Below are 69,095 nucleotides of genomic sequence, written 5' to 3'. Positions count from 1 at the left end.
TTAATCAGAACTTAATTCTTAGAGTGTTTTTACATTACTTTGGATGAACAGAGAAGAGTTTGATTCATGGTCATGGAGGTTTAGAAGCTAAACTGATGGATCAACCATATCAATATTTTTTGACGAAAACGGCATGGAAGATTGGAAGTGTGCATTCTAAATCAAGTACGTGTCACCAGCGTACAACAATCTGAACAGGAAGAAAGATTTATGCAAGCTTGGAAGGCATACATGATCCAATGAGGACAAATGAAACGGCCAAGCACTACAAGTCCAACAGGGATTCCCCTTCTTGATACAAGTTTCAGGCACTGAACCCCTCCTGGTGATGTTCTTCTTTCGAGACTTTAACCTGTATACCCTTATGTTAAGTACTCTTGACCTCTATACTCCTATTTTTTTCAGTCGCACATGTATGTCCTACCGCCAACTTATCTTTACATCTATACCCTTCCGTCCAGGTTCCGTTAGTAGTTAACGGTAGCAAAGGCCTGACATGTGGGTCCGAGCAATGGAAAAGACCATACTGCCCCTGGGTACCTTTTACTCATATTCCCAAATTAAAGAAAAACACCCGACCACTTCTCCCACTCCCCCTCCCCCCCCCCCCGCGATCCGATCGGGATCGCGACACCCGCGCGCCGCACCCCCGACGCCACCGGGCACGCCCACCGGCCAGCCCCGCCGCCGGCTGCCCCTCGCTGGCCCGCTCCCCATCCGGATGGCGCCCCTCTGGCCGCCCCGCCTCCATCCCGCTCCCAATCCAGCGGGATCCCTCCGGCCCGCCCACTCCGGCCGCCCCCAGCTGGATCCGCCTCCGGCCGGCCTCATCCAGTTGGGCCCACCTCGGCCGCCGCCCGGAGGCTGCCACTGCGTCACGCCGACGGCTCCGACCCGGCCCCTCCGGCCACCCCCCTCCGGGCGGGAGAACCCCTCCAACCCGGCCCCTCCGGCAGCCCCCCTATGGGCGGACACGTAGGCCCCCTCTAGCCGGCCCGCGCTCGGCCATCCCCCGGAGGCCGCCACCGCCTCACGCCGCACGACCAAGGGCGCTGCACGCGAGGTACCGCACGGCCAGGGGTGCTGCACGTGGGTCTGCTCACCCCCTCCGTTCCAGGTAGTTCTCAGTATGAAATTCTTATCTTTATGTGTTGCTTTGCTCATGAGATGTAGTAGTATATAGGTAGAAAGTGCCTGTATTTGCTTTAATTTGTGATGAAGCTGCGCCTTTGTTCATCTGTAGGATGGATGAAAATAGTCGCTTCATTTTAGAAATTCGGATTGTTTCTCGAAACAGCCATGGTAGGTGGTACGGCTTGGATAAAGTTGTGGATGCTGACTTCACTAACTCCAAAGATTTGGTTGATGAAGTTGTTGACAAGTGTCCGCCAAATTATCGTGACATGATGAAAAACTGTTTTACTCATGCATGGATACAAAGGCCAATATTCCAGTTCGCTCTAATCAAGATTTGGTTGAAATGTTTGAAAAACATAAGGCATCAAAGTGCTCTTATATGACTTTTTATTATCATAGCCCTGGTACTGACCCTCCTGAGATTCCTGCATGGGATGTTAGTAGTACTAGTCAGTCAGTGGAAGCCCCATTCACCCCTTCAATGCCATGTCCTAGCATAGCAGAATCAAGCCTTCAAAATCATACCCAATCTGCTGAAACTGAACAGATACCTAACCCAGACCCATGCAGTGAGTTTCTATGTGATGGGGAAGGGTTGTACATTAACATTGGTCCCCAAAATTTAGAACCTGTCAATCCTCACAGCCAACAAAGAGAGCCTGATGAGGAAGATGAAGTAGAGGAAAATGATTCAGACGGTGATGATGAATCTTCCTCTGAGGAGGAAGATTCATTTGAGGACATAGATGAGGTTATCAGGGATAGAGAGCCTCCACAGAAGCCTGATGCTAATTATGATAGTAGTGTACCAACACTAGGAGGGCAGGCGCATGTGTAGGGGTGATACAGTTTTGGGTGCGTGATCAAGTGATTGATTGGCTAAAGGAAGATGAAAGGTTGGGAGCCACAGAGCTGAGAAAGAAGTTGAAGGAACATCACAAAGTGGATGTAACGTACATGAAAGTTTATCTAGGTAAACAACTTGCTATGGATACATTTTATGTCCCCTAGGGCATAAGTTTTGACAACCTTTATAGATTTAAGGCTCAGATAGAGGAAAGCAGTCATGGATCCTTTGTTGTCATTGATCACCACACCATCGACAACAAAATAAGGTTTAATAGGTTCTTTTTGGCTATGAAACCCTGTGTTGATGGCTTCTTGAGAGGTTGTAGGCCATATCTTGCCGTATATAGTACATTTTTGAATGGAAGGTTCAAAAGCCAGTTGTGTGTAGCTTGTGCAGTTGATGGGCATAACTGGATGTACCCAGTTGCTATTGGAGTGATTGACTCTGAAACAAATGAAAATTGGGTGTGGTTCATGGAGAGGTTGAAGTAAGTCATAGGCACCCCAATTGGCCTAACATTAAGCACTAATTGTGGGCAAGCAGTGATGAATGGTGTTAGTGAGATTTTTCCAGAAGCTGAACATAGAGAGTGTATGTACCATCTAGTTCAAAATTTCAAGAAGAGGTATATTGGTGAGGTTTTTGATAAGAATTTGTGGTAATTTGCATATTCTTGGAGCCCTTACATGTTTGAGAAACATTATTAAGAAATGACCGCATACAAACCAGAGGCTATGAAATATCTTCAGGAAACTCACAAGAAACTGTGGACTAGGAGCCAGTTCTCCACTTTGTCAAATGTGGATTATATTACCAATAACTTGGCTGAGGTCTTTAATAATTGGGTAAGCAATAAGTTCATTTTGTTATGACTTTCTTTTGCATTAATATGGCTCTTTTAATTCAGTACCTAACCATTGATTGCTATATTCGCAGGTAAAGGAGCACAAGGGCAAGCACCTGGATGACCTGATGGATACCATTAGACAGGTGATCTTGATTAAATGGAATCAAAGGAAATGGATTGCACAAAAGTTTCAAGGCAAGATTTTGCCTCATATAGTCCAAAAGTTGAGGGATGACAGCTACAACCTTGACATTGAAGTGATCACAAGCTCACCTGATGGCATTGCTAAAATTTGTGCTAAGGAGCGTGAGGCCACTGCATACAGGTTTGTAGTCAACTTAACTGAGAGGACATGCACTTGCAGGGCTTGGCAAGGGTCAGGAATACCCTGCAAACATGCCATTGTTTACATCACATCAATTCCTGGTGCCCATCTAGAAGACTATGTGGATGAGTGCTAGTCAATTGAGAAATTCAAAGTTGCATATGAAGGTTCTATCCCTAGTATTCCTGACAAGTCCACGTGGCCCAAAGCCACACATGGCTTCTTCATGCATCCTCCATTGCTTAAGTCCACTGCTGGAGGAAGGAGAAAGAACAGGATGAAATCAGCTATGGAGGAACTAGCACTAAGAAGAAACAAAAGTGCCCAATATGCCTTCAGTTTGGCCATCGTTGGTACACCTGTAAGAATGGAAATTCAGAAGATATAGCTGCAATGGAGGCTCTGAGGTAAACTAGATGTACCCAATTATGTTGCTTTCATGTTTACCTTTAGACCTGTATATCAAATAAAATTATATTTCAAGGGTCCAAAAAAAACAAAGTGCAAGAAACCATCTACTTGTAGCATAGAGAGTAGCATTGTTGTGCCCACTTCTGCATCAGGGATGATATTCCCATACAATGAGGCAGGGGCCAATGTTACACACAAGAAAAGGAAGAGGAAATCGTCTACAAAAACAGGTGTTACGAAAAAGAAAGAAGGGGGCGACAACCACTACTTCTACAAGTACGGCCGATACTAGGTCTACTAGGTATGGTCTACAGTTCTCATTTTTCATTACTTTGTCATTCACAATCACCCCACTGATACATATTTCTTGCTTTTTATACAAGATCTGGAACTGGATCTAATGACCCTCCTATCCAAGTTGTGCACCCTGCGCCTCTTCTTCAAGACATTGAATGCCCTGAAGTAATAGAACATATAGTGCAGACACTAAGAAAGAAATGTGCCATAAAGAAAAAGCTTACACCAAGAAGGGCTCCAGTTGTGACAGCCAGCACATCCAGCCCAGCTTCAAATACTAGAAGCAAGAAGCAACTCCAGCTTGAATAAAATGTGATCACTGAGTTTTATTTGAGAGCAGTTTTCGTATGTGATGGAGCATCACTTTCTTTTGGCATGTCCACTACTTATGGTCTTGAGGAACTACTTTGGTTGTGATATTTCATCCCATGGTCATGTAATTTAAGGCAATTGTGGTTTGCAAACCTAGTACTTGTGTGATGAAAACTAGTAAACGTAGTACTTGTTGCTGTTATTTGTTGGTCTAATTGCTGAATGAAAAATGATGTGCGCCTCCTTATTGTTGTTGTTGTTGCAATTTATTTATTTACATTGCTTTTCTTATTGCTCATATATATGAAATTTAAAAAAATGGCTGAACAACCCCTTCACGGATACACTCAATCACGTCTCACTCACGTGCTGTTTTTCTTTTTTATTTATTTATTTTCAGTGTTTTTCTTATTTTTATTAGATCTGAAATTAAAATAAAAAAATTGCGGCACAGAACTTAACCATTTAAAATCACTTAAGGATACATAGGTTAACAACACTTAACATAAGGGCATACAGGTTAAAAACTTTTCAGTGGAACACCTCCTCCACATAAGGGAAAAATTGTCTTTTCTCATCTCCGTTAGGCACTGTTAGTGTTCATTCCATCTAAAAAGGTTTAGAGGTAAAGATAAGTTGGCGGTAGGACGTATTGGTAAGACTAAAAAATATAGAAATATTGAGGTCAAGAGTATTTAATATAAAAATATACAGATAAAAGCCCTCTCTTCTTGAACTCGTGTTCGAGCAGGCCGATGTGCCGTCGAACAGGCCGATGTGCCGTCGAACGACGCCATCCAGGGCGCCACCGTCGCCGTCGGGGTGGTCAAGACCCTCCAGTCTCCATGCATCCTCGTGGCCACATCGGCGGCGGCGCGGCGACGACGGCCTCGCTGTCGGTGCCCCTCTCCTTTTCACAAAATAAACATATACACACCATTTTGAAAGAGAAATTTAATTTCATATATAAAAGGTAAAGACTCCATTACAACCGGCTGTATATTTATCTATTCGCACGGCCGCTCCACCCTTCGTCCGCGCTGCACCCATGTGCAGCTGATCGGGAGGTCCCACATTTCAGAAGGCTGGTGATAGAGCGGTGGAGAAATTTTATTCCAAGCGCCGGTTCATTTCGTTCCTCCCCCCCTCTCTCTCTCTAGGGTTAATCTCTCTCTTTTATCGCATACATCGGCCAGCGATTCGCCTCCATCCGCTCGCATCTCCTACATCGGCGCCATTCTCTGGATCCTGCGGGCATCTGCAGCAGTTCGGGAGCTCAGTTAAGTTATTCCCTCCTCCCTTGCACGCCCGAGCAAAATCTCCCTGTTCATTGTTTTGATGTCTGGCTTTTCCCCATTTTGATTTGGTGGAGATCCAACAAAGCAAAGCATTTGGAATCTGTGAGTTAATCAGGGGAAGGGAGAGGGGGAAACAGGTGAGTGCATTCACCTACGCAGCCACCACGCTCGCATATTTCCTCCCCTATTTATCATTTTGATGTGCGACTTTTTCTCGTTTTCGATTTGTTGGAGATTATGAGCGCAATCACCTGGAACTCGGCGACATACTCAGGAGGAGAGGGAGAGAGAGGGGGTGCGGGGAGACCAGGTTAGTGCATGTCCTTCCGCACACCATAAATCCTCACACACACATGATTTTTTGCTGAGTTTGACTCTAGGTTAGCCGCCCTCATCTCCAGGTGATTTTTGTTCTATCCATCGATGGGGCAAAATCACAGGCTCACATCAGGCGAGCAATCTCTTACTGTTCTTTTGGTGTCAAATGTCGTCACCCAGATTTATTCTGATTCTATTTCGTTTTTTGACAAATTTTTAAGCTGGGCAACCTGAAGTTGAGATAGTAGATTTTCTGAACGTAGCAGCAGAAAGGTGAGTCAAGCATATCCATCATTTTTTATGTAGATTGTGCTTTACCTGACTGTTGCAAGCAGGGGATAGCCCTACTTTGTATGATGTTTTGCAGTTTATTGACTGGTAGGATTAGCCTGTGGGAGGTGTATCTAATGACATATTCTAGATCCGTGCTACCAGTTTACTTATGGTAGTTTACTGTTATTAGTTTTACACATAGCTTGAATAAACTTGGCTAATATTAGTTTGTACTTCCTATAGTTCTATGCTAGTTCAGAATTAATGGGTAGTAGGATTGTTTTCAAGCTGTGATGGGGAAGAGTACATTCTCTATGCATCATTTTTTTCATCTTCTGCAAACTTATAGAATATTATATAACAAAGTAACAAACATCTCATCGTCAAGCACAAATCTATAGTATGCTGAAAGGGAGGTAGATACGTAAGAGAAAACATTGAACAATCTACTCCTTGCGTGTAGCTGCCCAATAGTCAAGCAATAAGCATTCCTGTTTGTACATCTCCTCCTTAAACATTTAATTTTGTAGCATTTTTAATTGTGAGTGAATTTTTTTTGTTTTTTCATTCTCATTTTCTGTAAATCAGCATGATGGCTTGACTAAGCAAGTGCAAAACTACATTTTGGATGCATGCGACCCATAAACTTTTCTACTAGCATTATTATAAGCATGTGAATAAAATTTAGTTGGCATTTAATTACTATTAAGATAGCATTTTAAGTGTTCAATTCAAGCAATTTTTTCATCAATGATTTTCCAGTGATTGAATGATCCATCAATGATTTCCTGCAACTAATTATCCATTCCTTCTTAGTTTGTGTTATTATTAGTTAGGCAAAATACTATTTACACTTAGGCAATATATTGTACTTAGATAGGTAAAGTATTGTCATTAGTTTGGCAAAGTACTGTTATCAGATAAGCACAATTTTATGTTTAGTTATGCAAAGTTTTATTATTGGTTTGGCAAAGTTCTGTTATTAGAAAAGCACTTCCATCTTGATATTGGTTTGTTCATTTGGAATCGTCTGCATTAGCCGTAGTGTCTCCTCTCCATTTCATGCCAAAGCACTCTCCGTACTATTCTGTTCTGTCATATGTACTCTCTACTTTTTTATCCCTCCTTAATTCTTGTGCCCAACTCCTAAAAGTACACTTATTTTGGGATAGAGAGAGTAAGTAATATACTACTATCAGCACTGGTATTTAACACATAATCTAGTTCTTTTAGCCTTATCTGACCACACAGGAGTAAATGCTATGTGTGCAATCATCATTTACTAAATATTTCACATAGGAGTAAAACTCAACTTACCAAAATCGTTAGATTCATGAATGGTTATGCTTAATAAACTACACTACCTTTGTTGTTGAACCTGAAAAATTCCAAATAAGCAAGTGTGGACACAAAACAAGGCAAAGAAACTTAGTATCATTTGCTAATATATCATTTCTAGCATTTAAGTTAAAGCCAAGCAGTTCAGTGATTATTCAAAGCCAATTTAGAAATATGATATAGGCAATGATATTGTATTTATTAGACAATATTATAATTTATTGACTAAACATTCAGTTTACTGGAAGGTTGCCTATGCTAAATCAACAAGCATATTGTTCATTTTGCCTTCTAGCATTGTTTTGAATGGAAAATATCATCATTAAATATATGTAAATATTTGTGAAAAACGCTAACTCTGCATAAAGTACAGCTGAACCTAATCATAGCAGTTCTATTTGTGTGTTTTTGATCTTGGCAAAATTGTTTTGGTGCGGGTAACAAGCCCACCATTTTGCTATGTCTTTGTCTTAGAGCTATGCTGGTGTAACTTGCTCAATTTTCCAAAATAATATAGTTTATTTAGTAGGCAATAATGTGGTTCTGATTATACAATTTTACCATTATAACTAGGCAAAACAATGTAGTTTGTTATGCAAAATTACGGTTCCCGCAATAATATGGGAGGGAATTAGGAAATATTATGGTTCTGGATTATACAAATCAATATACTTCATTACGCAACAAACTACTTGGAATGAACATCTGAAATGCTTAATTGGTATCATTAAAATGTATAATAGATATTAATCTAAATGCTTATGGCACCAAGACCTTTTTTTGCATGTTATATTCTAACTGATTTGGTTCTCTTTTTCCTTATTGTATGACAGGTCATGAAAGGAGATAATCAGTTATCCAAGTATGAAGATAACGTGCATTTGTGATAATATGCCTAGTAGATCTCTATTTTGCTTGTGATGCAATTTGGATTTAAGGGGGGCGGCAAATGCATGCACACAGCACCAAATTGCTAGGTTCACAATCAATTATCGCAGCTCACAGAGAGATATGCAAGCTTCAGATAATTATTTTGTTTGCCGAGTCTGAAACTCTGACAGACTAATGGCTTCCCTACTTCTTTTCCTAAGCTAAAAGGTTACAGATACAGATTGCCTAAACATTCTGCTTGATTATGGTTGAATTGTACCGAAATTAGTTTGTTATGAGGTGTATGATCATATCAATCTTGCAGGTTCTACGCTGCAGAAGTGCTTCTTGCTTGCTGGAGTACCCGCACATGCTTGGAATGGTCTACAGAGACTTAAAGCCGGAGAACGTCCTCGTTTAGGCAATTTGACCAAGCAATTTGTTCATCTTCCGTTAGCATTTTATTTTATCTAGCTTTGGCATTTAGTCAGAGAATTGAATGATGTTTGTGTAGTTTTTGAGCAGCATACTGGAATTTATAATATTGCTTTTTTGTCATGGTTCATCCCATAATAGATGCCATATTTTTTTTCCAAAAAAAGAAAGTGAATAAATACTGAATGATTCTGGTTTCAAAAAAAGAACAGGCCGTAGGGCCAGCCAAAATTACAGCCGGCCGTACCTTAGTCAAGTCCGTATATAAAATAGGCCACCGGGCTACTAAATAATTGGACCTAGTGGACTTGATGACGAGGAGTCCTGGGGTTCAGAGTCACCGGGTATTGGGTCCGCCAGGTCCAATACCTAAAATGTCTTTTCTACCCTTATGCGCTTGGTCCTTTCCATGCAACAATTAATGTGTTATGCCGGTGCTGGTCATTTTCTTGTTCCACAATAAATTCAAGAGAGACAATTTTTTTCCCCATATCTACTTCACCTGTATGTAGATATCTTCTTGTCCCGTCTCTTACTATAACAGCATATCTAAGGCAAGTTTTAGTGGAGGTTTCGTAGAGTTTCATGACAATGAGCGATAAGAATGGAGTTTCATGGGATGTGAAGAAAATTTCATCACCACGAGACTCATCTAGCAGGATTATTTAGTTCTCAATCTAGGTATCTGTACCCATAAAATTCTCACTGAGACTGGCTGTACTCTGTACAATGTAAATGGATCGAACCGGCCACATGTTAGACCCAATTAAGTGGCAAATTAATGTTAATGCAACAGCCCACCTAACAACATGTATATTGCTATAACTAGCAACGTGACCCGCACATATCGCGGCAGATAGTATTTTGCTAATTTTCATATTTTCCGGATAGTGTTGTGTAATTTTTTTTCTCCAAATAGCTCAAACCGTGTGTCATCTATGTTTTCTACATTAGTCATATTTTGTGAAATATTTTTGGAACATGAGTTTAGGAGAAAAATAGAATATCTTATATACAAACATATATTTTTTTTATCATTCACACCTCACGCTTATATTACATTGAAATAATTTTGGTATAGGTATTTTTAGAATTTTTATTGGCGATGATAGTTTCAATCACTGTTCTTAAAAATATTCTTAATTTTTTTAGAAAAATCTAGAAGAATGTTTTGATGTATATACTAGCAGAAGCATGGGCGCACCCAATAGGCTTCTTAATGATAATATGGTACTACACATAGCACTATGGCCAGCCCATAAGAGATTAAAAAAATATACTTGTACAGTGCCACTGAGTAAACAAATAAAATAAGCCAATAATCATAAGTGAGGGTAGATGTTTTTTTTCTACTGTTGTGGGACCCTTTCTTACTTTCTAATATTGTGACTTTTCCCATAACTAAAAAATGTCTGCTGTGGACCCCATTTCTATGGACAAGTTTGCCAAAAATATTGTGGTTGCCCTTATTAGATTTTTCTTAACAGAACGGTGTATAATAGATCCACTTGACGTGGAGGCAAGAGGTGGAGCTTGAGCATCGTAAGAGATGTGAAGCACGGTGGAAGCCAGAGGGTGCCGCGTGACGTTAGATTTTTTTTTTTCTTCACACAACGGGACAATGCACATGGGGCATATCTCTGTATCATCTACTGCAAGTGGAAGGTAAAATATATTAAGGGATAAAATAAAGTCCAATGACGTGGACACATTAGACCTATTAGGAGACCACAAATTCTGCTTTGTAGTTTTGTCGCATTCAACAATTAAAAAATCTACTTGCAACATTTTCTCAAAACTAATTCAACATTTCAGGAAAAATAAGCAAACACTTTCACAAAATTTTTGAAATTGTTAATATATTCTAAATGTTTAATTTTATGAAAATTTCAAAAATGTCATAATGGATCTTAATTAGTTCATTAGATTAATTATATAGAATATGCTGGTGCAAACGGATTTAGAAACACATTCAACCATCCCAATCAAGCAGTGACAGGTGTCCCTTTTGAAAAACCATCCGAGATTCTCTTCCAACCACATCCCAAACCAAGTAGTGACAGGTGTCCTTTTTGAAAAACCAGTGATAGGCGCCGTCTAAATTCTCAAACGGTTACCGCATGCCGGCTCGACATGAGCAAACTCTCCGCGGTTGCTGGACACACTATCTCAGCCATTAAATATTACGCATGAATACATTAGAAGATGTATAGATGGCCGAATGGACAGTGTCTAATGGGCGGCACAGGATACAACATTAAAAAACACGATACTAACACGGCTCGATACGGGGCGTGTAGTGTCGGTGCCGGCATAGCACAACCGTAGTGTAGAGCGTGGACCGGAATCCTGGCACATAGCATTGGCATGAGCACGACACGACTAATAGGTCGGCACAATTTGGCCCGTTAAAAGCCCATATATCTCTTGTAAATATTTTTACTCCAAACCTTAATCATTCATTCCCTATTCCCCTCACTTCTCAGCCGCCACTGCACCTCCTCCCGCCCCCCCCCCCCCTTTCTTCTCTCTCGCTTTTTCTCTCTTGCTCCCCTCACCTCTCACCCTTCCCTCGCCATCGCCGCACCCATCCGCCACCACGGCCTCACCACCACCGTGGCATCCGCCACCACGGCCTCACCACCACTGTGGCTTCCTTGCCTCTCGAGGCCCCGCCGTCCTACACTGCCGCCATAGGCTCCCTGCCTCGCCGGGTCGACCTCCCCAGCCTCCGCCACCCTCGCTGAGCCAACTGCCCCGACCTCCCTCATCCTCGGAATCTTGGATCCCACCACCGCAGCCTCGCCATTCAGGCTAGTGCCACCGCCGCCGCCACGTTCTTCCCTCCCCTCGCCATCCCGGCTCCCGCCGCCATGGCCTTCACCAACGGCGATGGCGGTGGAGGTTGCCGGGCTCGAGCCAGCGTTAGCACGTCAGGCTGGGGCGGCACACAGTGCCGGAACAACTAAAGCATAATGCCGACCCGTGCCATGCCGAACCGTGAAGGCGGGTTCCTGCCGTGCCGTGCCATGTCATGCAGCCATAAGAAGATGTATATAATTTTTCTTCTCAGTACTGCGTAGGAATTCCGCTCCGAGTACCCTTATGTCCTGTGCTTCCATCTTTCTACTCGAGGTTGTCAGCTTAGGTTAACCCAAGTTCTAATTTGTAGTAGACAACACTTCGATGATGGTTCATGATGACAACATCGACCTGTACGCCGGCACACCGTCGTCCATCTGGAAACCGTACCTGCTTGTCTCCTGCTGGTCTGGTCGATGAAGGCGTCTGCAATGGTTAGCTATTGAGATAGCTAGATCTAATGTGGTAATAAAAAAATATAAGAAAGTAGTCACTAACGACGACTAAATAGCTGATCTATTTCATATAGTCCAAGAACATGTGAGAGAAGCGTGTAAGTCCAACAATATAAAATAGTTTTTTTATCTTCTATCTCCGCGGGAGCAGACTTAGTAGTAGTAACTAGACAGGTTGGCGCGCTATGCGCGCCCATATGAAAATGTTGATCTAAAATATTAAGAACTTGAAAATAATTATGTTTGAAGTAGCGTTATGTTGTGAAAAATAAAAGTTGTGACGAAACGAAAAATTGAATTATGAACTTAAGTTTGAATAAAATTTGTTATGTTGTTTATTTCTTTTTGGGCTGTACAATAGGATGTTTGTTTTAAAAGTGTATGAGTTTAAGGTGTTTAGTGTATGTATTTTGTTTGTTAGGGAAATTATATTTGTATATGTTATGTTAAAATGGTTCATTGGAAATATTGGAAGGGAAGTACAAGAAAGATTTGTTATGTTAAAAGAAAGAAATGGGTGGAAGCTAGCATAGGAAGGAAAAGAAAAAAAAATAGTGGACCCCACTTGTGAACAGTTTTGGGGGGGCCCACCTTGAACAGTATACGGGCCCCACTTTGGACAGTACCATGGACCCCATTCTACCGTACCCCTAGGGCCCACGTCGGGCCCACAAACAGTAGCACCACCCCTGAGAGCTCGCCATACTCAGGCCTTGTTTAGTTCCTGAGGCTGTAAAGGCAAAAAAAAAATTTGCGTCGGAATCTTCCTAATTTGAAATAGTAAATGAAGTCTATTTACAAAATTTTTTGTATGGATAGATTGTAAATCGCGAAACGAATCTAATGATGCTAATTAATCCATGATTAATCAATAATTAGCGGTTGGTACTGTATTAGCGGTTGGTACTGTAGCATCACTGTTGCAAATCATAGATTAAGTAGGTTCATTAGATTCGTCTCGCGATTTACAGCCCATCTATGCAAAAAGTTTTATAAATAGACTTCATTTAGTACTTCAAATTAACAAGATTTCTTCGCAAAATTTTGCGTTTACGATTTTTTTACGTTTACGAGGTCTAACTAAACAGGGCCTCAATTTCATTGCGGAGGCTTTTAGTGTGGCCATGGCCCACGGATATTTTCTTTTCGAGGTCGCTTTCGAGCCGTAATTAATGGCAGCCAGCGACTTATCGCCGATGGTGGAGGAGCGATAAGCATCCAGCTGTCCGCAGTCCAACGCTACACATGCCGGCAAGAAACCAAAATATCGAGCCAAGGCCGTCGTCATGTCTCCACTCGCCGGCGGCGGCGCCGATGACACGGAGGCGCCGCTCCTCCCCTCTCCGGCGGCCGGGAGGGTGCCATCATCAGGTGGCGCCGCGCCGCGCCGGAACTGGTTCGCGTTCCTCTGCGCCGCGCTCGCCTCCATGACCACCATGCTCCATGGCTACAGTACGTTATTTTCCTAGTTCTCACGTCCTGTGCTCAGGCCGCCGGCCGCCGCGCTCCTCCGTGCGCCATGCCATCTGCGGAGGTTTAAAGTTTAAACCTTGAGCCCATGGACGATGCAGATCAGACGCTGATGAGCGGCGCGCAGCTGTCCATGCGGGAGGACGTGGGCCTCAGCGACGGTGAGGTCGAGGTGCTGGCGGGGTCTATGAACGTGTTCATGCTCCCGTCCATTCTCGCCGCCGGGTGGGTCGCCGACCGGCTGGGCCGCCGGCGCACCCTCGTGCTCGCCAACGCCTTCCTCATGGCCGGCTCGCTCTCCATGTCGCTCGGCAGCACCTACCCCGCGCTCATGGCGGCGCGCTTCGTCACCAGCCTCGGCGCTGGGTTCGCCCGCGTCGTCGCTCCGGTCTACAACGCCGAGATCTCGCCGGCGTCCACGCGCGGCGTCCTCTCGTCGCTGGTCGACGTATGCGCGCAGTGCTTGTCTTCGCCTCCTCGATCTCGCTCGGTTGATGTGATTTGAATGTTCATCAGCTTCACCGATGATCTTGCTGGTGCAGATTTTCATCAACGTCGGCATGCTGCTCAGCTACGTGTCGAACTACGCCTTCGCCGGCCTGCCGGTGCACCTCGGGTGGCGCGTCATGTTCGCGATGGGCGTGGTCCCGCCGGTGTTCATCGCCGCCGGCGTGTTCTTCATGCCGGAGTCGCCGCGGTGGCTGGCGATGCGGGGGCGCCACAGCGACGCGCGCGCGGTGCTCGTGCGCACCTCGGACACCCCGGCCGAGGCGGACCTCCGGCTCGCAGAGATCAAGCAAGCCGTCGCTGACGCTGAGACGACTCAGCAGCAGCAGGCTGCCAGCCACGGCGGCGGCGGCAGCGTCTGGACGGAGCTCCTCCGGCCGTCGCCGCGTGTGCGGCGGATCCTCACGTGCGCCATCGGGCTGCAGTTCTTCGTGCAGGCGTCCGGTGTCGACGCCATCCTCCTCTACAGCCCGCTGGTGTTCAAGGCGGTCGGCGTGGCGTCGGACAGTGCCGCCATCGGCGGCACCGTGGCCATCGGGGCGGTCAAGACGTGCTTCATCCTGGTGGGCATGCTCCTCACCGACCGTGTCGGCCGGCGCCCGCTCCTCCTCGCCAGCACCGCTGGCGTCGCGGCGACCACGGCCTCCCTCGCCCTGACGCTCCGCCTAGCCTCCGGCGGCGGTGCGGCCCCGGCAGCGGTGGCGGCGTGCCTCGCGTCGGTGCTGGCCGTCGTGGCCACATACTCGGTTGGGTACGGGTCAGTGGTGAACACGTACAGCGCCGAGATCCTGCCGCTGCGGCTGCGCGCGCAGGGCTCGGGCCTCGGCGTGGCCGTGAACCGGCTCACCTGCGGGCTGGTGGGCATGACATTCATCTCGCTCGCCGGCGGGATCACCATGGCCGGGTGCTTCTTCTTGTACGCCGGGGTCACGGCGGCGGCTTTCGTGTTCGTCTACGCGCTGCTGCCGGAGACGAGGGGGCGGACCCTGGAGGACATGGGCGTGCTCTTCGACAAGTGAAGTGAGAGGGCACACGCGCACATACATACTTAATTATCATCAATTTGCCTGCTAGATTGTTCGATAATAATGAGTGATTACATGTTCCCCTTTCTTTCTAATAAAATTTACTGTAAAGCTCTTGCCACCCTTCTACACGATCGAAGTACACAGTAAATCATTTTTGTAGTTGGGGTGTTAAAGAAACAGGGACAGCAATCACTGGGCCTCTGTTTCTAAACTAGCTTTTGCATGTTGAGGAGAGAAGCCCAAACATGGAATGGTTCTTCAACGATTTAGTTTCTCTTCCATTTTGTTCTTGTAAATACACTCTTTCGTTCTTAATCAATCAATCTATTACTCAGTATATTATATAAGGGAGTGTTGAAAGAAATTACCACATTCGGTCTAGAAATTCCCACTTTCATCTAAAAATTAGGATATGTTTCATGCACAATGATTGAAACTATCATCGCCAATCAAAAACTAAAAAAATACTTATACCAAAATTATTTCAATGTAATATAAGCATGAGGCGAGAATAATATAAAGATGTATGTTCATAATAAGATATTGTATTTTTCTCCTAAATTCATGTTCCAAAAGGTGTTTCACAAAATATGACTGATGTAGAAAACATGGCGGTTTGAACCATTTGGAAAAAGAATTATAATAACAATATCCGGAAAATATAAAAATTAGTAAAAGACTATCTGAAGCAGGACTCTGTTTCACTGAACAATACAATGCCCGGGTGTGTGTCTTGGTGTGGTTCCGGAAGTTTTCCTCCTCGCTGATCATGCAAATACATGATGTTAGCAATTATTGATGCATGGAGATTACCGTGGCTTCATATGGAATTAAAACAACTTTTGTATGTGTCAGAGAAAGAATGCAAATTAGTTAGTTACCTGAAGGAATGCATGGAAATTTTTTGATCCAACCGTGCATATGCCTGAGCGCAGACCACATCAGCACGACTCTGTTTCAGCACCACAGAATATGATGTCCGGTGGGGCCACAGCTTTCCTCCCTGTTGATGCCACAGATATTTGACGTACGTACCACATCAGTGATTGATGAATGGGCACTACTTTAATACGATATACAAGCAATCAACAGTTAGTAATCTAAAATGAACTTTGGGCACACGGAAAGAACGCAAATTACCTGAAGGAATGCATCTCAACCTTGGATGTAGTGGATATCGCCTTTCCTGATATGGCTGATCTTGTTCCACTCGGCAGAGGTACCTGGCGATGACAAGGATTCCCACAGCTTCTTGCTGCAACGGAGCTTGAGGTATCTTGGGTTCACACCTGGCAGGTATCCTGGAAGAGCTTCCATGGTGGCATCCTGCAGCACAAGGCTATCGAGTGCTGGTACACCTTCCAGCACCTCCACGTTCGGGCAGCGGACGACCCTGATCTTGTGCAACATGAAGAGGTCGTTGATCCTCTTGAGCTTGGGGCAGTCGAACACGTCGAGTTTCACAACAGAAGTAAAGTTCTCCACGGATGCCAGGTTGGTGATTCCGTACAGGTACAGTTCCCTCAGAGCATGCCTCTTGTTGTTGGCGAGCCCCGGTGGAAGACACCTCAGCTTGCAGTTTTCTATGTAGAGTCTCTCCAGATAAGGCATGGCTATGACGGCTTTCGCATCCCCCTGCTCCTCCTCACAACCATCGTGGTGCATTTGTGACGTCAAGCAATTCCAAACTTGGGAGGCAACGCAATCCGTCTGGGAGATGTGTGCAGCAAGGCAGGTCCTCCAGCTCCGAATACCTCAGGCTTTTAAACTCCGCCGATGCTGGTGCGCACATCCAGTTGGGCAGATGGCATCCAACGTACCCCCCTATCACACGTAGATTCTCAATGCAGGTCGGAGGGCAGAGCTTTTCCAAGACCTCCTCCTGCTGCTGCTGCTGCTTCTCGTTGTCCTCTTCCTGATCACCACGTGGCTCTGCCGTCATATGCTTGCTTGCACTATGACTATTATAGTTCAGCTCTAGATAGTTGAGGTGGGCCTTGCTGCTAATCATGGCCTTCTCAGCCATCCAGCAGGCAGGCACCTTCTCAAGGCCATCTAGTGTGAGATCCCTAAGCTGAGAAAGAGGTGCTAGCTCTTGCAAACTGCACCAGCTATTGCTGCTGCTGCTGCCAGCATCCATGTCGTCGACGTGTACCGGGAACCCAACAAGTGACCTCAGATTTGATAAGCCACCAAACCCCTTGGGCACGGCACTGATGGTCGTGCCATTTAGCACTAGACTTGTTAAATGGACAAGTTTTGTGATGCTGCTAGGTAGATGGCCCAACTTCTTACAATTGAGAAGGTCAATGTGCAGTAGAAACTTCATCTTGTGGATGTCCTCTGGTAGTCTAGACACATCCGTATTCTCTAAGTGAAGGTACCTTAGGTGCTTCAGCTTCGACAGAGAGTCAACCAACCTATCCAAACTATTTGCAGACCAGATGTACAGTACCCGCAGACTAGAGAAACTTCCCAGCGAATCACCAGACTTCAAGTTTACTCTACAATATATAATCAATGTCCTAAGTGACTTTTGCCTTTGCAAAACAGCCCAGTCTGCTGAGATTCGTCCTAGTGAGAGGCGGCGGACAAGCATGCTGCTGCTACCACCACGAAGAGTAGTAGAAGCTTGCTTGTCATCAACCACCACCAGAGATTCGTCTCTTGTCATGTGTTCAGCAAAGGAGCGGACCACGTCATGCATGGTGCACCTGTATCGTGTGATAGAATGTTCTGCTGTAGGTTCTATAAGATTCCTATTGATTAGCTCTCGGTAGTACTGATTTGCTATGTCTTCTAACCCACCATACCCCTCGTGAAAACTGCTACTCGCACCCATAGCTTGAATAAATCCTTCACTGATCCACATTCTAGTAACTACATTCTGTATAATTTCTATACCTTTAGGGAAGAGTGAGCAGTATAGAAAGCACTGCTTCAGCTGAGGAGATAAATCCTCGTAGCTCAAATAGAGCCGGTTGTCCAGTTGCTCAGGCAGTCCGCCAACTGACCATGCAGGACTCTCCAAAACAGCCTTCCACTCAAGCTCGCTTGGGTACCTCGTGCTTAACAGGCCTCCGATCACTTTAATTGCAAGGGGTAAGCCATCACACTTTTCAAGAATATCCATCCCGATATTTTTCAGCTGCTCAATTCCAACTACCTGCGGTCAACAATCAATTTATTAAGGCCTCTTATTTATTATTACAAATTAAAATAGGGTCTGCACTGCTTGCTTATGTACATTTTCTCATCCACAACTGTCAAACAAGGGTCATTGTCATCTTCTTTTTTTCAGTTTTTGCACAAGCATAAAGTGTAGATTGGTCGGCACATTAAAAATTAGCCACATTTCTTACTATTATTAACTGCAAACACCTTTTGGAACCTTTGTTGTTATGAAAAAAATAAAATAGTTTGATGTAATTTTTTTTCTTGGGGGGCTACTTAATCGTTTGTCATTGATCAGCCGCAACAGGCCTATACCTTCCTTGTGGCCGAGCAGCGAGCCGGTGCACTGCCGACCACTAGTGGTGAAGGACGCGAACTGATCATAGATCAGTTGGTTAGGTCCCTTGTGGTGGAACCTACCCACCCGAGTTCAAGTCCTCGACTTGGCACGGGTGCTCACATTTTCTTGGATTTATTTCAGGATTTTTTGGCATTATGCTTTAAGTGTTAAGTGACGTTCCCGTCGATAACGAGGCGCCAATGGTGACTTCGGGAATCTCCAGATCTGCTGGTCTAGTCCTTTGGAGGCGCTCATAGGGGTAGAGTTTGCGTACATGTGTTCATAGGGGTGAGTGTGCGTGCGTGTTATGATCGTCTTCATTGTACTATGTTCTCAAAAAAAAACTAGTGGTGAAGGACGGGGGTGCCAAGTGTGCCAATGGCAAGGAAGTAAAGGATGTTGGCCCAATCATGCTAGGTTCACATGTGGGCAGTTTGCGATGGCAGATTCAGTGGTGGGCTTTCGGTCAGAGACATGAAATGGATCTAGCTTAGGGGCAGAGGCAATAGCTCCCTAGAATTGATGAGATTGAAAAGGATATCTCTCGAGACGTTAAGGATAATTTAGTCATTACCAAATAAAACCGTTCCTAAGATAAATGAGCGTGAAACTAATGAAAGTTGTCAAGTTGAATAGAATGGAACAAAATCTTACTATTACTAATTGGAGACTCCTTTTAAACCTTCATGTGAAGCCACTTAGGATTCTAAATGGACACTCTACAAAAATAGAGAAATTCTAGAAATTCTCACAAAAAACAAAAATATCCGGCCAGCAATTCGACAACTCTAATTATAATAGCCATTGGATCTAATATATTTCCAAATAAATTACTCACCTTTGTCATTACAAAAATAGACTAAAGTAACCACCTAATCTTCGTGTAAATTACCCACCTATGCCATTTTAAAAATAATACAAATAACCCCCAAAATTTACATATAATTTATCCAATTATATCATTATTAAAAATTAAAGCAACCCCTAAATCTGAATGTAAATTATATAATTATAATAAAATATTAAAGGGCATCAATATAAAAATTTAAATTACTATTTCTAACATTATTAATATAATATTTATATTATTATTTATATAAAATACTATCCACGATACGTGTCACCATGTATTTAGGTATGATAGGAGAGATAAGAATACCAATTCACAAACAAATGATTCAATTAAATATATATCAAATATAAATAGAGGTGTGATGCACAACAAAATCTATTGCAACTAGGAAATGATAAATATGTATTTTAGAGTATGTGTTAGAATATTTAATAGATGAAAGAGGGCATGAGATAGATAATTATATATAATTACTAGCTATGAGTCTTATTTTTATATTAATTCGAATTAGCCCGTGCAGAGCACGGTAATATAGACTAGTTTTAACTAATTACATGGAACTGAACTCTAAATTTTCTATGTTGTTGAAGGAATTGAGAGTTTTTGCGATGGCATACTACTCCCTCTGTTTTTCAAAAAAAAAAGAAGGACATGGTCGACCCACAGCAGTCTTTAGGTCACACTTTGAGCAGCAGCATTTTTTATGTTATATTGGCCATGACCATACAATTGGCATCAAATGAATATATATGAATTCACTATAAAATTTATATACTGTAATCTGATAATTAATTCTTAGGCCATTTGTTGGTAAAATTGATGAGTTTGAATCTTGGAGAGGTTTGGATCGTGCGCACACCTTAAAAAAATGAAATGCTGGGAGTAGTATAGACTGACCTGATTAGGTGTCAATTGTTTCTTGAGCAGGGACCAGGCATCCTCCTTGTCTAATGGGCTGACATGGTGTTGGTGGAAGGATTCTCCCATCTTTGAAGCTAAGTCTTTTAATCTTGTAGTGACAAGGACCCTGCTCCCCGGTTTATTCCCGCTGGCGTTTCTGATTGGAACACAAAGTACATTACTCCATGCCTTGTCACTCCAAATGTCATCCATCACCACCAGGAACTTGCTCGCCGACAAGGCGTCAGTGAGGGTCCGTGCAAGGAGGGACATGTCTCGCTCCTCACCATGATCTCTGCCAGCATGTTTGATTGCGGACCTCAGTAGCTCCGCATCATCAAAGTGCTTGCCGATGCTCAGCCATATCTTAGTTTTGAAGTGCTCTTGGATGGTTGTCTCTTTGAAGATCTTCTGGGCAAGGGTGGTCTTTCCGATGCCACCCATGCCAGATATGGAAACGACCTTGATGTTGTTGTTGTTGTCATCCATCATTAGCTCTTGGATAAGCAACTTCATGTCATTCTCGACATTCTTCCCAACAATGGCTGACTCGTCAAGCTCTGACATTGCCTTGCGGCTGGAGTGTTCAGTTTGGCTGGTCATCTGCCTGTCTTGATAAGAACCGAAGTTGATACTAAAGTTGAACTGATTAGCCCCCTTGCGGATGTCTTCCAGCCGCTGGTTCAGCTCTTTGATGCGGCTGCCAATCTTGTGCGCGAACACAGGATTCCGCAGGCAGAAGAGCAATGACTGGCAGCAACTAGGAGCCTTCTCATCCATGCAGCCATCTTCAGACTCCCTCCTCTTGTCAGCCTTGAGTTGGCACAGGTCTAGGATGTCGGTGGCATCGTACACGGCATCCTTGAGCTTGTTCACCCATCTTTGGACGCTCTGCTCGGTGATGCGCCTCCTCTCAGCATCCACCAGGAAGGCTTTGATGCTATCCGTGTTGTCCTCTAGCTTAGTGATCTCGCCGGATACGCCCAACAACATGTTCACCTCTTCTTCTACCATGCCCGCAATCAGATTCTTCACATAAGGTACCATGGCATCCAGGACGGCGGCCATGGCTTGACTGTACCGTACCTCCTGCACGGACAAATTAACCATCACACATTATTTCCATCCGGATAACTGCTGCATGCAGGTCCAGTTAGTGAAATTGTTACTCTAATCGGCATCCAAGGTATTTAAGGGCCGAGCTCCACTAAATCAGATTACATTAGTACCCATCTATTAGATCTTCATAATTTGGATTGCCATCAATCTATATTCAAACTGGATCTAAATATAATACTTCTATTTTATTTAAGGATAACAATTTAGGATTGCAATGCATAGTAGTGATATCGAAATTTTAATGTTTACATATTGAAAGGATTTATATTGCTGCTTGCTTACACCAAGGAGTAGCAGGGAGTTTAAACAGGAGTTTAATTATATATATGGTTGCTGACTTATTCTTTGTTTTTTCAGAAGGGTAGCTACAGAACTCTGAGTAATTGACATCCGCTAGCTATACTTGCATATGGTGCTTTAATCGATGTATATATTGATGAAACAAACTTGCATTGCTATACAGAATTCAAACATGAATTGAAGAGAGACTGATTCACCTCTATTTGCTGCAGGCGTGGCACCTCGGGTCTTGGGCTATGTGCTCTCGAGAATGCGATTAGCAGTGGAAAGCAAGGAGACAGGCAGCCAGGCAGGTATGAGCCAGCACTTATATGCTGTTGGTGGATCGGACCTGGAAAGAAGAGAAAGCTAGAAAATGATGATCCAATGCTTGTGCCTGCTACACACTCCTATGATCTAGTGCCAAACTTGGCGCCATGGAAGAAGTATATAGTTGTCCTTCTTCTACGTACAACCTTTGCTTCTTAGAAGTTCTGCTGGAACTAGAATATTTGTTTAATTACTAGCATCTCGGACCACACTCGAAACCCTTAATTTGCTCCATTGGCCCTTTTGCAGCTCTACATTTGTTCTTGGCGTGGTTTACCAAACGTTTTGGTTGCACGCTATCCCTTACCGCACGTCATGCCTTGCTTTATGATTAACGAATCCAATGTTATCCATGTTTGGAATGGAGGCTTTTCAAAGGAATTTTGAAGGAATTCCATTCCTGCGTTTTTGCTGACGTCATGGTGCGTTTGGAATGGAGGAATGCAACCTCCCGTACGTTCCTATGGAAAGTTTTGCTCGCCTGCACAGAACGTTTGGAATAGCATTCCGAGGCAATGTTTTCTGCTGAAGGTGAGTGAGAGGCAAGAGAGACACTGCAGCTGTCTCTGTAGTCCGGGATTGACGCCGAGAAAGTCCGACGCACGGCGAAGGCGAACTGCGGTGAAGGGACAGCCACCGTGTCCCATCTCACGTTGGAGAATGCTCGGCTGCCGACGGTGTTCTCCCCAAAAATGTCCGGCGTCGGAGCCCCGGCCGGTGTCTGCGGTTCAGAGATGCAAATTCAGACTACCCTTCTGTGGATAACAACGATGCAAATTCATCTGGCTTTGTGATCTTGACGGCTTCCGTTGTAGTGGCAGGACAGGACGGCTCTTGGTGTTCTCCTAATGTTCCTGGCATGTCTCAGCGATCAGTTGAATATGAGATTGCTAAAAGGTCCCTAGTACTGTACTGACTGATCGGTGTTCTCCTAATGTTCACCTTAAAGAGTTTCATTCGGTCTCAGCTCAGGTAAGTTCCTATTCTGACAATTTTTTGGTAGACTGAAGCTCAGTAATGGCAACTATGATAACCAACGGAAATTTTCAGTGTGCACGTTCTCATATATCATCTAGGCAGTCATATTCTGTCTACAGAAAAAAGGAAGTATTTATAAAACGTTAAACTCTGCCATGATCACAAACAGTTAGCAATGATGCAGGAATTTCAATGCAAAAAGCCATAGTTGTTCAGATTCTTGTAACCTACAACTATTATACTAGCATACCTTATCCAAATACTACTATTGTCAAAATTTAATTAAGCCATGAGAGCCTAGTTTGTGAATTGATTTCTAAAAATGTACTATAATCGGAGTGTAGTTTCGTAAAAATTACTCTAATCATACTATTCAAGGGTTCAAGATGCAGAAATTTATTGGTATAGACGACATTCAAGGGTTAATTATGCTGAAATCGGAGTGGATGGCAAGACGAGTGCTAAATCCAAGTTCTGAACTTGACAAAGTCCACTCTGTAACTGTAAATATGCGCCATCGCGCGATGACCCATCCTCCACTTCACCAATCCAATTACTCACTGTAGAATTACTCCTCCATTTCTGGTTTGCAGCAGCCCCACATCGCTTGGCCTGCTGAATCTGAGCATTTAATTGGAACAGAGGAACGTCTAGAGAGCGGGGAGAGATTGTTGTGGCACTGACATGTGAGCAGAGCCATATTTGAGTGCAAATTAAAATTGATTTTGCCTAAACACTTCACCCTAGTCCAATATAAATTTGGTAGCCCAACATATACACTATGATCTAGTTCTGTTGTGTAAGTGTGAGAAGCTTGTTTAAACATTCAAAAACGCAGTCAAAATCTGGTCAGAATCCATGTATTCAGCCTTAAACTGTAAATCGTCGAAGTCCGAAAAACAGCCCGAACCCACCCGTTAGACACTAGTTTTCTCCAAACTTCACTCACAAAATCTCAAACGCTTCTTTCTGGAACTTATATTCCTATGTTCCATCTTGACATTAAAATCAAGTTTGACCATAATATATAACATATTGACCCTCGAAATCCAGTCCAAACTTTGCAAAAAAAAAAGTCATCCATTTCACATCTCTGAATTTTCAGCAAAATGCATATTTTTGCCCAATATTGGAGCTCTATATCTTTCAGAACGCGTGTTTTTTATCCAAGTATCCCCAACGAAACATGTAGAGACTTCTTAGGGCTGCGACTTTTTTAAAGATTAGTTGGGTGTGTTATACACGGTTCCTGGGAGTTTTTGCACTATATTGTGGCACTGTACTGAGATGTAGCAATGTACCTGTCATATGATATCCAGTCTTCGTTTTTTTTTGGGAGCTACAACTCTGCTTGCCAAACAGGGAAACACCATTGTCAAAAAAAAAAGGGAAACACCTCGTGCATATACTATACGTGGCAGGAAAAAAAAAACGGATTCCTTACTTAGGCACCACGTCAATTAAGCATGTGATGCTAATTGTAAAGCACAAAGCAAGCTTCAGGCCGACAGGAGCTGCCACTTCACAATATTTACCTCCAAGATCCAGCTGGACGTTATCGATCCCATCCATCATCCAGCTCCGTTACCAGCTATTTGAGACTTGCAAGCAGCTCTAGTTGAGTCATACGAGAAGCTAAGATGGCTGGCGGTGCGGGAGAGAGGGGGGACGGCGGCGCATCATCAAGCCGGCCGAAAGAGCCTCCCGTGCGGCTGGAAGATGTGTCGCTCAACACGTATGTGCTCGCACAGACGTACCTCTTGAGGGCCGTGACGGGCTTAGGCTACCTGGCGCTCACGTGGTCAACGGTAGTTCTCCTCGGAGGCTTCGTCACGTCACTGCTAAAAACGGATTTCTGGTGCATCACCGTCATTAGCATGATACAGGCAGCCAGGTCAGTAATCTGTACTCCATATTTCCAGTTTTTTCCTATTCACAATGCCAGGATTTGTTCTTATTGCTCGTAGTGCAATCGTGTGAAACATCTTGGACAGTACGCTTCCTGAAAAATTGCCAAATCGCGTGAGCCCAAAGCATGCTTCAATTGTCGAAAGCATTTTAAAGCTCGTTGCAGAAAAGCCTTCTGTAAGGACCGTAATGTCCGGAGATGAATTAGACTTCTAAAAATCAAGCTCAAAACCACGTATAAAAATCCACACAAATCAATCTACCTAGGTGTATACTGCGGATTGTCCATCTGTTTGTATCTCGATGTACCAAAGTTTTATACCCTTGCTTGTCTTTTAATCCAAGCAACTTCATAAGGCAGTTCAAGAAAAGTTAAAATGTGCGGAGAGTGAAATGCAACAAGTAGACAGATGCAAACTCCAAAACATCGACCTTTTACAAGAAAAGCTCACATTTTTATACTAGTTGAAAGTGGATCGGGTGCTCTAGCCTAAGAGGGGGAGAGGGTGAATTAGGCAACTTAAAATCTTAACCTATGGCTCCAACTAGTTTGCACAAAACTTAAACTAAAACTTGCTATCTAAATGTGCAACTACGATTCTTCTAGTGTGAAACTCACATCCCAAAAAGGGTTTAGCAACCTATGACCAATTCTATCAAGATACTACTCTATGAAAGTAAAAGACACACAAAGATCGAGTATGAAATGCGGAAAAGTAAAGGCGGGATGAGAGGAAGCAAACTCTCGACAAGAAGATTTATCCCATGGTTCGGTTAGCCACAAAGGCACACCTACATCTATATTATTGAAGCACTCACGGAGAGTATCGCTTCACGGCAATCAAGTCTCTTCTGTGAACACAATCACGGTCACCTTGATCCTGTTTTCCACTAAGGAGCTTCACCAAGAAGGGTGGGGGTCTACACGTCCCCCGTACAAAGATGTCGACGCCGCTCCACACTAAGTCGGAGGGTCGTTGACGATGACGATGAGACAACAAGGCTCCAAGGGATCGGCACACCGAGTTCTTCTTTTGGTTCACTCAAGAACTAGCTCACAAGGCACAACACCTTGCTATCTCACTCACTAAAGAGCTAACCTAGCACTAACACTCTCAAAGATGTGCTAAGGACTAAGGATATGATCACAAAGCTCTGGGATGGCTTGGAGGTGTTTTTGGATGTGGGTGTGATGTCTCTGAACTCTAGCAACCTTCAAATCCGGTTACACCGGTGCCCTATCACCGGTGCAGAAAAGGCCCAACGGCTACAAACGGCTCTATGAACTTAGCGGCCTATATATATGGGTTCCCCCGCTCACGGCTTGCAACTATCCGTTGGCCTTCCTGACACACTGACGTAGTAGTCACCGGTTAGACCGGTGCATTGCACCGACGCCACGTCGGTTCAACCGGTGCTAAAGAGATCTTACCTGAGTTTCCTGCAGCGCTGACGTCATTGCACCGACACCTTACACCGGTGTACCGTCGGTTTAATCGGTGCTGAAGACTTGGTTCTTGGCCGCTTGACATGCTCTCTGGTCAATAGTACAGTGAATGCACCGACACCTCAATTCTTGACCATCGGTTCAACCGGTGCTACTGAGATTTCTTGACTTGGCCTTCATGCGCTCTGTCCAATGCACCGATGCCATTGCGTCGGTTTATCCGGTGACCTCAGGTTAGACCGGTGCTTGGTCATCGGTTAAACCGGTGCTGCTGTTTTTTGCATCCTTTGTCCATATCGTCGCTGCAGTTGTTTGGACACTTCAAATATATTATGTCTCAGCTTTTTCACCGCGACTTGTCATCTCAGCGGTGGATTGGACACATCTCTGCGGTGAATTGGACATATTGGATTTTATCCATGGGACCTAAAAATCCTACAAATGTGATCTCACAAACTTGTTAGTCTCATTGATTATGTTGTCACACAATCACCAAAATTACAAACAATGACCTAATGGGGCCATGTTCCTTACACTAGTCCTCGTTGTACTGAAGCCCTCACAATGGTCAGTTAACTCCGCACAACACGGGGTGGTTGTTGAATCCAAAGGGAAGTCGGGTATAGATCTGATCTATATATACCCGCCTAGGCCAGGCGGGAGTCCGAGTCAGAGATGGTGGTATAGTCTTGGAATCCGCTGAGATCCGATCCATCTCGGTGGAGAAGGAAGTGTGTCCGATTTGGATTGCTAGTGAAGTCGCCGGTGCCGAGCTGGAATCCGGCACCATGTTGATGATGAGATTCCCCGAGGCATCAATGGTAGACATGATCATCCCGAAGCGGAAGGTGGAGCCCTTCGGGAAGGCGACGTCGAGGTAACCGGGGAGGACGATTCCGGCGACAGATGCCATCGAGCTAACTTGTTGGATCTCGACAAAAGCCCCTACCTAGCACGCCAGGTATCGAATTCTGCTGTTTGGCAGCCTACTTAGGATATGCCCAAGTAGTAGATTTGTAGGTAGAAGACCGCTGGATCCTGTAGCAAGATGGTGAACACAGAGCACGCAAGGACACGAGATTTTTATAGAGATTCATGCCACTGGTGTGGTGTAAAACCCTACATCCTCTGTGGTGGGTTGTATTGCTAGTTTGCAATGAAGTTGGATCCGTTTGGGTCCCCACCTACCTCTCCTTATATACTCCGGAAGGTAGGGTTATAATCTGAGTAGGACTCTATCTCTAAGGTTATTTACAAGGGTACATGCTGGTTATGGTTACAACTGTCGCTAGTTTTCCAGATTCGAGTAGTCTTCATCCGCTACAATCTTGTTTCATGGAGCCTACGTCAAGTAATCCCGGTCCACCTTTCCCTGGCCATCATGGACTGCCAAGTCGACACGGGCTGGGCCTCCGTCTTGTAGCATGGGCTTCACGCCGATTTGGTTACCCTAGGAGTGTACCTCCGTTACATAGTTTCATACGGCATCTAGAACTTGTTCATATGGTGACTTGAGACAGCAAATACAATGTTGTGCTATCCATCCATCACCGTTTCATAATGTGTGTATAGTTCCACATTCATCGGCAACTTCAATCTTGATCTTCATCTTCACAACAATGTTATTCATTTCTTGCTGTCTAATGTGTCGTTCAGCTATTCAATGTTTTAGCTCAGCTCAACTTCAAAACATCGCCAATCAAACTCTAGAAAACAATGTGCTTGCCAGCGAGCCACAGTCATCATTGTCGCTTCACACCAAGTCGAAGGAAACAATGTGCTTGCCAGCGAGCCACCAAGGCTTCAAGGTGCCAATGTACAAAACTTATAAGGTTAGTTCACTCCAAGAACCAAGCAGAAGGCAGCAACACCGTGCTCTCTCTCAATCTACACCTAATCTAGCATTAAACACTCACTAATGATGTGTTTATCAAGGACTTTTATGGCACAAAAGTCTTATTAATGTGTATGAACTTCTCTTATTAGACTCCGGCAACTCTAAATGGATGAGTAGGGGTAGTATATAAAGCTCAACCACTCAAACTAGTCGTTGTTGCAACAACTCACTGAAACTATATGCTCCATATAAAACACCACATACAATGTGCCCATCGTCGTATAATATGCCATGTTCAATTCCTCCATATAGCCGTTGGCTTCCAACTCACTCTTCTCCGATGTAGCATCACCATATAATACGATGTGTATAAATCTTCTCCACCCTGGGCAAAATGCTCTCCATGTAACTTGTACAGCATAAACAACATCATTCCTTTGCTCCATCATCATCCCGCCCGTAAACTTTCATGGTTCGTTCATGACTTCAACTTGATCTCCATCATCAAAACAATGGTGTTCATATGAATAGTGATGTCGTACCATATGGCATGTAGAACTTGTTCATCTGGTGACTTAATATGGCGAATTCAGTGCTGCTATCCATCTATCTCCGTTTCATACGGCGTGTAAAGTTCCACTGTTCATCAGCAACTTCAATCTTCATATTCATTTTCAAAACAATGACTTTCATTTCTTCCATCGCCATCTAATATGGTGCTCAGCTTTTCACTATTTCAACTCAGCTAAACTTTAAAACAACGTCGATCAAACCATAGCAATGCCTTATCATAAGGCGTGTAGAAAAACTGAGGGACCGAAGCCGGCGACCAGAGGGGGGGTGAATGGGAGCCGATCAAAATTTCTTCCGAAATTCAAACCGTCGGCCTATATCCCGAAAATCACCCAAGCTCTCAAGCGTTCTGACCAGAGTTTGGAATAGCTATGGAAAAGCTAAACCAACACAAAAGGCCTCGAACGAGCGAGTGAAACCACGAAGCAAATTGGAAGCGAATTGGGAAAACTGCAGAACTGATCTGCCAGGACTAGTCTGACCGGTGCACTGGACCGGTCTGACCGGTGGCACCCAGAAAACCCCCAAGAACTTGGATTCAAATGATGAATCTCAACCAAACGACCACAAAAATCGATGAAACTTGGGGAATAGCTTCGCCCCAACCCCGTGAACATATCCCTAAGAGATCTCGTCCTAAAGATCAACAAATCTTGAGAATTCGAAGAGAGATCAAGAAGGATTGGGGTTTTCTCAAAAACTCAAGAACTCCAATTCTGAAGAGCTAGCAATTCCAGAAGGTTTGGCACGAGGCTAGAAGCAGAGGAACCACTACAAAGAGCTCATCGAACCGTCGCAATCGTGTGCACCAAAAACGAAACCAAAATCCATCACAAATGGGCACAAAAACGACAAGATTGGATCGATTCAAAAGCCCAGAGGGCACAAGGAGGATGGGGCCTCCTTTCCCAATCAAATCCAATACAAAGTCTCACAAAACCATAATCAAATTCTACTCTAAAGAGAAGAACAGAGAGAGGGAGACACAGGGGCGGCGGCCTGGAGAACAGAAGAGTTCACGAATAGATTACAAAAGCCGCTCTTAACCTAACACAAGTGAAGGGGTATTTATACCCGCGGGACCGGTCAGACCGGTACGCTGGACCGGTCAGACCGGTTGATTAGACCGGTCAGACCGGTGCCAGGGATCGGTCAGACCGGTTGGCCTGCAGCACCCCCTGTACACGATCTCATCCGACGGCTGAGGTTCTTTCTTCGAAACGAAGTCTTCTCCGCGATGCCGCCATCTTTATGAAGATTAGGTCCGCGGTTTTGGAGGGTCCGCGAAACCCGGGTAGGTGGCCGGTTTTGAGAAAACCGCCAAAACCTCACGCGCGGGAAGATTCCCGCCTCCACGCCGTGGCCCTATACGCCGTTCCCGCCTCATTCTTCTGATGGCTCTAGACGCCGCCCGACGCCCGTCACCTCCTCGCCCGAAGCGAGGCCCTAGACGCCGTCGACGCCCGTCGCCTCCGTCAGTCCCGAGACCGACGCCCGTGCCTCCACGACTTGGCGTCTTCAACCGCCGTCCGCCTCCTTGGTTTTGTGGCGCAAACCAAGAAACCCGCCTTCCGTCGCCGCTTGCGCCCTTGATCCAGGAGTGAACGCCACAGATGCCACCCGGTCCGAGCTCCGGTCCCGGCTGCCCTTCACCGCCGTCCACCGCACGGTCCATCGGTCACAGCACCTCCACGGCAGCTCCCCATCGACACTTGACGCCCGTGTACCTGCAATCCAAAGACCAAGGGCACGATCACACCGCACGGTTGACAATTCACTCATCACATGCAGGATAGAGTACTCATATTCCTCAATCTCCCCCTTGATGAGTGCATTGTCAACACACCACAAACGAACCAAGAGAAGTGAAACCAGAAAAGAACAAAGAAGCACAAGCAAGTGACGAAAGGCTCAGAAAGGAAAGAATAGTCACTTACTCAAGCAAAATCGATCCCCTAAGACAAGGGCAAAGACTCGACGCAATCGATCAAAAGCCAAAAACATGACTCCTCAAAGACGGAGGTAACGCTCGACGTAGTCATGCAAGAAGCAGTGGGAAAACGAGGAAAACCAGGAGCCAAGAGCAAAGCAGAAACTCCCCAAGCAAAGCTTTTCCCTCTCACAAGTGCAACTCTCCCAAAATGATGCACTCTCAAAGCCCTGTGCACAACAAGTTTTTCAAAAATCAAACAAGTCTCCCCCTTGTTCGATCACTTCTCCCAAAATTCTCCCCCTTGTTGGCACATGCACACATCAAGTCTAAAAAGACCTAGAGCTCCCCCTGAACAGATGCTATGCAATGAATGCAATGCTGGAGGTGTAAGTGAAAGCATTCAGGGATACAAGGATATGAGCAACATCTAGTCACAAGCATGTGTACATCCATAAACAAGACCTGCATATAGCTCAACAGGGTATATCAAATCAGTCTAGAGCTAGGCAAGTTCAGTTTAGGAGAAATAAAAGCATCACCCAAGATCTAGCACTAACAAGTAGGGAATGGAAAGCAGTGCTACTCAAACTCATACAGGTGAGCCAAACCAGCCAAAACAAGTTGCCAACATTCACTTTTCAATTAAATTTATAGCAATCAATTCTTAATGCTAGGAGTTGAAAGCTTGTCATGCTTTACTTAGCAACGAGGCCAAGCCTATGCCAAAAGACAATCAGAAGCTTAAAGCACTCATTTCAGTCATACACAGCCTTGCCCGGGTTCTCACAAGTGCAAAGTGAGCCGTCCCGAAAGCTCGATCAGTGCGACAAGCAATCCCACCTGGATCTTTTCAATCCATTTCAAGAACAGTTCAATCAATTTTATCAAATTTAGATCATTTCAAGTATGAATTGCTGAACGAAAGGCTACACTAGCATGAATAAGATAGCAAAGCATATCAACACGCCCTAACATGCTAGTAGCCAAAACAGGGTGATCATGTTTTCAGATTTTCAAAACAAAATAGCTTAACTCAGATGATGTCATATACATAGTGGAGCAAGCTATACATGATCAAATTTATCAACTCACACTAGCAGGCACCAGAAGATCATAACAATGTATACAAGAATGCTAGTGCAAGTGAGGCAATGCAAAATGCAAACATGAACAATGCATATGCACAATGCAACTACCAAACCTAGAAAACGAAGAGAAGGACAAATAAAACCTACAAAGCTAACCAAAGAAAAGTCAGCAATCAAAAGGGGTAACAGACCCCGAACTCCCTTCGCAAGCGAGCAAAAGTGTCCTGCTCAAGCGGTTTGGTTAGGATATCTGCGGTTTGCCTCTCTGAAGGGACATGGATCAGGTCTATGTGTCCTCTCTCATGATTGTCTCGTAGGAAATGGAATCGGATGTCTATGTGCTTGGTTCTGGAGTGTAAGACAGGGTTCTTTGTAATGCTAATGACTGACATGTTGTCTACAAAGATGGAAACCCTACCAAAACTCAATCCATAATCCTGCAAAGTTTGCTTCATCCAAAGGATCTGGGAGCAGCGGCGGCAACGTACTTAGCTTCTGTGGAAGAAAGCGCTACGCTAGCCTGCTTGTGAGAGGACCAAGACACCAAAGAAGTACCGAGAAATTGACAAGTGCCGGATGTCGACTTGCGATCCAACCGACACCCACCGAAATCGGCATCAGAAAAGCCCATCAAAACCAGAGAAGAATCCGCAGAATACCAAAGACCAAATTCAGGGGTGAATTTCAGATACCTGAAGATGCGTTTCACCACCTGCCTGTGGGAGGTGCGCGGCGAAGCCTGATACCGCGCGCAGAGGCAGACGCCGAACTGGATGTCCGGTCGCGTCGCCGTCAGGTACAGGAGAGAGCCGATCATGCTCCTGCACTCCTTCTGATCCACCGCCTCGCCGTCCAAGTCCTCATCAAGCAACGTAGATGTGCTGATCGGAGTCGGCTGAGGAGACAAGTCACTCATGTCGAACTTCCGCAGTAAGTCTCTAGTGTACTTGGCTTGATGGACAAAAGTGCCCTGAGGAGTTTGCTTGATCTGCAGCCCGAGGAAGAACTGCAACTCACCCATCATGCTCATTTCGAACTCCCTGGACATCTGCTCAGAAAACTTGGAGACAAGAGCGTGAGAAGAGCCACCAAAGATAATATCATCCACGTATATCTGAACTAATAGAAAGTCATTGCCAGACCGCATGAGGAACAACGTCTTATCCACACATCCCATTTTAAAGCCCTGAGCCAGCAAAAAGATTTTCAATCTATCATACCAAGCTCTAAGTGCCTGTTTCAAACCGTAAAGAGCTTTTTAAAGTTTATAAACACGGTTTGGAAACTTGGGATTTTCGAAACCAGGGGGTTGCTTCACATAAACCTCTTATTCGATAAAACCATTCAAGAAGACAGATTTAACATCCATTTGGAAAACTTTAAAACCCTTGGAAGCAGCAAATGCAAGAAAGATTCGAATAGCTTCCAAGCGAGCAACAGGGGCAAAAGTCTCCTCAAAATCAATACCCTCTTTTTGGCAAAACCCCTGGGCAACAAGATGAGCCTTGTTTCGAACAACCAACCCATCCTCACCCTACTTGTTTTTGAAAACCCACTTCGTTCCGATGGGATTACAAGCAGGTGGAGGCTCGACTAAAACCCAAACTTGGTTTCTTTCAAAATTTTCAAGTTCCTCATGCATGGCATTGACCCAATTAGAATCAGAAAGAGCGTGTCCAATATCTTTGGGCTCAAAAGAGGCAACAAATGCTGAATGAGCAAAGCCAGCGATACTTGTTACCTTGGACCTGGTGACTCACTCGTTGAGATCACCTAGCATCTGTTGAGGTGGATGGCGACGCTGAATGTGTCGCGGTGCTTCCCGTGTCGAAGTCGCCTCCTCCTCAACCAAAGCTGGTGTCTCCTCAGGTGCAGCAGGTGAAGCCCGAGTCACCTCCTCGATCAGCCCCCGGGAAGTCGACGTAGTCGGGTCGGGGCTGTCATCATCGTCCGAGCTCGTGGCCGAGATAGCTGGGTCCACAGCACGCGTGGTAGCCTCAGTGTCGCCCTCTGCAGCTTCTTCCTTCTCATCTTCAAAGATGGAGGTGCCGAGCTCATCATCTCCTGCAACTTCAAAGACAGAAGAATTGCACGGTGCAGTCTCGTCGAAAGTGACTTCACAAGTCTCTCTGACGATGTTAGTATCAATAATCAGCACACAGTACGCTCTAGAGTGAGAAGCATAACCGAGAAAAATACCGTCAGACGAGCGAGACTCAAACTTATCAAGATTTCCATCTTTCAGCACAAAACACCGGCAACCGAAAACTCTGAGATGGTCAACACGGGGCTGGCGTCCAAACCACAGCTCATAAGAAGTCCTGTGCATGAAAGCACGCAAGAAAATGCGGTTGGACATGTAACAAGCGGTGTTAACCGCCTCAGCCCAGTATTTGCGAGGAGTCCTATGCTCATCGAGCATCGTCCTCGCCATCTCAACCAGCATCTGATTCTTCCGCTCTACAACTCCATTCTGCTGTGGAGTATAGGGAAAAGAATACTGGTGTTCAAGCCCTTGATCACTGCAAAAGGCATCAAAACGAGCGTTTTTGAATTCTGTGTCATTGTCACCGCGGAAGCTCTCATGGCCTGGGGTAACTCGTTTTTCGACCTCAAGATCAAGCCTCGAACAAACTCGAAAGCCTTATCCTTGGTTCTCATGAAAAAGACCCAAGAATAGCAAGAAAAGTCGTCCACGATCACAAGAACGTACCACTTCCCACCAACAAACATCACCCTAGAAGGACCAACTGTGTCCATGTGTAGCAATTCTCCAGGGTGAGCGGTCATCACCTGATTAACAGGTGGATGTGAAGTAGCAATCATCTTCCCGTGGCGACACGGATGGCAAACAAGGTCCTTTTCAAACTTCAATTTGGGCAATCCTCGGATCAAGCCAAGTGAGCTTAGTCTCGACAACAAATCGAAGCTCAAATGTCCAAGTCTCCTATGCCACTTCCACAAATCAGAAGAAGGACCAGCCAACAAGCAACGAGAAGGGCCAAAAGGAGTTCCAGAGAAGTCAACCAAGAAAAGCCGATCGCGAGGTGTAATCCGACAAACCAAATCTCCTCTGAAATCAAGAACACGCGAACAGCCCTCCTTGAAGCGAACCTCAAACCCCTCATCAAGAAGTTGCGAAACAGAGAGCAAATTAAAGCCAAGATTCGAAACCAAAGCAACTTATCTCATGGTAAAGCGATCAGAAACTCAAACAGTGCCAAGTCCACCTACCTTTCCTCTTCCATTATCCCCGAACACAATGTACTCCTTTGAGCGCATCGGGGTGAGGCTGGAGAACCATTTGTCATTTCCGGTCATGTGGCGCGAACAACCGGAGTCCATGATCCACCTGTTCTCCAAACCTCCGACCTGCACATCAGTAGTGAGACAAAGGATGAGCAAATGTCTCAACACTGGGGTTAGCAAAGTTAGAAGCAAACCAGTGTCGAGCCATTTGCTCTACAGAAGGGTTAGCAAAACCAGACAAAGCGTATCCCCCGTCCCGTCTACCGCGTGACTGACGAACACCACCGCGAGGAAAGCGTGGAGCATCGAAACCTCCTCCAAAGCCTCGGTCCCGTGATCCATAGCCGTACTGAAAACGACCAGGAGCACGACCGGCAAAGCGACCACCCGCTGGAGCACGGTAACCACCACCGTCTCCCTGACCTCCACCTACACGGTGCGCCCTAGCATCTTGCCTACCACCACGCCGAGAAGGACCATGCACCCGAGCAGAGTACATGTCCGCGTTCCGTCTCTCCTGCTCTCTCCTCACAGCCCGCTTCCTCCTGAAGCAAAACTCCTCCAGGTGACCTTCCCTGTCACAGAACTCGCAGTGGTACCTCACCTCAAGCTTGGGAGCTGGAGGCCTAGCCTGCGGACGGGGAGGAGCAGCCCTTTTCTTCTGGGCAACCTGGGCTGTGGCAGCAGGGAGCGTGTCGAGGGAATTCCTCAGCTCATTAGGCTTTGGAACCCAAACCTGCTTCTACGGAGGTGCTTTCGGTGGTTCTTTAAGCACACCATCCGCGGGGTCAACAAGCGAAGGCTGTGTGCTCATGCTAGCAGTGTTTCCAGCAGCCTTGCTAATCTTACCATACAACCTGTCAAAGTCTGACTTCGTGTATGTGTAACAGACCCCAAACCCATCACCACGCTTGAACTGCTTAATCATCATGCCCAACTGCGGCTCACTGCTAGAAACCCAACTCAGAATCGCCCTAAAATAGGTATTCTCATTCTCCAGGTTGGCTTTCTCTACCGCAAGATTATCCAAATCAGAGATCAAACCAGGGCAAACAGAGCAGTCAATAGGTGGGCTAGACTCTACGACCTTAGTCTTTCCAGAAGACTTGATCAAAGCGTTCTTCTCCTCTAGCTCCGACCTAAGCGTGGGACAAAGCTTACAAGCGCCAAGCAAAGCAGGCCTAGATCTAAGCTCCTCTAGTTCACAAACAACAGTAGCAAACTTGGACTGCAAAGAAGCTAGATCAGACTTGAAGATAGGACACTCATCGCATTCAAGCACATCACTAACAATGGGAGCGTCCTTGACAAGTTCAAGCTCTTGTTTGGCCTTGGCTAGCTCGGGAGACAAGTCAGAAAGCGAAGTCTTAGCAACATCTAACTTCGCGATGTTCTCATCATGCTTGGCACGGAGAGCAACAAGATCATTCATGTGAGACATGCAGCCAGCGCACTCATCCTCACTAGATTTCTCCCTAGCACAAGCCAGCTCAGCCCTAAGCTTTCTACGCTCTCTAGCTGCTTCCTTAAGCAGCCTCTTCTGGTTTTCGAGAGCGGCGTACAACTCCCTAACCTCTGTATCAAGCAGGTCAATCGTGGAGTTTACCTCTGAATCGCTCTCGGATCCAGGAGAAGAGCCGGAGTGCGTTGGTGTAGCATGTCCACCCGAAGACGCACGAACACCATCGGCTTCGCCCGCCATGGTGTAGAAGCTCTTGCGCCGACCGGCCGCCAAGCAAAGGCCGATGAAGCTGGTGGCTTCCTTGTCTCGCTTCTTCTTCTTCTTGTCGTCGTCGTCGGAGGTCGGTGAAGAAGAGCGGTCGGTGTCGGAGCTCTTGTCGAGGTCGCTGAGCTGCGCCAGGAAGGCCTTCTCCCGCTTTTTGGCCTTGTGCTAGAAGCGCTTCTTGAGCGACTACTTGTCGAAGCGTCCTCCCCGGTCACGACTGCGGTGCTTGTGGCGCCGACGCTCCTTGTTGGAGCCTCCCTCGTCGCGGTGGCGGTAGTAGTCGAAGGAGTTGTTCTGGCCACCGCCGGACTTCTTGGGGCAATCGGCGATGAAGTGGTTCAGATCGTCGCAGTTGTAGCACCCGGGGTTCTTCTTCCTCTGCCTGTTGTGGTAGACGCGCTAGAACTTGCTGATGAGGAGGCACAAATCGTCGTCGCCCAGCGTCTCCAGCTGCTCATCTGAAACAAAAGGCAAAAAGGCAAGAGAAAAGCCAAGAGCAGAGTTAGCGTTAGAGCTCGATCCACCTGGGCCAGTCACAAGAGCGACGCTCTTGGAAGGAGGGGCACCATTGAGCTTGGCTCGTATCTGGTTATCCACCTCCGTGGCCTTGAGCTTGCTGAAAAGCTCGTTCACGGTCAGAGTCTCATAGCCTGCAGACTCAATGATCGTGTTCACCTTAAGATCCCACACAGAGCGGTCAAGTGCGTAGAGCAACTTGAGAGCCTTCTCGTGCTCTGTGTACTCAAGGGCACCAGCAGATCTGTTCGCATTGACTTTGTTCACAATCGACTGAAAACGACTGAACATCAAGTCAATGCTCTCACCCGGCTCCTGTGTGAAGTTCTCGTACTCACGCCGGTGAGTCTCGAACAGTCTGGCCTTCACCTGAGGTGTACCCTCGTGGTAGTTCTCAAGGCACGTCCAAATTTTGTGGGCTTCTTAAAAACCGTGGACGCGTGAGAACTCCGCACGAGAAATGCCAGCGAACAAGGCATTGACGGCCTTGGCGTTAGCCTCGTGCTGGGTCACCTCGAGAGGTGTGGTCCGAACAGCAAGCACCTCGTAAAGCTGGTTCGCGGTAATTTCCCAGACATCGGCTCCCATGCTCTGCAGGAAGGCTCTCATGCGAACCTTTCAGTAGGCATAGTCCTCGCCGGAAAACACCGGGATCTTACCAAGACTCGACATGGTCGCCGAGTGATTTTGGAACCGGTTAAGGTACTGAAAACCTCAACCGAGCTCTGATACCAATTGAGGGACCGAAGCCGGCGACCAGAGGGGGGGTGAATGGGAGCCGATCAAAATTTCTTCCGAAATTCAAACCGTCGGCCTATATCCCGAAAATCACCCAAGCCCTCAAGCGTTCTGACCAGAGTTTGGAATATCTATGGAAAAGCTAAACCAACACAAAAGGCTTCGAACGAGCGAGCGAAACCACGAAGCAAATCGGAAGCGAATTGGGAAAACTGCAGAACTGATCTGCCAGGACTGGTCTGACCAGTGCACTGGACCGGTCTGACCGGTCGCGACTGTTCAAAAACTAGCAGACCGGTCTGACCGGTCTTGCCTACCGGTCTGACCGGTGGCACCCAGAAAACCCCCAAGAACTTGGATTCAAACGATGAATCTCAACCAAACAACCACGAAAATCGATGAAACTTGGGGGATAGCTTCGCCCTACCCCGTGAACATATCCCTAAGAGATCTCGTCCTAAAGATCAACAAATCTTGAGAATTCGAAGAGAGATCAAGAAGGATTGGGGTTTTCTCAAAAACTCAAGAACTCCAATTTTGAAGAGCTAGCGATTCCAGAAGGTTTGGCACGAGGCTAGAAGCAGAGGAACCACTACAAAGAGCTCATCGAACCGTCGCAATCGTGTGCACCAAAAACGAAACCAAAATCCATCACAAATGGGCACAAAAACGACGAGATTGGATCGATTCAAAAGCCCAGAGGGCACAAGGAGGATGGGGCCTCCTTTCCCAATCAAATCCAATACAAAGTCTCACAAAACCATAATCAAATTCTACTCTAAAGAGAAGAACAAAGGGAGGGAGACACAGGGGCGGCGGCCTGGAGAACAGAAGAGTTCACGAACAGATTACAAAAGCCACTCTTAACCTAACACAAGTGAAGGGGTATTTATACCCGCGGGACCAGTCAGACCGGTACGCTGGACCGGTCAGACCGGTTGATTAGACCGGTCAGACCGGTGCCAGGGATCGGTCAGACCGGTTGGCCTGCAGCACCCCCTGTACACGATCTCATCCGACGGCCGAGGTACTTTCTTCGAAACGAAGTCTTCTCCGCGATGCCGCCATCTTGATGAAGATCAGGTCCGCGGTTTTGGAGGGTCCGCGAAACCCGGGTAGGTGGCCGGTTTTAAGAAAACCGCCAAAACCTCACGCACGGGAAGTTTCCCGCCTCCACGCGTTGGCCCTAGACGCCGTTCCCGCCTCGGCCTTCTGACGGCCCTAGACGCCGCCCGACGCCTGTCACCTCCTCGCCCGCAGCGAGGCCCTAGACGCCGTCGACGCCCGTCGCCTCCTTCAGTCCCGAGACCGACGCCCGTGCCTCCACGACTTGGCGTCTTCAGCCGCCGTGCGCCTCCTTGGTTTTGTGGCGCAAACCAAGAAACTCGCCTTCCGTCGCCGCTTGCGCCCTCGATCCAGGAGTGGACGCCACAGCCGCCGCCGGGAACGAGCTCCGGTCCCGGCTGCCCTTCATCGCCGTCCACCGCACGGTCCATCGGTCACAGCACCTCCACGGCAGCTCCCCGTCGACTCTTGACGCCCGTGTACCTGCAATCCAAAGACCAAGCGCACGATCACACCGCATGGTTGACAATTCACTCATCACAAGCAGGATAGAGTACTCACATTCCTCAAAAACATAATTCGTCGTGCTGTTTTTCTCATTTCTTTGCTCTGTATTTTTTTTATGCTACTTAAAATTTATCCCTATGACATATAGAATTCCACAAAGAAACATCTTGACAAACATGCATGTTTGGTGCGGTTCAGAATTTATATCCCAAATGTCAACGTAAAGGGATTACAGGCGCAGTGGTTACAGTGTAAACGGTTAATCAAATGCCACGCGGACTTGCATTCTCCTATGAGCTAGTTCTCACCCCCTCTCTCTGCTCTGTCCAGACTCCCTCCTTTGCTCTCTCTCTCTCTCTCTCTCTCTCTCTCTCTCTCTCTCTCTCTCTCTCTCTACCTTTGTCGTCGCTTAGGCTCAGCACCATCTATCAGAGACGACGCTCACGGTGGAGGCAATGCTGGAGCAGGCCATCGACGAGGAGGCTCGCCGGCACCATGGCCAGACCACACCACCTGTCGCCAAGCATCACAATCCTTGCCCTTTTGGCTGGATTGCTAGTTTGCTACGCGCGCCAGGGTCACCACCGGTGCTAGCCCTGGCATAGGTAGTGGTGGTGCCGACTACACTACCTGCCCCAGCGCCGTGCGCTCGACAGACCAGCTGCAGGTTGCGGCTTGGGTCTTCCGTGTGGCGTGTCCGGTGGTGTCCAACACGCCCGTGCTCCAGTCCATTCTCAACAACCCCTAAATCAGCCATGGCCTCCGACGACGAGTCTGGCTCTGGCCACCATCACGAGAATGAACAATGCCCAGACGAAATGCCCAGATGAACAATGGTCGTGTGCTATAGCACCGTTATCTGATCCCGTGGAGGCGGAGCACTCAAACCAAACAGCTAGCAACTAACGTAATCGGATCACACCCTGAAAGAACCGAACCAAACGCCACCTAATTCATTCATGACTATATTGTCACTCAATCACCAAAATCATAAACAATGCATTAGCAGCTGGTCATTTTAATTTCCGTCCTTTTTTTGTTTCATGTACAAGGCCGTTGTACTTTGGCAGGGAGTCCTGGGTGCGGTAAAATAGGCCGCGTTATAATTCTTGCTTTTAGAAAAACATACGCTGCCCGAATCCATAAGACGTACTTACTCGATCGTTTGATCCGTAAGGTGTAACTTTTTGTTGAGAGATGACGGCAACACTTACTATCCATGCATTATATTATGATCATTTGATCTGCAGGATCTTCGACGACTTGGCCGAGAAACGGTATGTCAAATCTGTGTTGGACGCAATGGAACCGCTTTTCCGCAAGATAAGTGCTCAAGTGAATAATGCGGCCACCAAGGACCATGCCTCGGAGCGTCGCGAGAAGAGTATCACCATCTTGTACTGCGCCCGTGCCATCGTCTTCGTTCTGCTGGGAGTCACAATTTTCTTTCCATGCTGGGTGGCAGTAGGGCTGCCTTTCATTGCCGCCGGGCTCGTCTACGACCTGGGGCCCCTCGCCTGCACAGGGATCCCACTATGGCGCCTACTGAAGCGCGACTACCTCAGCGCATCAGGTGGAGACGACGACGGAAACTTGGTGCCGGCACTGGTCATCTTCTACTCTCTGGTTCTCTGCCAGGGTGTGTTCTACTGTGTGTGGTTTCTCTGTACCTCCGGCCGTATCAAGGAATGGCAAGTCGATTCACTCAATCGACGGTGCAAGCTGACGGACAAGTTGTGGGGCAAAGCGTCCACCGAGGCCTACTTCTCCGACACCAAAGCGAAATGCTGGAAGGACCCAGGGTCCATAAACGGCGGCGGGAAGCTCATCCACTACGCCGTCGACCAACTGGGCGCCGAGTCATGGCGGGAGAACCGGTCGGGGGCCAGGATACTCGACGCGTTCGCCAGGCAGGGTGTTGACCTCAGGTCGCTGCTGCTCCCCTCCAGGCCCAAGATCCAGAAGCTCATCGACATGCTGGGATGGAGGCGTGGCCCGCCTGAGATCAGGGAGCTGGCCGCGCGCATCGTCGCGGACGTCGCCGGCGACATCCATCTCGCCCAGTTCCCCGGGGCGATCCGCTGCATATCCTCCCTGCTCCAAAACGAAACAACAACCCAGCCCATACATTGGCGCGACACCAACCGTCCTCAACGCAGCAAGGTGCCAAACCAAATCCAAGTCTACATGAGAGTAGTGGAGAAGCGGCTGACACAACTAGGCCAGCAGGTCGGTAAGGTGGCCGAACAGAAGGAACCTGATGGCTCTGATCGCAATGACAGCGGCTGCAGTGCTGAGATGATCCTGCAAGGCCTGACGATCCTCGAGAGGCTTGCCTCCAACCACCACAACTGCAGCGACATCTGCAACGCCCCAGGCCTTCTCTCGAAGATCACCGCGCCACTTTACTCTGGCACCTTGATCCAAGATATGGATATCAGTGGTACGTGGCCCGGCTTGGTCAGCAGATCATTCAGAGTCCTGCACTGAGGATAAGAACACTGCTGCACGTACCACTAAGGTAATTACTGAGGATAAGAAGAACACTGCTGCTCATGTCACTGAAATAGCCGAGGATAACAAGACCACTGTTTGCCAGCTCGCTGAGGTAACTGCGGATGACAACAGTGTTTCTCATCCCACTGAGTTGACTAGGGACAACAAGAACACTGTTGCTCATCTCGCTGAATTGCTTGATGCCAAAAACAACATCGCATACAGAACAATAGCTGCTGAGATCTTGGACAATTTGTGTACTCACTGTGATTGGAACGAAAACAAACAAATCGTGATGGAATCATTGCTGCTAAAGGTGAGTGTACAGATCTGTATATAATCTATCTATTCCAAACATCTAACGGCACAACAGAGATTGAAATTGATCTCTTAAGAGTACCCACACCACACGGGTCACACATACAAGCATGTCAACTGAAGGTTCCGGTTTTTTCTCCCTCATACCATTAGCTATTCCTGAAAACTAAACCAGGTTGTTTAATTGTTACAGGTGCTCACAGAAATACTTTCCATTAAAAGTGACCAACCTGAAAGCAAAATTTCTGAAGAAAAAGAAAACAAGCCAAAGGACAGCATGTGGACACTTTTCAAAAGGAAAAACAATAGAGGAAACCAGAGGAACTTTGTGCCTGGAAACAAAGAAAACCAGAAAAACTCTGCACCGGCAATTGATGAAGAAAACCAAGAACAATTTCCACCGAGAACTGTTGGACAAAGTCAGAGGATCTGTACACTAGGAGACAAAAACATAGTCCAGGATATTTCTTCATCTGATGACCAAAAGAAGTCATCTGATCAACAAAATGAGGAAGAAACTGCTACAAAGAAACTGCAAGAAGCATTATTGTCACTTGCTCTGGTGATATGTGGCAAACTAATCAGTCCAGGTGATGTTGTTCAAGAGAAAGCCCAAGCATTTGTGGTGAAGCTCAAGACCATAATTGATGACAACTGTCAACCAACAGCTGACAGTCTGAGAATTGTAAAACTGTGTGGTCAAATTGCAGAATCAATGATGCCATCCCAATCATATGCTAAACACTTCAGAGACAAGGAATTTTTACAGTCACTGTCTAAGGCTTCAAAAATCATGTCTAGCCTTGAAAGCTGCATGCTTTTTGCTGGCACTGATTTTGGACCGAAGCAGACTGTCAGGCCTCTCCTCTCCGAAGTTGAGAAGAAAGTATCTGAGCTTGAGAAGAAAGCACTGCAGTAGGTTTTAGAACATAAACTTTGATCACTACTCATGGGCATGGGCTCTTCAATTTCTCTAGCACAAATAACTACATCAGTCTTGAGTTCTCGATCATGTGCCTTACTTTATTTCATTTTTTGCTTTTGTTCAGACCAGTGGTGTGTTGTTATCAAATATAATGTACCCTTCTTACGAACATGTTAGGCTACACTTGTGCTGTATGTGCTTGGAATAACATTTCTATTGAGGGTTTGCATATTTTGAACACTGGTTTCCCGAATCTGTGGGTGTGACCATCCAGGAATATAAGAATAACAATCGATCATATCGGTTCCAACGATTGTAAGTTTCCTACTCATGATTCGTTACAATGTCTATGATTCGTTACAGTCTACAAGGTGTGAAATTCTATAAATTCGGAAATTTTACTGTAGAAAACCCGCCTTTGGCTGAGCCAGAGTTGTTTTTCAAACGGTTTCGTTAGTTGGAGGTGTAGGATGTCCGGTTTCGTAGTTCAAGGGCCAAAATCGGACTATCATTTGAAAAACGGACTTTACCCTTTTTCAAATAACCTGATACGGGGATATGTTTTATGAATTTTTAAATAAAATAAATAATAGTGCACATTAATCAGGAGAATTTGAAAGGCAATAACAAATACTCAAATAAAAGTTTAAGTGTACAGATAGGCAAATAACAACATAGAATTCTATTACATAGCAAACATAGCATAGCAGTATGAAATTTGGGAAATATAAAAGGCATGATAGTTGATGCAATTCAGGCTTCAAAATTCTTCATCTTGGTCAATCTTATTCTCATCCACAGTAACTTGCTCATCATCAGTTCCACTGGATAAAGACCTCTTGCAACTCAGGTTCATCAAGTGAGAGATCAGCAACCTCGAAAATATCTATACCAGCCAGCGAATTAAACTGATCACCTCCCAGGCTCCCACATCCCACATCCTTGTCTCTCCTGTCTTGTATGCGCATGCATCAGTTTTTCTTGACATATGCCTTGGATTTGAGTGAACAAAGACTCAACTCTTCAGCATGCTAGCACTAGCAGTAGCACTTGCGCTACACATATTTGGAGATGCCATCTGCTGGAAATAAAAGCATGTATTGAAAATCAAGCAAGGACCAACGGGAACTGAAAAAATATATCAGATCGAGAATGGGGGAAGGAGCATGAAGCCAATAAGTCTCAGGTACTTGGAACTCCGCACGGCGCAGCAATCTGGCAGAGGACACACTTGGTCCCAAGTAAAAGAGCTCGTCGCCGGGTGGCCGGCGACCGTCGGCGCTTCTCCCTCCTGCGCCCGTGTGTGCGGCACAAACGTGCCGAGCAGAAAGCAAAGCCGGGAACACTAGGGCATCGGTGCCAGGGATAAGGTTGTGCGACTGCTGGGCTGGGCCGTATACAGAGGATAAATATGTATCGGGATACCATATCGGATATTCCAAAAAATTAAAAAAATCGGACACTTATCTGATATGGGATACGCCACAACCTGCCGTGTCCGTGTTTCATAGCCTTGAACTATCGTTGGGGTCCAGGTTTGCCCCCTTATCTCGAAAACCAGACACCGGGCGCCCCAGAACTTTTAAAACCGGACCTCGGGCGCTTAAAAGTGGTTTTGATAAGCAGTTTCATATTTTTTAGTTCAAAAATAAATTTAATAAATATCTAATAAAGTTTTAAATCACAAAAAATATCTCTAAGCTTCTAAAAATTCAGAGAAAAATTCTAGAGATGTATTAGAGCTTGAGAAATCAAAATAAAATATTTATATCTCATAAAAAAATCTCTAGAATGTTTCAAAAGATTAGATTTTGCTCTAGTAAAATGAGAAAAATATCCCAAAAAATCTAAAAAATAAGCCAATTTTCTAAATCATATCTAAACCCATTCTAGGAACCTTTCACAATATAAATATGTGATACATTCAGCATAAATGCAATATATATTAATGTTAAATGCATTCAAGCCGACTTCATCTCATGTTTTAACCGTGAAAATATCCAAGATGCAATGAGATATTGATTAGGATATTTTAGTAAGTTTGTATATATTTTTAATATTTTTCCATTTTGTTAGAGGTAAATCTAATTTTTATAAGATTCTATAGATATTTTCACGAGATATAAATATTTTATTTTAATTTCTTATGCTCCACTACATCTCTAGAATTTTTCTCTGAATTTTTAGAAGCTTAGACATATTTTTTGTGATTTAAAAACATTATCAGATATTTACTAGAATTGTTTTTGAACTAAAAACTACGAAACCACTTATCGAAACCACCCGAGGGAGGAAACATACCCGGTTTTCAAAGTTCAGGGACACCCAGTGTCTGGTTTTCGAGTTCAGGGGAACCTGGACTCCGGCGATAGTTCAAGGGGCGCCAACGGACTTTTTTCCTTTCTGGGTACTTCCATGGGCCCAAGTGAAACACTGTCACACGAAACTAAGATGCTCCAAAATTCTCAGCAAAAATATGTGTTTATGTTTGTGCTGGTGCAATCTTCGGTACTTCAAATTAAATGTTCAACAGATATTCATTTACACAAATCCATGAAATTCAGTTACACGAAAGAATATAAAAGTGAAGAAAGAAATGCAACAAGCCAAAGCAACCATAACACGAAAGAAGGCACCACTCAGATCAGTCAATCCAAACATAAACATAATATCATGTATATACAAATCAAAGATTAAGTACAGAAATCATGTAGATACCAAAAAAGTATTTATTAATAAATATTTAAATAATTATATTTAGCAAGAAATAATTTTTAAACTTGTATTGCAATAAATAAAATGATTAAATTATATAAAAATATAATTCACATCAATAAATAAACTAAAATTTATGTAATTAGCTATATTGAAATAAAAATTGTGATTTATAATTTATTAAACTTAACTTTATGTACTGTTATTAATATTATGACTACTATAGTTGACCATTAGTCATAATAATTTTAAGATAGTTTTAAATTTTTAGTGAATACATTATCAATAATATTAAATTGTTATAATAAGTTATTAGTTATAGAGATAACTTTTTTGTAGTTTCAATAAAGTATAACCACTACTAGTATGCAAATTAATGTTGTTGTTAGTAATTAGTTACAGAGATAACTTTTGAATATTTGCAATGGTATATTATACTTAAATAGCAATATCAAAACAAATATCATTAGTTATTAGTTTTAAAAGGCACTTTCTTCTTCACGGATACAGATCTTGCCGGTTATCGTCGAATACGAATGTGGTATCGGATAGAGAAAAGTCTTGAAAAACCAATTCAAATGTATCCATTTTAGTACCATATTAAAATTGGATACGAATATAGATATCCACGTTCCTAATCTGAATGGATACGAATACGGATAATTTGGATATCCATATCCATATTTCCATCAGAAGCCGCGGAGGGCAAGAAGATTTTGGGGAGGAGGATGGCGGCGTAACTGAGGAGACTGCGAGGCACGAGGTGGAGTAGCCAGGGTTACCATCGTTGGTCGGTACAGAGGGGTCGACCGAGGCCATTTTAGCATAAAGCAGCCCATGTCAAGTTTTTGCCCCGTTTAACCAATTCCGGTTAACTTTTTATTGTATGAATAGAGAAATACAATTAAATTCAACAAATTATTGAGTAACATGTAAATCAAATTATATCATATACAAAAATATTTTTACATGTATTTAACTGTTTTTGGCCCATGTCAGGTTTTTGGCCTGTTTAACCAAATCCGATTAATTGTTTTATTGTTTCAATAATTTTTTTTGCAGATTTGGTATTTTATATTATTTACATGAATTTATGTCTGCTTATCGGAAAGAATTCTTAACATGAATCAAAATTGTCATGAATCAAAGTTTACGATGAAACAAAAATTGTCACAAGTCGTAGATGTGGTTTGTGACGATTTTTTATTTGTCTTTATGACCAATATTTTATTTTCATTACTAATGTACCTTACAAAACATCATAAAACGAATAAACTAATGATGATTATGACTTTCGTCATGAGGTTTTTGTCACATAAGGCCACATGTGTTGTAGTATTGGCAAACGAGCTCTTTGCCGAGTGTTTTTTTTTCTGGGAAAACCGATGTGTAATAATTGAAATTGAATTTTTTGAGTTTTTCAAACGATCTTGGATGAAGAAACATACAAAATAAAACTTTTTAGTTTCCAACTTTTTCATTTGAAATCATTTAGGGTCTCAAAATTGTGTTTAAACTTTTCAAATTTGAAATTTAAATTTTGCAAATGACCTCGAATGAAGAAACTTATTGACGGTGGTACATATACAGGTACCCTAACTTGGCCAAAGCCCATGCATCATTTGGAGGCCTGTTGAAGCCCAAACTCGGCGTGACGGGCCAAAACTACTTGGAGGCCCGTGACTTCGCGTCTACTCCAAGGAATACAGCCGTATTTATAACATATACTTGTAACCGACATAGATTAGATAGTTGTAATCACAACCGATCTATCCTTTCCTATTAGAGATAGAGTCCAACTTGGATTGTAACCCTACCTCGTCAGCCTATATAAGGCGAGGTAGAGGGCACCCTAGCACATCAGATCTCCCAACCATTGTTCATCATAATACAAGCCAGCAGTCGAGGAGTAGAGTTATTACGCATCTCGCAGGCCCGAATCTCGTTAAATCTTGCATCCCTTGTGTTTTGCACCATCTAGTTGCAATCTCGATGATCATCCCTCCACGAATCTGCTACTTGAGCCACCCCCAAGTAGGCTGTCGAACATCACAATTCGACAGCTGGCGCGCTAGGTAGGGGTTCTCGTCGAGATTTTCAACTTTTTCATTTGAAATCATTCAAGGTCTCAAAATTGTGTTTGAATTTCTCAAATTTGAAATTCAAATTTTTCAAATGACCTTGGATGAAGAGACTTACAAAATGAAAGTTGTAGATCTCAAAAAGTTATAAAACTTTGTAGTTTCCAACTGTTTCATTTGAAATCATTTAGGGTCCCAAAATTGTATTTCAATTTCTCAAATTTAAAATTCAAATTTTGCAAATGACCTCGGATGAAGAAACTTGCGACATCAAAATTGTAGATCTCAAAAAAGTTATGAAACTTTGTAGTTTTGAAATTTTTTATTTTAATTCATATAGGGTCTCAAATAATCATTTTAATACCAGATCAGTATCGAATAACACGAAGTAGTATCGAAATAAGACACAAGTTAGTGTGTAGTGTTGTTGATAATGGAGGAATCATGTTGTGGGTTCGAATCCCCCCGGCTATGTAGCGCGCAAATTATGCGTGAAAAAAATAAAAATCCCTGAATTAAATATTTTGTGATTTTTTAGAAAATTCTTTGCCGAGTGCATGACAAAAAACACTCGGAAAACAGTTGTTTGCCATCTAAATCGATGTCGAGTGATATTTGTCGTGGTTGGCACTCAGCAAAGTCTTTGCTGAATGTTTTCCGAGCTTTGCCGAGTGCCGTGGGCACTTGGCAAATAAGTTAAGTTCAGTAGTGATAGATACCTAAAAATATTTATTAATACATATTTCAATAATTAAATATAGAAATAAATAATTTTTAAAAAGTTTTCTAATAAATAAATAATAAATTAAATTAAAAGAAAATAGTTAAATTATATTTAAAAAATTATTTATATCAATAAATAAACTAGACTAAACTATTTGAAAATAATTATCATCAGTAAATATATTAGTTTCACATTAGGTTGGATAATTTATTCATATTATGGCTTAGAGAGGTGTTTGTTCTATTCGAATACGAATACCATCGGATATTTGCGGATGCCTATAGGAATTCGGATCATTAGAAAAAGATGAAACTGAATACGGATATATCCAATTTGGTACCATTTCAAAATCGAACAGGATACGTATATCAATATTAGCTTGGAAATGAATACAGATGTCGGATAATTCGGATATCCATATACACATTTCTACCCCTACCTCTGCTTGCCGCGCGGGAACGCCTGCGCACTCACACTGCCCCTGAATTTGGCAACTCCAATCACGCCGAAGTCCGTCGTTGACATGCGGATCAGCCTGGTGCATGGGTCCACAAGTCAAAAGATCTTGTTCCGAATTTGGGGCCTGCGGCCCTTGCGTTGGGCCTATTTGCTTTCCACCCTGGAAAAGACGCCTGGCGCAGGCAGCGCTCCCAGGCGTCCAATTTCGGTCGCCTGGGGCTGCGATGCATGCCTGGCGACGGTGTTGCATTGCCTGGCAGGGCACGAAGAAAACAGCCCCATATATGCCCCGTTCTCAAATCAAATGGCCACGTACGGTGGAAGCTGTTCTTCGTTCACCTTGAGATTCACGGCAGGACTTGAGCTAGTCCAAGTCTACAGAAAAATTATTGATGGATAACGTTAACACCTCGAAGACCCAGCCACCACCCTTTTCGTCCCGCGAGTCTTCCAGTAAAATATCTAAATTTGTTAGCTGTTCCTTGACCTTGTGGATGATGCACTTGTTAGATCTAAAACTAACGATCAATAATTTAATTTCGTGATCAACTTAGCCAATTCATGATCACAAGTGCTAACTACATGTTTAGATGCATACGAGAGATGCAGTCAGCCATAAATGCCTCTGTGCTAGACGTAGATGAGACACCCTACATGCATGCCGCTAGTCATCCGATCCTTTTTACTTCCAATAATAACTATTGTCATAAGAATGTCCGCCGCTGATGAAGCAAGCGCGAGCATTGGAATATGGGTGAGGGGCCTAATGAGGTCATCCACAAAGTGTTCGACGTACACTAGTGGCGTTCAGGTGCTTAAAGTGAGGCGACTAAGGGCATGTACAACGCGGGTCTGTATGCCGTCTGCAAGAGGGAAATCCATCCTTGGCGGCAATATTCCCTCTCGCGCGTCCTTCTCTCCCCTCTTTCCATTCCCTCCCCACCACCAAATCCCACATTGCAGCGGCGGCGGAGCAGAATCGATGGGATGGGGACGGAGCAGCAGTCGGCGGCAGCAGCGCGGGAGCTCCTTGCTGCGTCGGCGACGTGGGAGCGGAAAATGCGGCTGCGCGGGCGCGGAAGCCCGCAACGGCGACCACGACGACGGCGCGGGGTGGGAAGGCAGCGACGGCGCAGGAGACTGGAGACCTCCCCATCAGCGCCACGCTTTACTTCACCAACCACCAAGCTTATCCGCGGCCCTAGCTTCGCTGCCGCCCCAAGGTCCACCGGCGGTCCAAACTTCTCGGCCACCACCACCCCAAGGTCCACCTGTGGCATGAACTTCTCCAGCGGCCCAATCTCGATGCCATCCTTCAACATGGTAAGTGCCCAAGCTTTACTGATTTGATTGGTGCATAGGTGGTTATATGTTTTTCGAATATTTAGGTACTCCGCAGTGCATAGGCTACGGAAGGGAAGACTTTGGGCAAGGATCTGAAGATTCAGGTACTTCTCTTTACTGAATTGATTGATGCAGTATTGAAGGATCTGAAGGCCCTCTGCATATTGATCTGGTTGTGCATGTATATAATTTGATCTGAAGTTTGCAGTAGCATTGGCCTCTTGTCATATGACTGCAAGAATCTGTTCATTGCAATGGACGGGTAGCTTCAGAGCATATTGATCTGGTTATGCATGTATATAGTTTGGTCTGCCTTCTGCCATTTTCAGAGCTCCATGTGTATGCTACCTAGATGCCATGCATGCTGCTGGATGGATCCATATGTATTTCTTCTTTCGTGAGAATAATGATATGCCTTCTGACTGCCAATTTAATTTTGCCATGGAGGTAGCGAACTAGTGCTATGTTACTTACAGCTGATTTCTTAGCTGATGTGAATTGGAGCCTTAGTTGATGTAATTTAAAACAAAATCTTCATTTTGTATAGGTTGGAGCCTTAGTTGATGTAAATTATGAAAGCGATTGGGTGCTCTACCCTAAGAGGGGGAGGGTGTGAATTAGGCACTATTAAAACCTTAACCTATGGCTCCAACTAGTTTGCACAAAACTTAAACTAATTCAAGCTATCTAAATGTGCAACTACGGTTCACCTTAGTGTGAAACCCTTATCCCTAAAGAGTTTTGCAACCTATAGCCAATCATAGCAAGATACTACACTAAGAAAGTAAAGGCACACAAGTTGCAATATGAAATGTGGAAGCTTAAAGAGAGGAATGAGAGGAAGCGAACTCTCGACACGATGATTTATCCCGTGGTTCGGTTTGCCACAAAGGCGCCCCGACGTCCACGTTGTTGAAGCAATCACTAAGAGTATCGCTTCCCAGCAATCAAGTCTCTTCCGTGAACACAATCACGGTCACCTTGATCCCGATCTTCACTAAGGGAGATTGCCCACGAAGGAGGGGTCTCCGTCCCCCGCACAATGTAGTCGACGCCGCTTCACACCAAGCCGGAGGGTCGTAGACTTGCCGGCGAGCCACCAAGACTCCAAGGATGCCGGCGCACTGAGATACAATGATGGTTCACTCTAGAACCACAGCACAAGGATCTACATCTTGCTTGATCACTCACTTAAGAGCTAACCTAGCACTAACACTCACAAAGCTTGTGCTAAGAACTAAGAATATGATCTTCATGCTCTTGGATGGCTTGGAGGTGTTCTTGGGTGTGTGTATGACTTCTAGCAACTCCAGCAAGCTCCAAATGGCCGGGGGAGCTCATATATATAGGCCTCCAAGTCGAACTAGTCGTTTGTAGCCGTTGGCAGAATTCTGTGTAGGCATCGGAACTTCCGGTGAAGAGGCGTCGGAACTTCCGGTCACTCTGCGCTCTGAACTAGCCGTTGGCTTTTCTGACACGGCCGCAGCACCTTCAGGAACCATCGGTTGAACCGATGCTTAGGCATCGGTTCTTCCGGTGATACTTGATCCGCAGATAGCCGTTGCACCAACGCTTGCTCCGGTGGGGCGTTGGTTCTTCCGGTGCTGAAGGCTTGGCTGCTGCACACTTGACATTGTCTCTGAACAATAGTATGTTGATTACACCGATGCTTGACTTGGCCTTGTCGGTTCAACCGGTGCTACTGAGATTTCCTCACTTGGCTCAGTTGGCACACCAAATTGCGCCAATGCATAGGGCGTCGGATCTTCCGACTACCATCGGATGCACCGATGCTTAGGCATCGGTTCTTCCGGTGCCTCTGTTTTCTGCAGAACTCGTCCAATTCAGCGTTTCTTTGAGTTCTTTCTTCGTATTTTGCTTTGTATGGCCTTTTTACTTTATCCCTGGGATCTAGAAATATTCACTTAACAAAACCATTAGTCCAATTGATTGCGTTGTCATTCGATCACCAAAATCACTCAAAATGGCATAAATGGTGCCATGTTCATTACAATCTTCCTCTTTTTGGTGATTGATGACAACACAATCAAAGCAAGCATAAAATTTGCAAGAATTGATAAATTTAACCACTTACACTTGCTTGGATGCTTACCATCATCCAATGACGGCTTGGCCTCCCCCTAAAGCCATGATTTCCCCCTTTGTTCCTCCCTCTATTTGCTACTCCTCTTGCATATGTTGACATGATCCACTCGACATGTTTCCTCCTTTGGAATTTTTTCTTCTTGGGAACATCTCTCCCTCTTTGTTGGGAACATGCCTTGCTTTGATCCATATTTCTCCCCCTTTGAAATCAAATCACATAAAAGGTCTTGCACCTAAAAGGTCTTGCAAAACAATATAGCTCAAGAGAAAAATTAGTAGCCTAGGGAGTTTGTTTCATGACTCATGATCCAATTGAATATTGACTATGGAGGATCACAAAATCACAAAACTAGCATGACATGAGCTAAGCTTTCCACAAGTGTGTGCACAACATGATAATGTGAAAATCAAGTGTACAACTAAAAGATGTTATAACTAGAAAGATTAGATCATAACAAGCACAGAGGTAGCTCTAAAAAAGATAAGAAATTGACAATTATAAAAATTGAATAAGTTTAGAACGTTGCATACCTCCGGGGGTCTCTTTGTTTACCTTGCATGTACCAAATTGACAGTGACATGCAATCAATAACAATTGAAAGTCTTTTGAAGATGAGCTCTTAGTACACCAAGGTTAAGCAAATATATGAGCACATAGCTTATAAACTTAGATATGAGCATTTAAGTTCAATAGAGCATGGCTCAATATGCATGAAAGCACAATATATCTAATCACTCTTATAGAGTTGTTTGTTCACATTGATCGTGAGAAACATTCTCTTAGAGTGTTAACTCCACGTGAGACTACAAAAAATAAATTTGCAAACATGTTAGTCTCAAAATCACAACCTATAGGATGAACTCCCCCCTAAATGTGTGCATTTAGTGTTTGAATCACCAAGCAAATGTATGCACATTGATTTTGACACAATTGGGAAGTTTACCCTATAGCTTGTGTTCATGGTACACATATGAAATACATACCTTATGAAGTCCATTTACCATAAAGGGTAACCTTGTGTAGCTTTCTACACACTTATCAAACCATGTAGGTTGCTCATGGGTTAGAATTATGACACAAGCAACCTACCATTTATAACACTAGGAGATGCAATGTATGCAAACAACCTAGCAAAAGCAATGGAGCTACATGATGCTTGAATTGAAATCTAGCTACCATTACCTTATGGGGGACTTGGGCAACGAATGTCTAAGTTGTGAGCTTAGCTTGTTTTGGCTTGAACCTTCACTTCAACTTGTAAGCTAAGCCTCCAAATCCTCTGAAGCCGTCATTGGCTTTAAGTCTCCTTTGGAACCCACACCATTTGAGGCCCCTTTATATTGGTGATGATATCCTTGGGCACCCAAATGGAGTGGTTCCAACTCCTTTCCTTCTTCCCAACCTTGTGAGCAACCACCTTGCCATTGGTCTTCTTTTTGATCACATAGGAGGTGCTACTGCTTTTGTTCCTCCAGTTGAGTTTGGTGTAGATGAGAGAACTCTTGATTGTGAGCTTTTTCTTGTTCTTCTCATCTGGAAGCTTCTTCCTTGGTTGAGGACACTTGTTGGACTTTTAGCCTTCTTTGTGGCACTTTGAGCAAGTCACGGTGGACCCCTTCTCAAGCTTCTTCACCATGTCTTCACAGTTATCTTGAGAAGGTTGGACATTGCTCTCTATGCTCTTGCCCTTCAATCTATACAAGTCCTTCATGATCCTTTCCACTTTTTGCTTGAACTCATCATTCTCCTTGGCAATGAGATCATCACATGATTCTACAACAACATTCTCATTGCATTTCTCATTGCAAGGGTTAGAGCAAGATTCATCAATTAAATAAATGCAAGAAGTTGAAGCATCTACCCTAGAGATAGGAATTGCACAATGGATGGTTTGCTTCATTTCCAAAAAGTTATTTGTATCATTAATGTTCTCAAATTTTAATTTAAGCTCTTCATGCTCATTGCTAAGCAATTTGAATTTGCACATCAAATCTTCAAAATTTGTAGCAAGAGAAGCATTTAGATTATTGAGAGAATTAAGGTTTTTAATTTCTTTTGATTGCTTCTTAATGACTTTTTGGTGCTGATGAACAAGATCAAGAAGTTCATCAATTGAAGGAGAGTCGGAGTCATCATCACTTACATCGCTATCCATACCTTTGGCCATAAAGCAAGTGTTGGATGATGATCCCATGCGGATGGTGAATTTCTTATTTGATTCATCACTTGAACTTGCACTTGATTCTTCACCATCGCTAACCCATTCACCAAATATGGCAAATGATTCATGCTTGGGCTTTTTCTCCTTCTTTTGCTTGTTCTTGAACTTCTTCTCAACCTTCATGAGTTGATGGTGAGGCCCATCTTTGAGGAAGACCATGTACCCCATTGAATTGATTTGCTTCAAGCATTTGTTCATCTTCTTTACTTGCTTGTAGAGGTTGGGGTTCATTGGCTCTTTTTTCATCATTTGAGGAGCTTCTTGCATCCTCTTCTTCCTCATCACTTGAGCTACCTTTGATGGCCATCTTCTTCAACTTCTTGAGTTGTTTGCATGCAAGTGCGCTATGCATTGGTGAAGAAGATGGCGCCTTTGTCATGATGTCATTGTGTAGCTCATGGGCAATCACCTTGTTGAGGATTTGATTTGGTGTCATTGTGTTGAGATCTTTCTCATATAGAATTGTCGTCACCAAATTATAGTCCGGCCTTCGGAGTGAGCGAAAGATCTTGCGAATGAGTTCTAAATCTTCAATTTGCTTCACACCTAAGGAATTGATCTCATTCACAAGAGTGTTCAAACATGAGTACATAGATTCGGCATTCTCATCATCAAGTTGCTTAAAGCTATTAAGCTTATCAATGAGAACATGATATCTTTCGTTGGCAACATCCTCCGTGCCCTCATGGTTCTCAATGATAGTCTTCCAGAGCTTTAGAGCATTTTCACAAGAATAAACACGATTGAACACATTGTCACGAAGAAAAGACAAGATTATGCATTTGGTGGTGACATCATTTTGCTTCTCTTGTTGACCATTATTTTTTACCCCTTCACTCACTACTCTCCAAACGTTTAGCCCCGTCGCTTGGAGATGGGCTTGCATCAAAACCTTCCATTGTTGAAAGCCCGTGCTGTTGAACCGGGGAGCGGGTCTAAAAGGATCCATCCTTTCCCCCTAAGAGCTAACTCACTAGGCGGTGAAGCCTACCGATCTAATGAGTCGGTAAACACAAATTTGCCAAGGGAATTGGCTTTCTTTGTGAGAGAAGTGAGTCCCAGCTCTGATACCAATTAAAAGCGATCGGTTGCTCTAGCCTAAGAGGATGAGGGGGTGAATTAGGCACTATTAAAACCTTAACCTATGGCTCCAACTAGTTTGCACAAAACTTAAACTAATTCAAGCTATCTAGATGTGCAACTACGGTTCACCTTAGTGTGAAACCCTCATCCCAAAAGAGTTTTGCAACCTATAGCCAATCCTAGCAAGATACTACACTAAGAAAGTAAAGGCACACAAGTTGCAATATAAAATGCGGAAGCTTAAAGAGAGGGATGAGAGAAAGCGAACTCTCGACACGATGATTTATCCCGTGGTTTGATTTGCCACAAAGGCGCCCCTACGTCCACGTTGTTGAAGCACTCACTAAGAGTAACGCTTCCCGGCAATCAAGTCTCTTCCGTGAACACAATCACGGTCACCTTGATCCCGATCTTCACTAAGGGAGATTGCCCACGAAGGAGGGGTCTCCGTCCCCCGCACAATGTAGTCGACGCCGCTCCACACCAAGCCGGAGGGTTGTAGACTTGCCGGCGAGCCACCAAGGCTCCAAGGATGCCGGCGCACCAAGATACAATGATGGTTCACTCTAGAACCACAGCACAAGGATCTAAACCTTGCTTGATCACTCACTCAAGAGCTAACCTAGCACTAACACTCACAAAGCTTGTGCTAAGGACTAAGGATATGATCTTTATGCTCTTGGATGGCTTGGAGGAGTTCTTGGGTGTGTGTATGACTTCTAGCAACTCCAGCAAGCTCCAAATGGCCGGGGGAGCTCATATATATAGGCCTCCAAGTCGAACTAGCCTTTTGTAGCCGTTGGCAGAATTCTGCATAGGCATCGGTACTTCCGGTGAAGAGGCGTCCGAACTTCCGGTCACTCTGCACTCTGAACTAGCCGTTGGCTTTTCTGACACGGCCGCAGCACCTTCAGGAACCATCGGTTGAACCGATGCTTAGGCGTCGGTTCTTCCGGTGATACTTGATCCGCAGATAGCCGTTGCACCTTGCTGACGTCATTGCACCGACGCTTGCTCCGGTGGGGCGTTGGTTCTTCCGGTGCTGAAGGCTTGACTGCTGCACGCTTGACATCGTCTCTGGACAATAGTATGTTGATTACACTGATGCTTGACTTGGCCTTGTCGGTTCAACCGGTGCTACTGAGATTTCCTCAGTTGGCACACCAAATTGCGCCGATGCATAGGGCGTCGGATCTTCCGACTACCATCGGATGCACCGATGCTTAGGCATCGGTTCTTCTGGTGCCTCTGTTTTCTGCAGAACTCGTCCAATTCAGCGTTTCTTTGAGTTCTTTCTTCGTGTTTTGTTTTGCATGGCCTTTTTACTTCATCCCTGGGATCTTGAAATGTTCACTTAACAAAATCATTAGTCCCATTGATTGCGTTGTCATTCGATCACCAAAATCACTCGAAATGGCATAAATGGTGCCATGTTCGTTACAAATTAAAACAAAATCTTCATTTTGTATAGGCTACTGTGGAATTCTAAAGCCACCTCATTTTGTTGAGTATGTGATTTATAACATACCAACAGTTTTGATTTTCAGGCCAATACCACCAAGAAGGTCGTGCTGAAGCTGCTGCTTGTATGAACCTGTAGTATACTGATTTTGTCCACAGCAACATGTATAAACCTACATGCATGCAATTTGCTGGTCGTGACTCACCCAGTCGATCTGTTGATCCAAAGTGCTCCAAAACAAAATACTGTTCAGTGCTCAGTGCTGCAGTCATGGACGGATGCAGCAAGTACGTACCAACCCAAGAAATGCATAGCTCACAATGATTTCTGATGCTTGCGGTAAGCCCCATGCCTTTCCGGTTGGGGACTGCCCCTGCATTGCCATCCCAACAACACATGCCTGGATCACTGCAGGCTACTCATATACATGTACAAAAAGGCTTGATCACCTTGTGTTTTATACATGCAACAAAAAGACATACAAAGATCCAATTTAGGCTTGATCACTTTGTGTTATGTGTCCATGCTTATATTAAATAACATATAGACAGACTCACAGACACTCCACTGTACAAGCCATCTTTCTTGTTGTCTGTATACGGTGTTCTAGGCTCTAACAGACGGCAGCCGTCTACAGGGTTGTACATGCCCTAAGCAAGAAAGTGTCATAGTGGTGCATCGGCCGCTGGGTAGAGACAGCTTGAAGAGGGTGGAGATATGAAAGTGTTGTCTTGCTGTCATTCGTTTTCTATTTTTATTTAAAATAGTATCAGAAAAATATTTTAATATATTTTAATTTCCAAAATAATATTTGGATAGCTATTTGTGGAAAATAATCCCATTTGACCTCCCTAAACTAGTGACATGATTTGATTTTACCACCCTGCAGTTGGCATGGCGCCGCATATGGTGAGCTGTCGGGGTACATGCCAAGTAGGCTGAAATACAGGAGAAGCTACCCAGGGTGGAAAATCGGACTGTTTCAATTGTTCGAGAGGAACCCAATGTCTGGTATTGTAGTTACTCGAACTCTTGCTGAGGGAGGGAAATGGACCTTTTCCATTATAAACTAGCTTTCTACCAAATTCTATGGAAGACAAGTAAAACTTGCCTCAAGCAAATACCTGCCCCAATAAAAGGGGACATATCTAGTGCAAACCACAATTTCATAAAAATCCGTACAAACCACGGCAAAAAAATCATCTAAATTGACAAAAAAATCACACATATAGACGATATGATGATACACAACCTTGTAAAATATCTTGTCCAAATTCGACTTCGTTTGTGAGATATAAAAATAACAAATTTCTAATAAATCATCTGGACAGCTTCCTGACTTGAAATTTGTAGAAATTTGTTTTTTTATATCTCACAAACAAAGTCGAGTTTGGACAAGATATTTTACAAAGTTGTGTATCATCATATCATCTACATGTGTGATCTTTTTGGTGAATTTAGACGACATTTTTGTCATGGTTTGCATGGGTTTTCACGAAATTGTGGTTTGCACTAGATATGTCCCCATAAACTGAAAGGTTAATTCCTTAATTTTGCTCTCATCGGGTCGTGCATATACTGTTTGATTAAAAAGATTGGATGTGAAGTCATATAATATTCTACATTGACGTTGCTTCAAAAGCAAACTATACTTAACGTTGACAAAATTGTATATTTGGGACTCGAAACAATGAGCTTTGCAGTTTTACCATCTCTAACATTGGTTTCGCAAAAATAGGCTCCCAAACGTTGGCCATTTGATTTCATTCCATTTAATGTATTTCTCCTCTTTTCTAATATTCTTCCATGTATTTGCAACATGAGTAGACTATTTTGCCCTTCTACTTTTGATACGAATCGAACTAGTGTCGAGACAGCTTGGAGGGTTCCCTGCCGGAATAGGGCCCAGGCGGCGCTTGGCCGCGCCGGAGGTGGCCGGCCCTCGGACCGGAGGCGCGCCGGGGTAGGGGAGCGGGCCGTGAAGCGGGTAGGGGTGGCGCGGCAGCCGGACGGCGAGGGAGGCGGTAACAGGCGGCGGCTGGACTTTGGTAGCTCCGGTGAGCAATTGGGCATTTCTCTGTGTATTGATTTCGCGTGAATTTGGAGGTTTGAGGAGCTTCATTGGGTTGCGGGGGTTCCATTTTGAGGGTTGGCTCGGCTGGTATGGGTCTCATGGCGGCCGGCGACGGCATGCAAGACCGGCGGGCGACGGTGCTCAGGGCTGGCCCAAGGAGCGGCGCAGGAGGCTCGGGGCGGGGGGGGTGGGGGGGTGATGGTAGCTATGGCCCTCCATGGACGCCGGAAGACGAAGCGACTCGCGTACGGGAGACTGGGGATGCTAGCCATGGCCCTCCATGGCCGCCGGAAAACTAAGTGACTCCGGTGGCTGCCTAGACGGCAAGCATTCCTTGATCTACGGAGAGGTGTCCCTTGGCTTGCAGGATGCCTGGGGCTAGAGACCGGGCACGAGGGGTGGTAGTGGTTAGCACTTAGCAGCATGGTGGTGGCTAAAGGGCCGCCAAAGTCATCACGAGCTACTCTCATATGTATCTCATGCACGTTCTCGAGAGAACGACGATAGTTGCAAGCGGCCAGGATAGGTACAAGTTTCAATAGGGGAGGAAGATCATTGGACTAGCAAGAGAGCAATAAATAGAGGTGAAGACGAGCCTTGGCCATCGCCCATCTATCGGACCACCCAAGTGATTTAGATTTTTTTTTTTGCCACTATATAAAAGAAGCTACCATGTTCAACTGATCAAGCATGCCACAAGCTGTATGTAGCTACTACCTGCAACACGACCTAAGCATCGGGAGTAATCTTTTATGCTCTAGAATTCGCATTGGATGAGACTGTTAGACAGACGCCTCGGTCACGCTGTAAAAAATGCAATTAACTTCTGGCTTGCATGGGCGATGATTGACGACATCTTCGGTGGAGTGAGGAGGTGAGGACAAGAACGTTGGCCACATACAGCCTGAGCTTGGTGGTGACCAATAAAAAGCTGCATGTCAGGCAGTGCAAAATATAACAGATCAATTGTTGGATGAGTCTGAAAGAAACAATGGTTGCTTTCTTAGGAGAGGAGCTAACCACAGCATAGAGAAAGCTAATAAGATTGAGGTCGAATCCATCTGCATCTTTAACCCAAGAAACTAACATGCCGTTACATGATGATGGATAATTGCATGGAATAGAGTCAGAGGTAGCGACACGGCTTGCTTTTTGCATTTTTTGCAGGGTTAGCAAAAGAAGGAGAAGGGATGAGGGTGCTAGCAGTAGAGAAGGGATGAATTAGCAAGTTTGGCAACATGAGAGCGGGAAGGACACAAAATCGAGTCGCAATATGATGTATTAGTTATTATAAAGCAAACTTCTGGCAAGGCGCAGTTGATAGTCACAATGAAGCTGTGCAGTTAAGGATCGGTACACACAATGTAGGAGCTGATTAAGTGTGGCAATCTATTCTTCAAAGTAGCATATTTGCGATGAGATATTGATCTATATATGTTGAATAAAAACTTCATCAAGAAAATTAAAGATTAGACAACACTTAATTATTGCAAAGCATAATTGGGTGACAGGAGAAGCATAAACTGTGGACATCAGATGTGTCTGGCTGGACCGACTGCACCATACAAATTAGGCCTAAACAACTAGACACACGCGAACACCTCCACTCACAGTAGAAGCGAGAGCCTAAAGGAATTCACGAGCGAGCTACAAAACACAATCGTCACCTCCATGAAGCTCAGCAACGAAAGCCACCAGAGGCACCAGAGTTCGAAGGAACTCATAATGATGCTTGGAGCTATAGGGCGGAGAAGCCTACCTAGAAGTTTGAAGAGGAAGAATACTTCGTTGATGAAGACCAACACCGGTGACCCAAGGACGCAGAGGAAAGCGATGCCAACATGTAGAAAGCAGAATCCTCAAATCAAGGGAAGTTTTGCAATGCAACAAACAACAGAGGTCCACAGGAACCCGGATAGAAAAAAAGCTCAAAGCTGCTTCAATAAAAAAGATAGCGGGGTGAGATGAGAAGCAAACTGGAGCTAAAAAAAATTAGCAAACAAAGACCACTTAGATTTACTCTAAGAACAAAAGCAAATCCACAGCACATGCAAGCAAATCTATCGTGACTAACCAAAACAAAAACTAAAGTAATCAGATCGATAGAAACCTGGAAGCAAGAGAAAGTAGGGGAAAAAGAGGAAGAAGGAGGAAGATGAAGAGCTGAACCAGGGAGCGAGGAAACGAAGGAAGAGGGAAGAGATTCGGTTAGGCAGAGCGAGATGAAGAAGAGGGAGGGAAGGAACCTTTATTCGAGCTCACCCTGCAGCCATCGTAACAAGCCACAACAACGAGGGCACCAGCGGCACCAGCAATAGCCACAACTGGGTGTGTGTGGGGGGGGGGGGCAAGTGCCCATTTGAGCATAACAAAGTATAGATAGTATACACTAAGAGAAAGGAGGCTAGCCCACCTCCCTCTCATCATCAGGCTGGGAGCGATGTGATCTCTATGAGCTATAGGAGAACGGGATGGGAGATGATAAGATTAATGGAAGCTTCGCAAGCTCGCTTGATATTCAGATGGGCATCGGGTAAGGCATTGCTTACAAAACGATGGTGGTTTAGTGATGATAAAAAATTAAGATCCTACAATATCTATATCTTTTTACCAAATACTCATAAACACTTCAATCAATATGAATAAATCAATTGATCTATAAGGTGAATCCCAGTGGAGGGTTTCATATTAATGTTTTCTAGATAGCCACATAAGCAAAAAAGACTATGAAACAATGGTTGAAACTACCTCTCCCAATGCATAATTTCATGTTGTGGTTTTCTAGAGTCTATGTTGCATTTAATTTTAAGACTCATAGAGTGTTGGTATTTGTGTAGAGAGAGTTTCATTTAGATGAAACTGGTTTCTTCTCTTTCTTCTTAAATTCTATGCCATGTCATCATATCCTACATGGCATGCTAATTAATGTGCATGAAACCCCTATGAAACTCCCATTGGGAGTGGCCTAAGAAAATATTTAAGTTCATTAGATCTTGAAATTAGAAATATATGAACTACAAATAGATCCATTGGTCGTACAAATTTAGACTATACAAAATAGAGCATGCGGAAGAGTACAACAAATAAATATAAACATGTTTTAAATGTTAAGAGAGTTTAGGAATTACCAAGTTAGTTGAAAAGTAAAAGAACATATAGCACTAAGTTTTATGATGATTTAGTGGTTTTATTAACCTGTGACATTACCTTGGCATTGATTTACGTTGGTATTATCACTTTGATGGTCTCGGAATTTACTTGATCAGGAAACAACAAAAAAATCATTTGAGTTAATAAATTTTAAAATTTTAAAAATAAATAAATATTAGTACGAAAATTCTAGATACCCGCGCTATTTGTGCGGGCCACCTAGCTTGCTAGTTATTACAATACTGAAGCGGGATTCTTTATAATAGAGTAGAAGGATGCTAGCTATTTCCTAGCTTTATAATTGTTTCTCAAACAAACTTCTAAAGAAATGCACAATGGTGGTTTTTTTTCTTTCGTCCACTGTAAGGCACCATGCCATTGGATTTTGCTTTCCTCCAATATTCCACACCGGATGTTGCTTCTGAAAACAAGAAGCAAACATATAAAGTATGTCCAAGGTTGCATAGTTTATCTTCCATGCATGTAACTGATATAAAGTAATGTTTATATGTTTGCTTCTTGTTTCCTGATCTAGCTAGAGTTTGTGGTATATATAGGAGGACCCAGCTACACCAAAAGAGTGTTTCCACAGTCATTCAGGATTGATGAATCCAACTAACTGATGTTATATTGACATTGCAAGGAACGGGTGACCGCAGATTCATGGAAACCCTATCATCATATATGTATGCGTGGGTACCAGAATGAATATAATCTGCCAATGTGTTTTCTTTGAGTAGCGCTTCTTCAACCGCTCAAGGGAAAATTAGACACGCATTCTGTTCCAAGCCACTTCCTTGCATCCTTTCTTCATTCTAAGCGCCACCAGCAGCGGTCTCTCTTCCCTGCAGCAGCCACACGGCGCTGGGGCTCCCAGACCAGGACATGACTCTTTATTAGGGTGATTCCTGCTGGCGATCATCAGGGCCTGCCTGCGAGAGGCAACACACGTGCGTGATCCACCGTTTTCGGCGCCCTTGCCACAGCCACAGACAGCCGTCCGGTTGAGACCGGCGAGCTAGAGACGGATTGATCGATGGATCACCAAGCTGGTCGTCCACAGCTTCCCCCGAATAAGCAGCTATCTCATTCTCTGTGTTGCGTCTTTGTTCTGAAAAATATGAGTGAGCTGCCACAGCTAGAGAAATGGACATTAGTACCGAGCCGGAACCCCAGTTAGTACCGGTCGGGCACCCGGTACCGCTTGGTCGGTACTAAATGCGTTTGTATTTAGTACCGGCCAAAACGCCCAGTACTAAATGGGTCATTTAGTGCCAGTCGATAACATCGACCGGTACTAAATGGCTTTGCGCCCAAAAAATAAAGAAAAAATTGAGAATTGATGAACACGCGCATCGTCGCAAGTCACGCGAATTTCACGCATAATATGCGCGTGCGCGGTCCGAGGGAATCGAACTCGTGACCTCCGGCCTCGCGCGATCCTTCCTTACCATCTCACTTACACAACACTTGTGATTGGGTGGGAGATGTATTCCTTTTGAAGTAAACCCTGGAGGACCATTTAGTACCGGGCCAAGCCATCGGCCGGTACTAAATGTCGCATTTTAGTACCGGTCGGTGTTACCAGCCGGTACTAAATGGACGCGCCATTTTAGTACCAGTCGGTGCCATTTTAGTACCGGTACTAAAATACGACATTTAGTGCCGGCCAGTGGCTTGGCCCGGTACTAAAATGGCTTTGGGGGCTTTCAAATTTGGACCCGATACTAAAATGGCGTCGGGGCAACTTTAGTACCGGACCAAAGCGTGACCGATACAAACAGCTGGGGACGAATGAGCCATTTTCTGGTAGTGTGCTAAAGTGAAATTCTCCTGACACTGAGAGGACATGGAATTGGACAATGTATAGGAAGTTTTTGGATCAACGAAATAGCATAACATATTTTGTGCATAAGTTCTACATGAGGACCAAACAATGTGAAATAAGTTCATCTAGAAAATTTATAATCAATACAAGACTTCAAGAGTGGAGTTTTCTTTACTACTGTTTTAGTTTAAATGGTGAGTGCATGTGTTTGTAGGGGCACTGTGCATTCATTTGTAAATGTTGAGTCTGTACCGGTGTCTCGAAAAAAAAGAGATATATGGAATTCTCCAGCTTACGTCTAGTTGAATCAATGATATTTTCTCCGCCCGATTTTACTAAGGACCAGCCCGTTTGGATCCCATGAGTTGCCTCAAATTGTAATCATTTTCCAGCCCAGCTCCTTGGTGGAACATGAAAATAGCTTTCCAACCTATTCTATGGGAGCCCAATAATAACACTTGCCGACAGTACGAAAGGCTATTGGGATTCCATAACATATTATATCCTACTAACTCCCACACCTCGTCCCAATCGCAGCTGGCAATCCAAAACTGTATCATACTCGTGCCACGAATAACACCACTGCCTTCGATATCTCCACGTTCTGAGCACCAATCAAACCTGCCCTCTTGGATACGATTGATTCAATTGCAGATCTATACATCCAAATAACACTCGTAATCTTATCCTGGAGGAAGATTTTACCTAATTTCAAACAAGAATTTGATTTGAATCTATTTCCACCAAATTCAGTTCCAAATTTGAGTTGGAATCTATCTACAAGAATATATAGAGTCATCATTTCCTATGATGCAAACAGTCCCAAACAAAAGCTCTGACAAGTTGTAATTGTGGACAGTCAAATAAGCTATGCACAAAGCACAATACACAATTTATTTAGTGGTGACTAGCAATATACATCCATAAATATAAACTTACGGCACGCGCATAGTTTCAAATAGTTATTATGGTTATTATCGAAGGAGAGATTAGGAACATCAAATACATAAAAGTACATGTGCTTCGGACAAACCATAGACAAGCCATTCAGCCAGGTTTTCCGTGGAGAGAGCTATCTAGCTGCCCCAGATGATAATTCTTGAGCCATTTGCAGGAGTTATGTGCTTCTTCCACAAGAGAAGCCAAAGACCTTAGCATCTCTTTTGCACCACCGTCCAGCTTGATTCCTGAAACACTTCTCACTGATTCGATCAATCTTCCCAGCTCTTGGTGTATATGATGGCTGCCTCCCTGTTTCAACATCGTTATGACCATCACATGTATATTTACTATCCTCAAGCAGTCGGCTTTGGGGCGATTGTATATTTTTACCAGCTGTATAAGCTTTCCAATAAACATAAGTTGACCATCTCTAGTGCCAGCTCCATAAAACAGATGAGCCAAATCTTACTCTTCAAAATAGTTTCACACAAAGAGGCAAAGCTATCTGCTGCAGTTTCTTGTCCTCATTCATCCCTGCATGGGTGGGTGGGGGGTGGGGGGGTCTTGAGCCCCCTACATTCCTCAGATCAACACTAATAGAAAAAATCAATACTACTAGAAAAAATTAACACTACTAGAAAAACCATTTGCCGAGGTGCTTGGCTGTTTAGATAGGCGGTTGGAAATTTAGATTACGGTATGGATGTTAGAATAATCTAAACTTATCCAGAGTAAATTTAATGCTCACTCTGTACCGTAATAATTAATAGAAGTTGCTAGTAGGAAGTAGTTGGGAGTCTGGACTAGTAGTAAATATAGGCTCTCAGTGTAAAAGGAAGAAAGGGGGATCTGCAAACAGCTAGCTCATCTCGAGTCTTCCTTTGCTCCTGTTCTTCTTCCTCATCAAGCGTGTGTACACAGAGTGTGTGCATGTGTGATCTTGGGCTACTGCCTTCATGTGGTATCAGAGCCAAGGGTATACCAAAGCTTCAGCTCAATGGCGCTTGTTCCTCAGCTAGGGGAAAAGGATACCGGGGGCGTGCCATATCCGTACCCTATGCTGACAGTCTCCAATTACACAACATGGGCGATTAAGATGGAGGCTATCATGGATGCCCAAGGCGAGTCTGGGATGTTGTTGAGCCGGCGGCTGGCGTGGCCGTGGATGTGAAGAAGGACAAGAAGGCGGAGGCGTTCATATTCCAGTGCATCCCCGAGGATGTTCCATTGCAGATATCCAAGAAGAAATCTGCACAGGAGGTGTGAGACACGCTGAAGACTCGGCATCTTTGTGTGGAACGTGTGCAGAAGGCACGTTTGCGGACCTTGAAGAGTGAATTTGAGATGTTGTGCATGAAGAAAGGAGAGGCGATTGATGAGTTTGCTGGAAAATTGAGTGGCATGGCAGCCAAGTTCAGTACTCTTGGTGCTACTCTAGATGATGCTGCACTCATGAAGAAGCCGTTTGATTCTGTTCCTAAGAAGTTCCTTCCCCTTGTGGCATCAATTGAGCAGTTCTCCGACCTTGACAAGTGCCATTTGAAGAAGCTATTGGCCGGTTGAAGGCTTATGAGGAGCGAGTTCATCTCCGTAGCAACAATAACACTGAAGGTCAGCTATTGTTCACCCATGGTGAGTCGCAGGCATGACACAGAAGCAACAGTGGCAACTTTTCATCCTCCTCAAAGGGGCGTGGTAGTTGGACTGGTGAAGGCGAAGGACGTGGTCGCGGAAGAGGCCGTGGGCATGGAAATAGCCGTGGCAGAGGTGGCCGTGGCCAGTCATTTGCAATGCGCCAGGATGTTGCCAGGATGTTGCAGTCAGTCGTGGATCCAGAACAGGCCGCGACAAATCTCACATAAAGTGCTTTAATTGTGAGGATTTTGGCCACTATGCTTCTTGAGTGCAAGAATAAGCGCCCTGAGGATGAAGCTCATCTTGTGCAAGCACAGGAAGAAGAATTAGCACTGCTACTATCAGTGAGAGAGGAATCACCCGAGTTGGTGCTGTTGAATGAAGCAAAGGTGCAGCCGCAGCTACGAGCTCAAGAAGAGGCGCACGTCAGCTCCAACATGTGGTACTTTGATAATGGAGCAAGCAATCATATGTCAGGTGAGCGGAACAAGTTCCATGACCTGGATGACTCTATTCGAGGGCACGTCACATTCGGTGATGATTCAACTGTAGAAATCACAGGAAAAGGAACGGTGCTGTTCCAATTCAAAGGTGGAGAGCAGCGGCTTCTCACAGAGGTACATTACATACCATCTTTGTCCAGCAATATTTTTAGTATTGGTCAGCTAACTGAAGGAGGAAGCAAAGTTGTTATGTACGATGCCTTCTTGTGGTTATATGATTCAAGTGGTAGGCTGTAACATCCCAGGTTTTCGCAGAATTTCGAGTTGGCGAAAAACACAAATTTTTAAAACTTTTTTTAATTACTTATCGGCCGTTAACCTTGTTACTTAAATTCCAACAGTAGGTGTGAATATATTTTTCAATTAAAATGTGATATTTAAAATTTCGTAGCCGCGTTTAGTTTTGTCACGGGTTTTTCTTGGGTCTGACCGATGTCTCGGATTTTAATTGTGTGCCGATTTAATTTCGAACCTCCGTTCGAGAATTAAATCATTAAATTATGTAAATCTCCTCGATGTAATTCCTACCAGAATCGACCATCGAGTCTCTCTCTCTGGCCATCTCTTAATGCCTGAGTCATTTCTTTCGAGCTGTCACATAATTCGTGCCAGTTCCTTAAATCGAGTCCCGAACCGAGCTCTCTCGCTCAACTTCTTTAATAGCCAGACTGTTCGGACCTTCAGTTTGGAACCTCTGCTTAACTGGAGAAATACCATCTTTGTCCCATCGGCTCATTTCTCGGAACTTGAATCGGTGCCTTCGCATTCGAAACATCGTTCCGGAGAAAAAGCCTAAATCTCAGAAAAATTTGGTGGAATAAAATCCTCGAAATAAATTCCTGTCGAATTTATTTCGCAGTCTGTCAACCTGACCCAGTTTCTCGATCCGATATTTCATTCCAGGAAAATATCCTAACTTCCGGAGAAACTACAGTGTACCTAAACTCCCAGATTTTATTTAATATTTTGTAAGAGTTAATCTGGATTAATTGGTCACGAAGTAAATTCTAGAAATAATCTCGATTTAATTGGCCCAATTTCCTGCCGAAATCAGGCCCGAATCCAACCACAAACTCTAGGCTCATCTAAAGGCCCATTAACTAAACCCTAATCCCCATTCCCTATAAATCTCACCCCTCTCCCTCACCTCTCTCTCCCTCAGCTCTCCCTCATCCCTTCCTGGCGGCCACCGCCACCATCTCCTTCTTCCCCTCCTGCCTCTTCTCCACCAGCAAACCAGTAGCGGCAGCCATCTCTCCCCTTCTACTCTTCTCCTCCGAGCAGCAGCTTGCTCTCCCTCTCCCGTGGAGCAGCAGCCCCATCTCCATCCCCTTCCTTCCCTCGTGCAGCAGCAGCAGCTCATCCCCACCGTGAGCAGTAGCTCCACCTCCACCTCCCATGGCGCCACCTCCCTCGACACCTCCTTGCGCCCCCC

General features: G+C 44.6%; 4 protein-coding genes across 4 annotated transcripts; 3 read left to right on the top strand and 1 right to left on the bottom strand.

Annotated features, from left to right (window-relative positions):
* Positions 1 to 13,148: 13,148 nt before the first annotated feature.
* Positions 13,149 to 15,312, top strand: LOC120645109 (polyol transporter 5-like). The gene is made up of 3 exons (XM_039921864.1): positions 13,149 to 13,480; positions 13,600 to 13,946; positions 14,041 to 15,312. The coding sequence occupies exons 1-3, from the start codon at positions 13,315 to 13,317 to the stop codon at positions 15,022 to 15,024; spliced, it is 1,497 nt and encodes a 498-aa protein (XP_039777798.1). The 5' UTR covers positions 13,149 to 13,314; the 3' UTR covers positions 15,025 to 15,312.
* A 233-nt stretch (positions 15,313 to 15,545) lies between these two features.
* On the bottom strand, positions 15,546 to 21,998 carry LOC120645108 (putative disease resistance protein RGA3). Its single transcript, XM_039921863.1, has 5 exons — positions 21,917 to 21,998; positions 20,298 to 21,389; positions 16,174 to 18,199; positions 15,915 to 16,036; positions 15,546 to 15,796 (listed from the first exon to the last, which is right to left on the bottom strand). The coding sequence occupies exons 2-3, from the start codon at positions 21,366 to 21,368 to the stop codon at positions 16,679 to 16,681; spliced, it is 2,592 nt and encodes an 863-aa protein (XP_039777797.1). The 5' UTR covers positions 21,369 to 21,389; positions 21,917 to 21,998; the 3' UTR covers positions 15,546 to 15,796; positions 15,915 to 16,036; positions 16,174 to 16,678.
* Positions 21,999 to 24,549: 2,551 nt separating this feature from the next.
* On the top strand, positions 24,550 to 42,083 carry LOC120645929. The gene is made up of 2 exons (XM_039922636.1): positions 24,550 to 24,900; positions 40,844 to 42,083. Exons 1-2 carry the CDS (start codon positions 24,647 to 24,649, stop codon positions 42,081 to 42,083), a joined length of 1,494 nt encoding a protein of 497 aa, XP_039778570.1. The 5' UTR covers positions 24,550 to 24,646.
* LOC120645107 lies at positions 42,084 to 43,572 on the top strand. The gene is made up of 2 exons (XM_039921862.1): positions 42,084 to 42,405; positions 42,601 to 43,572. Exons 1-2 carry the CDS (start codon positions 42,385 to 42,387, stop codon positions 43,324 to 43,326), a joined length of 747 nt encoding a protein of 248 aa, XP_039777796.1. The 5' UTR covers positions 42,084 to 42,384; the 3' UTR covers positions 43,327 to 43,572.
* The last annotated feature ends 25,523 nt before the right edge of the window (positions 43,573 to 69,095 follow it).

The sequence above is a fragment of the Panicum virgatum genome, chromosome 8K (genome assembly GCF_016808335.1).
Source record: "Panicum virgatum strain AP13 chromosome 8K, P.virgatum_v5, whole genome shotgun sequence".
In the NCBI taxonomy this organism is placed as follows: domain Eukaryota; kingdom Viridiplantae; phylum Streptophyta; class Magnoliopsida; order Poales; family Poaceae; genus Panicum; species Panicum virgatum.
This window is presented reverse-complemented; position numbering and strand designations above follow the sequence as displayed.

What these genes read in the sequence shown, in the direction of transcription:
- LOC120645108 (XM_039921863.1), bottom strand. Translation starts at nt 21,368, where the DNA reads ATGGCCGCCGTCCTGGATGCCATGGTACCTTATGTGAAGAATCTGATT. An exon ending in AACAATTGACACCTAATCAG is followed by an intron (nt 18,200 to 20,297) that starts GTCAGTCTATAC and finishes TGTTGACCGCAG; the next exon opens with GTAGTTGGAATTGAGCAGCT.
- LOC120645109 (XM_039921864.1), top strand. Translation starts at nt 13,315, where the DNA reads ATGTCTCCACTCGCCGGCGGCGGCGCCGATGACACGGAGGCGCCGCTC. An exon ending in CACCATGCTCCATGGCTACA is followed by an intron (nt 13,481 to 13,599) that starts GTACGTTATTTT and finishes TGGACGATGCAG; the next exon opens with ATCAGACGCTGATGAGCGGC. An exon ending in TCCTCTCGTCGCTGGTCGAC is followed by an intron (nt 13,947 to 14,040) that starts GTATGCGCGCAG and finishes TTGCTGGTGCAG; the next exon opens with ATTTTCATCAACGTCGGCAT.
- LOC120645929 (XM_039922636.1), top strand. Translation starts at nt 24,647, where the DNA reads ATGGCTGGCGGTGCGGGAGAGAGGGGGGACGGCGGCGCATCATCAAGC. An exon ending in AGCATGATACAGGCAGCCAG is followed by an intron (nt 24,901 to 40,843) that starts GTCAGTAATCTG and finishes TTTGATCTGCAG; the next exon opens with GATCTTCGACGACTTGGCCG.
- LOC120645107 (XM_039921862.1), top strand. Translation starts at nt 42,385, where the DNA reads ATGGAATCATTGCTGCTAAAG. An exon ending in TGGAATCATTGCTGCTAAAG is followed by an intron (nt 42,406 to 42,600) that starts GTGAGTGTACAG and finishes TAATTGTTACAG; the next exon opens with GTGCTCACAGAAATACTTTC.